This window comes from Venturia canescens, chromosome 1, assembly GCF_019457755.1.
Source record: "Venturia canescens isolate UGA chromosome 1, ASM1945775v1, whole genome shotgun sequence".
Taxonomy (NCBI): Eukaryota; Metazoa; Arthropoda; class Insecta; order Hymenoptera; family Ichneumonidae; genus Venturia; species Venturia canescens.
Window position 1 is genome coordinate 6,023,552 of NC_057421.1, and position 70,339 is coordinate 6,093,890.

At 39.4% G+C, this 70,339-nt stretch overlaps 5 protein-coding genes across 10 annotated transcripts; 2 read left to right on the forward strand and 3 right to left on the reverse strand.

Annotated features, from left to right (window-relative positions):
• The first annotated feature begins 1,605 nt into the window (after positions 1–1,605).
• Plod (procollagen lysyl hydroxylase) lies at positions 1,606–20,220 on the forward strand. 4 transcript variants are annotated; one of them, XM_043424172.1, is made up of 10 exons: positions 1,606–2,022; positions 2,164–2,484; positions 10,222–10,450; positions 10,570–10,910; positions 10,989–11,442; positions 11,678–11,905; positions 17,987–18,308; positions 18,527–18,631; positions 18,742–18,888; positions 19,390–20,220. In XM_043424172.1, the coding sequence occupies exons 2-10, from the start codon at positions 2,250–2,252 to the stop codon at positions 19,672–19,674; spliced, it is 2,346 nt and encodes a 781-aa protein (XP_043280107.1). In that variant the 5' UTR covers positions 1,606–2,022; positions 2,164–2,249; the 3' UTR covers positions 19,675–20,220. The 4 variants fall into 4 exon arrangements, with proteins under 4 accessions (XP_043280107.1, XP_043280114.1, XP_043280121.1 ...); XM_043424179.1 differs by having other exon boundaries at positions 1,606–1,891; XM_043424186.1 differs by having other exon boundaries at positions 1,696–1,803.
• LOC122413787 (immunoglobulin domain-containing protein oig-4-like) lies at positions 12,968–17,387 on the reverse strand. The gene is made up of 6 exons (XM_043424386.1): positions 17,213–17,387; positions 16,805–17,004; positions 16,240–16,389; positions 13,877–14,059; positions 13,426–13,575; positions 12,968–13,269 (listed from the first exon to the last, which is right to left on the reverse strand). The coding sequence occupies exons 2-6, from the start codon at positions 16,997–16,999 to the stop codon at positions 13,111–13,113; spliced, it is 837 nt and encodes a 278-aa protein (XP_043280321.1). The 5' UTR covers positions 17,000–17,004; positions 17,213–17,387; the 3' UTR covers positions 12,968–13,110.
• A 48-nt stretch (positions 20,221–20,268) lies between the features above and the next one.
• LOC122413735 (vacuolar protein sorting-associated protein 37A-like) lies at positions 20,269–24,550 on the reverse strand. The gene is made up of 5 exons (XM_043424294.1): positions 24,356–24,550; positions 23,799–23,988; positions 23,051–23,165; positions 22,303–22,827; positions 20,269–22,054 (listed from the first exon to the last, which is right to left on the reverse strand). Exons 1-5 carry the CDS (start codon positions 24,442–24,444, stop codon positions 21,708–21,710), a joined length of 1,266 nt encoding a protein of 421 aa, XP_043280229.1. The 5' UTR covers positions 24,445–24,550; the 3' UTR covers positions 20,269–21,707.
• A 284-nt stretch (positions 24,551–24,834) lies between these two features.
• On the forward strand, positions 24,835–27,900 carry Arp8 (Actin-related protein 8). The gene is made up of 8 exons (XM_043424247.1): positions 24,835–25,099; positions 25,202–25,369; positions 25,443–25,934; positions 26,245–26,589; positions 26,654–26,800; positions 27,107–27,326; positions 27,413–27,541; positions 27,666–27,900. Exons 1-8 carry the CDS (start codon positions 25,070–25,072, stop codon positions 27,836–27,838), a joined length of 1,704 nt encoding a protein of 567 aa, XP_043280182.1. The 5' UTR covers positions 24,835–25,069; the 3' UTR covers positions 27,839–27,900.
• LOC122413756 (uncharacterized) lies at positions 27,831–30,024 on the reverse strand. 3 transcript variants are annotated; one of them, XM_043424332.1, is made up of 5 exons: positions 29,892–30,024; positions 28,844–29,246; positions 28,292–28,430; positions 28,162–28,218; positions 27,831–28,086 (listed from the first exon to the last, which is right to left on the reverse strand). In XM_043424332.1, exons 2-5 carry the CDS (start codon positions 29,215–29,217, stop codon positions 27,934–27,936), a joined length of 723 nt encoding a protein of 240 aa, XP_043280267.1. In that variant the 5' UTR covers positions 29,218–29,246; positions 29,892–30,024; the 3' UTR covers positions 27,831–27,933. The 3 variants fall into 3 exon arrangements, with proteins under 3 accessions (XP_043280267.1, XP_043280277.1, XP_043280286.1); XM_043424342.1 differs by lacking the exon at positions 29,892–30,024 and adding an exon at positions 29,667–29,819; XM_043424351.1 differs by lacking the exon at positions 29,892–30,024 and adding an exon at positions 29,518–29,652.
• Between the last annotated feature and the right edge of the window lie 40,315 nt (positions 30,025–70,339).

The window sequence follows — 70,339 nt, forward strand, 5'->3', positions numbered from 1 at the left end:
AAAAAACGAAAAAACAAAAACCCCAAAACAAACAAGAAGATGAATATTTTTTAATTATAAAATTAATATAAAGCTTAATTTTTAATAAAAAATTATTGTTTCGGGTTGTATTATTAAATTATTAAAATTTATACTTAAAATTAATCAAAAATAAAATAGTTATTAAATTGAAATGAAATATAAGTAAATAATTATAATTATATAAGTTACAAACAATTTGCCGTTTAAACATTTTTTACTTTCAATAATTTATAATTTATTTATTTATATTTATTTAATAATTTTAGAGAAATCAATATTTTTGATTTATTTTAAAAAAATTTTTATTAACCTTCATTTAAGGTATTACTGGATGGATAGCCCAGCCGATAAATTGTGCCTGATCGGAATTTCCGTACTTCGTGATGCAATAAAAATCTGAAAAAATTCAGCAACATTTGGAAAGTTATGAACTACAATTATCAATAATAATATTGCCCAAAAGTTATTAATAAATTGTTTAAATAAATAATTTTTTAACAATTTTACAGTAAACCCTTGTTTTTCTTGTACGAATCAAATCTGCGCATTTTTATGAATGCTCGTGATTTTTTTCAGAATTTTCGTGGATTTTTTAAATTCCCTTTTTTAAATTTTTTAAGTGGCTCTATTTGTAAATTTTTGATCCGGTAACCTTGAGACTTTTCAAAACTGATGGTAAATATGTCTTCTAAGACATATTCAAAATTCAAATTTTTAAAAATTTTTTTCAAAATTTTTTCAATAAATTTCAAAAATCCACGAAAATTCTGAAAAAATTCATGAGCATTCGGAAAAATACACACATTTGATTCGTAAAAAAAAAAAATAATAGGTCACCGCAAAATTATTGAATAATTAATTGTTTGAACAATTTGTTATTAACTTTTGGGCAATATTATTATTGATAATTGTTGTTCATAGCTTTCCAAATGTTGTTGAATTTTTTCAGATTTTTATTGCATCACGAAGTACGGAAATTCGAATCAGATATCATTTTTGGTCGAGCTTTCCATCCGGTTATACCTTAATTTTGAAGAAATCGATATTTTTATTACATTACTATTACAAAAAAATTGTTAATTATTTTTAATTTTAATTTAAAAAATCAATATTATTATATTTGATTGTATTTGACATTTTAGTTCATTCTCCATCAAAGAGTCCACTGGGTTCCTAGAAATAGAACACTTTTTTCGATATTTTATCCGACACACTTTCATGTACGTTTTCGTCCATCGGTGATGATTCTTCACCATCCACGTCGAAGGACTTTAATCCCTGCTCGTGAAAACGAGGAAATTGCCGAAAAATATGTTTGGAAAGTGATTGTTTATTTAAGGAGGAAAAACGAAAAAACGAGAAAAAAAAATTGTTCTCACATGGAACAATTTATTTTCGACAAAAATTTCATTCGAGAGCTCGAAAATGGAGAATTTTTTCAAATTTTTGATCGCCTCACACTCGCGAGCGCGTCTTCGTTCATCTTGTGAACGAGTTGAATTATTTCTCGTGGACCTGAAGTTGATTCCAATCTGTGCAAACAAGTAGAGACAGCGATGGGGAAAAAGTGGTGATTAAGTGATCGTTTATTGAATAAAGTCAAATATTATCGCATGCGACAACGAATGGTATTTTCAGTTGTGGAGTGCCTCCAGGGTGGGGAGGTGGCGCTAGGTCCTCTCCGAATACCCACTCGATAGCGAGATAAAAATCGTGAGGACGCGTGTGCGAACGAGCGTGACGAACGGGCGAAGAGAAACGAACCGGGACGTGACATATTCCGTGAGCAAGAGAGAGCGATTTTTTCATCTAACAAAAAACACAGAAGCGGCTGGACGCAAACTCCACTTCCGGATCCGAAAAATTAACGGTTCGACGTCGCTGATCTGCAACGACGGAATTTATTGAGCTAGCCGCGTCGATCGAACGTGGTCGTTCGAAATTCACTCTCCGATCTCGATCTTTCCGCTTCAAACACATCCTCGAACAATTATTTAAACCGTAAAACTGTTAAAGACGCATCTTGAAACGAAGCTAATTGAGAAACGAAATTTTCTGGCTCAACAACATTTTTTTTTGTTGGATCAGAATTTTTTTCAACTATTTTCCGGACTCGATTCATGGGACTTTTGTATTTTACAGTTTTTCAAAAGCGAAACACAGTGCAACGGTCGTCGCCCGAGGAAGCAGCGCATTTTGTTCGCCGCGAATAACAAGTAACAGTGAACATGAATCCGAAAAGCTTTTCGGCTTACTCGTTCGTCCTATGCGCGCTCGTGGTGACGAAAAACTGCGGAGTTTCATCCGAGAAGTCGACCGTCGATGAATGCTCACAGAACGAAGGTCGAGCTTTTGTTGATGGGGATGTTCAGAGCTGTCCGGTCAGTCCTACGCTCGAGAAAACCAAAAGTCCGAGCTCAAAGATGCTCGAATTCGTAAAAGAATCTTCGCACGCCGTTCAAGGTATTTAAATCTTTTTAAACTCTGTACGATAGTCGATTTTCCAATGTCGAACATTACTTTCGGGTTTTTTTTCTGTCAAATACTCGAAAAAACGATTCTTTGTTTTCAAATTTTATCATTTTGTTCAAATTGCGGTTAGTTCATTTCTGAAGAAATAGAATCGCAGGCTCCGCTAACCTTTTTCGTTTTCGAATAATTTTCGAACCGGTTATTCGTTTGTTTCCCTTAAAAAACGCGACTTTAAACATTTTTTTCCATTGTCGTCAACTGAAGAGCGAAATTTTTTGTAACAAGAGCTTATTTTCGAAATGTTGATCGATCAATAATAATTTTAAATAGAATGTGGAAGAAAACCGTTGAAGCGGTATTTTGAAGTGTTTTCTTCCAGTCGAACGCGCCTTATCAGATCAAAATGTTTGATCAAGTGCGTTTTTGTGCCTAGAATTTAGTTTGACCCAAAGGTCTTTCAATAAACACCAAAAATTCGATGCAAAGCAGAAGAAAAATTCTTACCTGATCAATTGAGAAAAGAGTTTCTTAACTTACTAATTGTGAATTTTCTGCCTCTCATGTTAAACAAAAAAAAAATTTATTCACATTTGATCATTCACTCCGGCATTATCCATGCAGTATTGTTACTATGCAAAAATGAAAAATATTTCTGGGATAGTTTACTGGAAAAACCGTTTTCTCAAACTTCCGTTTTCTATGTTCACACTACCCCCTCTCCCTTGCCGCAGTGGCTCCGCCAAAGTCTTTGTTTATAGACGGGACCTTTCCATCTTCGAGGTTTAATTTTCCTGTGTTTTATAAAAACGCGTTATTTCAATAGTCGCCCCTTTGACGAAGCAAATATTCTGCACTTTCCCAGGATTAAATAAATATAAATTTCATGAAATCCACTGTCGAACGCTCCGTTGTTCAATCGGTTTTGTGTGAAAGTCTAAATTGGAACAAAAATCGAAGTCTTCTGCTGCTTCTCGCCGACTATATAACTTCCTCCCTCGAAATGGTCACTTTGATGTAGAAATTGAACTCTCGAACTGTTAATTGCGTAAAAATAACCGCACGAGTTATTATCATGCTGGTGTCCGTTCAGCATTGTCCAAACATTATTGCAACTAGATTGCTGTAAAAAAGTGATTGGACGTCGATTTATACGAAACGTAAGATGCATCTTTTGAGAAGATATTGCAAAGGACGGTATCGAACGATGCGCATGCGCAGAACATTCGATGCTACGCCGCTACGCGAAGGCAAAGCGCGGAGGCGAAGCCCCATTTGCCCATGATGACCGATACATGATCTCATACAGATGATGGACAACGCTTCGTGCAAAAAGTCTGCGCGAATACATTAAAAGTGCAAATATCGAGACGTGTTCAATTTTGTTTTTCTTCGATGTGAAATCGCTTTGAAATTGCTCAATTCGTGAAAATGTTTCCGTGCGCTTATCCCACAATGGAAGGGCATCTCCGGACAGCTGTTTTACAAACGTAAACAAATCGCTCCGCGGAGAGTCGAGTTAGGAAGTGAGATCGACCAGCGGAGCCTGATCCCATGTTTTTAAACGGGGCAGTAGATTCTCAGCGGACATTTACGGAGAGGGTGATCGCGTGAGCGTTGAGTGTGGCGGAGTGTTTTGTGATCTCGTTCAGACGAACATTTGGTTTTTAACCGGCCTCGCATCCAACGGAAAATCTCACTTTGTGCCTTTTTATATTTGAATTTCCCTGTGACTGTTCTTTCACCTTCGTATCGCGAGGTGTTGAAGAAACCAGATATTTGCACCGTCAAATTGTGATATGAAGGGTCTCGGACTTTTGAGTGTGTTCGTGCTTTGGTACTTCGTTGGACACGTTACGACGTCAACGGGGGATGCCGGTAAACAACCCACACGTATACGCATGTAGATTCGATGTCACGTACGACCGTTTTTGTTTTTCGTTCAATTCAGTCATTATTATTTTGAAAACACTACAAAATTTGTTTTTTTCTGTATACACATTTTTTGTATAAATATCAATCGTAAATTCAATATCCTACCTTTTTTTCGTTTTGCTTAATCGGTGATATTTCCCACGTGGGAGAGAATTCGAACAAAATACGTTTGCAAGGGAAATTTACACATCGAAAGGGTGCTTGGATAACGGAAATTTTTTTCCCTCAACCACACAATTTTTTCACTCTCGCATATTCGAAATATTTTTTTATTTCAATGAAAATTCCACTCAATTCCGTTGGATTTAATCGAAATTTTAATTCGAATGTGCTCGCACTATTATTTCGTTCCGAAGCAAAAGGGTCGAGTTAACCACAATTTTCTTTATTCCCGTTAAAAATTATTGTGCATCTGTCGTGTATAATCATCGTTGATTGTTTTCGTGACTCGTTCATTCTCGCAGTCCCGACCTCTGCGTTGACAGGACACCCTGACCGAGAGCCTGTCGCTATTTTTGTCAAAAGTTTAGCATTTCGCGAGAAAACGTCAAATTGAATTAAACCTGAAAAAGTATGATTGTTGTCATTTCTGCGAATTGGTTTGCGCTGTCAATCGAGATCTCGATTTCCGGCAGCATCGCGTCGGTTGTTACACGGGCATCCATAACTTTCGTCGTATTTATCACGTATGCTAGAAATTGTCGAGGGAATAAAAGAAAAAAAACTGAGGCTACAGACAGGGGGGTTTTTCTGTATTTTTGGACCCAAAATCACTCTCGTGCAGCGATAACGACGACGATTCCTAGCACACGAGAGTTCGTTAAAAAGTTTTTTTTTCGTACATTTAAGTGTTCGACTGCGCAACGACTAACGAAGCTGTTATCGGCAGCAAAGTACGATTGCATGAGAGCGTTCACTGTCTTGGGTGAAGAATTTAATTCCCTGCAAACTTTTATGTCAGCATAATTCTGAAAATTTTTTAGTCGTTGCATTCAACCCGGTTTTGATCGAATTGAAATTTTCTTTTCGTACAATTGAAATTTAATTTTGAAACGACTTGAAATACGACTGTGAGAATTTTATTTTTCGGGTACTTCGAGGTTTGACAGGCTGAGAAAAAAAATTGGTCGTTGAACTGTGAATGCATTTTGCTGGACGACAAATTTTTTAGATCGGACAATCTTCCGAATGTTGGGTGGGAAATGATTTAATCGATTCGACTGAATCGTGGAATTTCTCAGAAATGATTTTGTTCAAGCTTTGTTGATCCGCCGAACGAGTTATTTTAATATCGACAAATTATTTTGTCATCTTCAGAAATATTTTCTTGCCCGAATCGAGCTAAACATTTTGGTTGGGAAAAATAAAAATTTGATTCGAAATTTCTCACTCAGTACAGTTTTCAACAACTTTTTAACATTTTTTCTCGTTATCCCACTCGCCAAATTGGCGTTCACCAATGACCGTGGATATCTGACTATTCTGAAGAATTTTTTGTTTTTTAATTCAGTTCCAAACAATGGGGTGTGTGGATCCAATTTTTATTATTTAGAAAATTCATTTGAAAAAATTGAGAATTTCGACTGTAGGTTCGGTAAATGTGAAAAAAATAGCGCGCAAATCAGTATAAAATGGTGACATTTAAAAAAAAGTTGTGAAACACCCAATTTTCGAAACAATTTAGCCTCATGGACCGCACGTCAGTTTTCGTACGCTTCGATCGTAAAATTCCAAATTCGGTAGTCCAGAAATATTTCAGGTCTATTTTAAGGTGGTTCTTTTCCGTCGATATTTTTCTCACGCTCTGAAACTTTTTCATCGTTACAAGTGTGACATTTTGCACTGACGAAAGATTTGGTGATCCAACAAACTTTGCTTCATTCACACGTTTTTTTTTAGCTCAAATAAATACTTGTCTCCACAGCGGAAAAATGCTTCAGTGAAAGTTTTGTTGAACAAGCGAATTGAATTTCTTCCTCCAGAATTTTTGATGCATCAAAAAACGTCGTCGAGTCAACGAACGTTTATTTCTCACTTGTCGCTTTTCGTCTCGCAACGCCACGATTTTTCGTGTCATTTTTGCTGCGTACTCGAACGTACAGTTTGATCGAATCTGCAAGAAGCTGTTGAGTGTTACTGTGAAAACATTTTTTGTTTCAACTCGTGAGTTCAATAACATTCTCCCTCCATTTTTCTCTCTCTTCGTTCCCTCATTTTTTGTCGACTTTTCTTCGCCCGACCGCCGAAAAAGCCGCGTGGCGTAAAGTCATTACGAACAACGGACCGCCGCGGAAGGGGCCGGCGCAACGTTCAGCGAACGTGCTGCGGTCCCGGTCACGGCACTGCTTTTTCAAGATGACATAACCTTCGAGCGAACTACGCGCGGACGGGCTCGCTATCGTTTTCTCGTATCGTTAAACTCAACCGTGAATACCCACGCAATTTAAGCGTCTAATGACGCTGTGGGACGAAAGTAATGAAATAATTCGAATTTAAAGCGCTCCAGAAACCGATTGATTTCACGGAGAAATTAAATTTGCTCGTTCAAAAAACCTTTAAAATTTGTTGACTGGGGAAAAAAATGTTCTGATTCCAACACGCGAACTTGGAATAAATATTCCATTGTTGCGACAAAAGTTCCGTTGAATCGACTAATTTTGTCAACAAATTTGTCGATTTACGTCAAAATTAGTTGAGCGAGAAAGTTGTTTTGACGATTCAATTATTCGACAAGTTTCGGGTGAATATTCGCTAAGATTACGCGATGATATTTTTGGTAGGGAAAAATGAATACGTACTGGATAGATTTGCAAAATTTTGACGCTAGTTACCGTGTACTTTAGCAGCAAATTAATTATTGAATATCGACTTTTCTCGACACTTGTCACTCCGACATATGAAAATCGTACACACATGAAAAGTTATTGAATTTTTTCTTTAGTTAATCCAAGATTTCGCAAAATAAGATCGATCGTTGTATTTCGTGGATATTCAAGAATACACGAGTATTTTAGTTTTTTAACCTTACCGTTGAAAATCGGCTGAAATATGAAAAACTATCTGATGAGAAATCATTCGGATTATACGACAAATGGATCAGTACCGTTTCGCAGCGCTGCAATATACGTTCGCATGTGACGTCAGTTCGACCTTTCGGTCATATTCTGTCCTTAGTTAGCTTCGCCACGTTTTTTTGTAAATTTTTACAAAACGACGATTTTTATCCCGGTAAACATTTTGATCGTTCATTTTTTCATTTTCCTCCACTGCAATACTACTTTGGGCAGTGAACTCACTTCATAACCTATAAAATTTGTAAACAAAAGTGACAGCGTGACATCAACAGCAGCGGCAGCTGCTGCACCACGCTAGTCAAAATGAACTCTTCAAACGTCCTTTTAATAATAAAATTGTATAAAAATGTTGGTTCTTTACCAATTATATTTCTGAAATAATAAAATTATTGTTTTCAAGCGAGTTTCGTCTTTTGAAATTTCGAAAAACATAGTTGCTGCAAAAATCACGTAGCCGTCACCCATCCACCTTCTCCGACTCCTCGAACGCTTGTTGATTGTTTCGCAAATTGTAGCCAAACGTCGTATATTTTCACTGGAGACTCGACTTTTGAATATGACACTGGCGAGATCTCTGCTTGTGACAAAAGTTTGTGAGTTCGCATCGAATCACAGTTTCTCAGATAAAAAATTAGGCTGTGTCTACTCGTCCGGATATTTATCGGAAATGAGGCCATATTTTTTCTGTTTATACTTACTTTTAATATAACGGTATAAAATGTACATATCCGCCTAACCGGGATTATTTCATTCGTGTTTTATTCAAGGAATTTATTCTTGCAATTCTCTAGTGTTTTTATTTTTTCAAGTCATTAAAATTTTTTCCGTTTTGCCTTGAATATTTTCGATTAATATTCAGCGCATGTGAATCTGAAAAAAATCGTGGCAAGTTTTTCGTTTCGAATTCTCCTGCGAACGTGAGACTCAACTTTTGTTTAGATCGAAGCGACCGATCGACAGAATCGAATTGGCCGAGGTGTGAATTGGTTTTTCGCGGAGTTCTTCGCACAACGCAGGTACGTGAAAACGTGCATTTTGGCAGGCCTGTTCGACGCGTATTGTAATCTCTCGGGGATGCATAGAAAATCTTGAATGGATAGCCGAAAAGAGCGAGCGAGAGAGGAAGTGGTAGGTGTAACAGGGCGATTGCTTCGAGAAACGGCGTGCGCTCGTCGTCGTTGAATCATCCGGCTTATAATACGCCTCATCGATACAGCGCACATTTTATGTATCGCGAGATATCACCGTCTTTACTTTAATAACAATCCCACGAGTTCAATGAGCTGTTTCCGATATAAATCATTTTTCTTTCACACAAAATTTGCTCTCGCTGCTTTTTTAGCACTTAACGAGATTATTGGTTTAGCGGATCGTGCTTTCTCATGAAAAATGTGCAGACTGTCACGCATGCTTCCGCATCGGTGCGCAAACCTCGCAGATTAATTCCCACCGATGAAAAGTCGTTTCGAGCAATTCGAGGCTCGAAATCATTTGCGGTGCAAAACGGGGCACTTGAAAAATTACGGAACTGTTTTTTTTTTCATTCTTCCAATGTTTTTTCTTGTTTCCCAATTTTTTTTTAAATTAAATTTTTTAATCCCTTGATACTTTTAACGTAGCAAAAGAAAAACGAATTTCCCAATTTTTTTAGGCTGTCTACTCGTCCGGATATTTATCGAAAATGAGGCCATATTTTTTCTGTTTATACTTTCTTTTAATATAACGGTATAAAATGTACATATCCGGACGAATAATCGTACGTAAATCGTCCGGATATTGAATGATACATAATGGTATTGTGTCTTTCTGTGTGGAATCGTTGGGCGAGTTCGAAACGTATTTTCTTTGGAGTAAACTTTGTGTCTCTTGAACGTGGGACGAAATAATTGTGTTAAAAAATTGTAGCGAAATAATCGAAAATTTGATGAAGTGATGATTCATTTCAAATTTTGTTTGCTGGAGTCCAGCGAAATGAAGGATAAAAATATTTACAATACCCCAAATTTTCACTGCACAAGTTTTTTGTGTAGATTGAAAAACTATGGAAATGGGCAGCAAATTAGAGAGGGAAGAAAATGGAAAATTACAAATATTTTTTTTTTTTCGTTCATTTTGTTGAACTCCAATTTTGCAAAATTTTGCAAAAATGCCAAGAAACTTCGCAGCGATCTTTCTATATTTGCTCATTATTCGACCTAGTCGCATGCAGTGAATCAATTAATTGGTTAATTAATCCTATTGGATAGAAATTTTGATGACACTGAGCTTTGCAACGTTAAAGTCCAACGAAATGATCTGAAAAAACGCTCCAACAATTGCAATAATTTCCCAATTCTGTTACCTGCTTAATGTGCAATTGGTAATCTTTTAATTTGCGCCAATGATTCGTGAAATAAAAAAATTGGTGAATTACAAATGCTATTTTCGTTAATTTCGTTGAACTCCAACGTTGCAAGCTTCAGCGTCGTGGAATTTTTTACCAGAAATTTATTAACCCAACAATTTTGCATGAGTGAGAAAATATCGCTCGAAAGTCGTTGCTACTTTTTGGCGGCGCAAGTGCCTTCCCTTTAACAAGGTCACTCGACGAAAATTCGAGGATTTTTGTCAAAACAGTTTATTTTTATCAGGCCTAAATTCCGAGAGGCACTCAAAGTCCAAATAATGCAACAAAACGTTTGTCGCTTTTCCAACCGCTTAATCGTCGATTTTTTTGTCGCAGATACTCTCATCTTAACCGTTGCTTCGAACGAGACCGATGGATTCAAGCGTTACATACGATCGGCGCGAGTCTATGGAATCGTGGACAACATCAAAGTGCTTGGAATGGGAAAAGCATGGAAAGGAGGATCGATGTTGTCCACCGGTGGTGGATACAAGATACGATTGTTGAAGCAAGAATTGAGTGCCTACAAGGACGACCGCGAGAAGATAGTGCTGTTTACGGACGGGTATTTATCACCGTTTTGCCCTTAACAATTTTGGAGACTCAGTCAATCGTTCGACCAAGCCTTCAAAGTCACGTTTTTTTTCGTGTTATAATGAGACTCGATATTTTTTCTGTTTTCAGATACGATGTCATATTCCTCAGTAGTTTGGATGAAATAATAAAAAAATTCAAGAGCTTCGACGCTCGCATATTGTTCTCCTCCGAGGCCAGCATTTGGCCCGACAAATCTTTGGCCGACAAGTACCCGTCCGTAAGCCGAGGAACTCCTTACCTTAATTCCGGAGGTTTCATCGCGTACGCCTCGGATCTTTACGAATTGATTCACAGAGTCGAGGTCGCGGACAACGACGACGACCAATTATTCTTCACGAAACTTTATTTGGATCCGATGATCCGTAAACATTTTCATTGGAAGCTGGATCATCGATCGGAAATATTTCAAAACCTGTACGGAGTGACCGGTAAGCACGAGATCGACCGACTGATTTTTATTTCATTTTTTTCCTATCCCCTGCGGCAATTTAATTTTTTCTCTTCAGCGGATGTCGCGCTGAATTTCAAATCCGGCCAGGCTTACCTCCGAAATTCAGCTTACGATACGACTCCATTGATCGTTCATGGAAACGGACTGAGCAAATTAGCCCTTAATTCGTTGGGCAATTACCTGGCACGTGGATGGACCGAAAAGGATGGATGCCTCAGCTGCTGGGACGATACGATCGAGCTACCTAAAGATAAACCCGAATCTTGGCCCACCATTGTTATGGGAATATTCGTCGACGTAGCAACTCCATTCTTGGAAGAGTTTTTAGACAAAATCAGGCTTCTCTCTTATCCTAAATCGAAAATTCATCTCTTCACTTACGTCGATGTGGCCTATCACGAAGAAATTGTTGAAAAATTCGTCACTGAACACGGCAAAAAGTATGCCAGCGTCAAGAAAATAGTGCCTGGTGACAGTGTCCAGAATTCTCACGCTAGACATTTGGCCATGTAAGGATTTTGTATGGTTTTCTAAGTCACTTTTATCCTCCAGATTATCGAGAATTCTTCAATGTCATTGTGCTTTTTATTTTACTCAAATTTCATTCGTTTCATTAGCAAAGTCATAATGAAGATCTTGGACAAAGAAAAAACACTCGAATGTCGATTGAATTATTTTTTTCATCAAGATTTCTGGGGTTAAAATATTTTTTCTGTTTTTGGTCATTTTTACTTCGATTTTCAGGGATTACTGCTTGTTAAAAAATTGTGGAGCATTTTTCCACGTTGATTCTGCGTCTCACTTAGACAACAAACATACACTGAAGCTTCTCGTGGAACAACAGCGCAGCATCGTCGGGCCCATGCTCGTTCGATCTGGTAGCACTTGGAGTAATTTTTGGACTGCGATTGCTGACAATGGTTATTATGCACGTGGTTTCGACTACATGGAAATTGTCGAAAATAAAAGACGGTAAGTCAAGTTTCGCATCAAATTCATTAGTGGAATATGCCAATTTTAATAACAGGAAGAGGGCTTTTCACTCTGACGAATAGTTTTTTAAAGTCACGATCGAAGATTTTCGTCGGAAAGCTTCGTTGCCAAGATTTTTACAGTTTTATAGTATTCAGAATGTCGATAGCATCGATGAATAGTATTTTTTTGTTTCGAATCTTCGTACGAATATTTTTATGGCATCGTTTAAATTTTCATATATCAAAAGTTTCTTTTTAATGCAATTTTGATTTGATTTCACACACGAATTGAATTGAATGGAACTCAATCGGCGATTTATATTCGCTCAAAATCATTTAAGACTTCAGCAACAAATATTTTTCATCGATTTTTTAGATTGGATATTTCAATAAAATAATAATGAGCTCCCATACACTTGGGAATGAATGACACAAACATTCGTGCGGTAATAAATCCCCAAACAAATGAGTACTTAGCACGATCCAAAAAAATCTATAAAAAATGCAATTTCTGCAATACGCTAAAAATCAAAAAGTGATTAATCATATTTTTAGATAAATAATCCTTTTACAAACAATCGAGAAAAAAAGTTTCGTCGAATGTAATGAAAATAGTAATGGAAAAAATTCTAAAGACTGCTTTGCACTTTTGTATTCTCATCAGCTCTAAAATTTCTTTTTTAAATGTGCTAGAAAATTTTCCGACAAAAACCAATGAAAAAATCGTAGTTTTTCAGATAGTTTTGTTAAAATTTTCAAAATACCTAAATACATTCGCCAAACTCATTCTCAAAATTGTCATCTGATAAGCGTGTGTGATCGGTCCCCAATCATCAGTATATTATGAAGAACTTGTGATCGCTGAATCAGCATTTCATATTGAAATTTGCACTCGTAATTTCATTTCGACGTTAATCCAAGACGTTTCGTGTCTTCGATACGAACTTTAGCTTCGCCATTTTAAAATCTAAGTAGGATAGACAATTATTGTTTGGATTGACGTTGAATCAGGAGTTTTTTTCAGCCGCTATAGTGAATCTCAAATTTCAAAGTGGCGATATTGCACAGTCTAAAAATCGTTTAATACAAAATATTACATTTAAATCTATAAAATCGCGACGGAATTGGGAAGAGCGAAAGTTTCTTTTTGTATTTCGTATTGAGCCAAAAGAACGTACTATGAAATTTGATCGGTAAACGAGATTAGTCGAAGGCAATGGAGAAATCTGTTTTGAACGAACGGCGATCGATGCTGTACATGTTGTCAGCTGTGCATTCGTAAACTCCTGCATCCATTTGGGTGGCCGGATCAATTTCCAATTTCGATTTCACCTTGTCAGGACCCACTTGCCACTCGTGTACCTATGAATTGAGTGAGCATCAGTGCAGAAGGTACACGTAGCAAAAATGCTCCAAATTAGGAGTGCAAGTGGAGAAAAAAAAAACGTTCAAATAATCAAAAATTTAGAAAAAAAATTTAATTAGAAAAATTGATACAAAAATCGAATATTCACGTACGTGTAAATAAAGATGCGTGTAAATCTCGTTGCCATCTTTGAACCACGTTATGTGTGGCCTTGGATTCCCCCGGGCAACGCAGAGAAAAGCTATCTTATGTCCCAGCACGTATTCCAAATCAAAATGTGATGCTAACAGAATTTTGGCCCCCTGTAGAGAAAATGTCAGATAAATTAATCTAGAAAAGCACTCGAAGCTTCGAGCTCCGGGGTTATCACGAAACTGATGCTTTTTCTCGATTGTTTTTTGGGGTTTTTTCGAAAATCAATTTAGTCACTCATTGTTTGAGCTTAAGTTAGAACTCGAATGAATTTTTCAACCCGCTGTCTCGTCAAATAAACAAAAATTGTAAACAAAACGCAATACCAAAATACTTGGTGCTCGAATCAATTGAGAAATGAGTTTAAAAATGCTTTCAACTACGAAAAAAAATGTTTCAATAAAAACTCACATTATTATTGTTGTAGTACTGATCACTTTCGGGATCTCTGTATTTTCCTGTGATCGGTAGACCAATTTGAGTACGAGATCTGCTCCTGCCCCGAGCTCTGCCTCGCCTGCCCAAAATTTCTTGAGAGCTGATAAGCAATATTGCGAGAACAATTGCGACGCTCACTAGTCGAGGCATATTGCTCTGAAAAAACGTTTATTCTAATAGTAAACCACAGCGACCTTATTCTATAAGAAACATTTGTAAAGCTGTTTTTTAGAATTTTTTCAGGCTCGAAGCAGAAACATGGGAACGTTACGAAATTTTGGACAATGGAATAGAGCAATGAAGCGAAAGATTTTCTCTAATTTCGACGTCATTAAAACGATCACAACGAGGTAGCAAAAAACCAGAGTAATAAGTTCGGAACGTGCACTCACTACGACCAGACAGCACTCGATGATGACACGGAGAGCCAATGTAACTGACAGGCATTCTACTCATTACTCCCCTAGTGTCCTCTCCTATCTATTACAGACTTATAGCTGATACCATCAGAGCACTCAGACCCATATAATAACAATCATATATCGCACAAAGATCCTGCTGAATTGTCCATTCGACGATGCACCACGTGGCCAACATTTTTCGTGCCAATCCTCCGAAATGCACGAGGCTAAAAGTTTGTGAATTGGAATGTCTCTGTGAAAATACATCGTTCCAACACCAAATTCTCACGTTGGAAAACCATTTTTCTGGAAACTCCTCGGATCACGTTCAAAAATCGTGTTCCAAAGAGTCCTTTCGAATGACAGAATTCCAATTGTGTGGAAAATGTCGTTTCAAGGAATCGAGTTATTGAGCAATAATTGCTGACTGAGAGACCTTTTTGGCCAAATAATTATTCGGTTATTGGTGTCAAATGTGAGGAGAAAAGTATGCAAATTTGGAGGAAACATTAAACGTTGACCGGAAAAAAACTTTTCGATGAAATTTCAATATTTCGTGATCCTCGATAACCGAGAATATTTCACAAGCGTTATTAATTGCTTTAGTAAAAATAGTCAATGCTTTTTTCATACGATTGAGAACTTGTCAGATCATCTTGTTCTGAATACGACAAGAGCTGTCCCGCTGAATACGCTGGGCATATCACCCTCCTTTATTCTAATTATCAGGTAATAAAACGGAGCTGGGGGAACTGCAAGCTTTTATTTGCGTAGTTACATATGAAACGTACAGAGCTACCAAGTGGAATATACGAATGAGCACTTTTTTCAATCACCCTCCTGCCTGCGCATAACGACAATGCCTCAACTGAAAATTGCTCGTTCGTCATTCCCAAAATACACGTACGTCGTACTAAAATATTTGTTGGTAAAAAAAAAGTTAAAAAATAGGTTTGAGCATTGCGCCAAATTTGAGAATTAGCAGGATTTTCCTTTTCAAGTTACAACATTTGGCTGACTGTCGTCGTTTTTTTACGCAGGAGAATCCTCAGGAGATTTTCAAGTTTGTCAATTCAGTTGAGAAGGATAGAGCCAAGTATCAAAACAGGAACTCGTGATCATTCGTTACTGTTCATGACTATTGAGATTTTTCGAAATCTTTGCATCCTGGAAAATGAATTTTCTTGATTTCTTCGTCACCTTCTCATCAGAGTGTTTACTTTCATGAAAAATTGCCTCGCACAGATTTTTTTCGTTCATTTTTACATGGTTAATCGATTGTCTATAATTCTGTCGTTATACTACCAAACAGTTCTGAATAATAAAAATAAGCCAAGGGTCTTGGCGATAAAAATATGGGGATTTCGTTGTTAGGGACATTTTTTGAAATTAGGAGGGAATTAATTTTTGTTTTTACAATTCTTTTTGAGATAAAACTAATCCAAATTGTGTCTAATTTTGAATAGCTTACAGTGTTATTTTGGGACCTTGGGGATCGCTGGGAACATGCAATTTCATGAGTAAAACTTTAATATTAATTAAGAATAATGGAAAAAAGTGGAACATCGACGTGTATAAAATTCCACAAAAGTTGCTTTTTCCAATTACTAAACGAATACGGCACTAAATATTTTTACGGTTACAAACGAGTCTTTGATTAGTAAGCTAGCATAACGTAATCTGTTCGGAAACCTCGACGATCGACAGCGTATTGATTGTCCGCCTGACACTCGTAGTATCCCGCGTCCTTTTGCGTGGTCGGATCGATTTCCATTTTTGATTTAATCGTATCGTTTCCAATCGGCCATTCGTGTACCTGGTCGAAAAAAACCACTTGAAATGCACATTCGATGGTGTTCGAAATTTCGCCAGAATTTTTGTCCCCACTGGGATGTCGATGGTTGGAAAACTCCAAAAACTACTGAAAATTTGCACCTGGAAAAATTTGTGGTAATAGAGCTCAATCCCGTCCTTGAACCACGTGATTTCTGGTCTCGGATATCCCCTTGCCATGCAGAAAAAAGTGATTTTTCTTCCAAGCATGTAATCCAACTCGAAATGCGATGCTTTCACGATTCTGGCCCCCTGAAATTGGCTCACTTGATGTATTTCATGCATTTCAATATTCTGCTTTTTACACTAAAAATGAAGGTTAGCGAACGGGAATCCTGAAAAATTATTTCAAAGAATTTTTCATAGATTTTGTGACCGAGTAAATTTTCCATGGATCATTTTGTCCGGAAAGCTTTAAGAAAAAAAAATAAATTTTATTCACGCTCATTTCTACCAAACTCCAGATTAATTTTTTATCTGATTTTCTACCCAAAATAGAAGAAAAGTCATAAAAATAAAAGTTTATTGATTTTTTCAGGCTCGTCGACCAATGAACAGAAAAAAGCATTAATCAATCGTTGAACTTCTGGGAAAGCATCGAAAATTCGAGTCCCAAGTATCCTCCCTTCGATTGGACAAACTCGATTTTTCCATTGCTGAAACTTACGTCTTTGTGTCCATAATAAATAGCACTTGCTGGATTACGATTTGGTATCAAAATTTGTACGGGTGATGCAGCCGCCAGTCTGCCCCTTCCACCGTGAACTCTGGAGCGTCCGATGCCACCGGCTTTTGCGCCATCCGTGCTCAGGCAGAAAATCGCCAACACAAGAAACAAGTAGAAAAGCCAGCGTCTCTTCATTTGCTCTGTTTTTGAGAAGAGAAAACTCGTTAAAGTTTCATTAATTTTTGAGCACTCGATTGAAATTGGCGAGAAAAACGCGTCATTTTTGCTCCCACGTTGCTCCAATCTGAGCCAATACTCGCGATGATTTTTCAACGTGCACATTCTCAATTTACATCTCGATATTCATAGCAATGGGATATGCAAAATTATTAGGATATATTCACTGACCGTTTTATATAATGGCTGAGATAAGTAGCCGATTTGAAACACTCGCGTTCACTGTTACAATAAAACGAGAGAAACAAAGTACGTCGTTGGAGCGAGAGGAAGAGAGACAGAGAGAGATAAACTGAGCTTTGTGTGTAAAACCAACTGCCTGTTGGTACAAGCCTAAAACATATGAATGGCCAAAGCGTCGATGAAAACGCAGTCTCTATAGTGTAGCCCAGAGTTATGAATCTCAATTGGATAATTATGCATAACCCATTGCCACCATGCTCATCGACGAATCACAGCCGGCTTACGAGCTACTTGCCAAACACTCATAATCTTCGTAAAACAACTTTGACTCGTTCAATAAATTAAATCATTTCTTCGCCACGATCAACATCTTTGCGAGGCTGCTAAATTATCACGAGACAAAAATAATTTGTTCGTTCCATCGCTATTATTGCGAGGAATTTCACGTGTGGAAAGCTCCTCGTTGAGTTTACTGTTCGCATGGAATTGTTCAACTTTCGTAGATGAAAAATTGTTTCTACGAAAATGTAGAAAAATCAAATTTCGTCGAGGGTTTTTATTTTTTTAATAAACTTTTCATTTTCTAGTAATTAATTGAGAATTTTCTTGAATTATTTACTAACAGTGACAGGAACGTTCGTTTATGAAATTAAGCAGGTTCACTGCGAGCGTTGAAATTTTCTTGAGCCTTGAAATTTTTCTTGTCGAATGTTCATTCTTGATATAAGAGAAATCTAATTCAATGTTATTTTCTGATTTCAGAGGATTGTGGAACGTACCTTACCTCACCCATTGTTACTTGGTCAACGCAACGATCTTGAAGAATCCCTCTACAAAACCTTCCTATTCTGATGGTGATTTGGACTTCGACATGGCATTCGCCCAGTCGAATCGGAAACACGACGTTTTCATGTTCGTCAGTAATCGATTGGATTTCGGACATCTCGTAAACTACGATAATTTCAATACTCAATTAACGAATCCTGAAATGTACGAGATTTTTAACAACAAATACGACTGGGAAGAGCGCTATATTCATGATAATTATAGCGCCATTTTTGAAGATGGTTATAAACCGATGCAGGTAAAGAACAATCTTTACTCCAAAATTAGTCTCATGTCCTCAACCCAAACAAAAAGTTTTGATCGATTTGATTAAATATTTAGGTTGATCTACACTTTTTTTAACCTGAAAAGTAGCCATTTTATTTTCGTTATAAATATTCAGAATTTACCAGGAAGAAAGTATATTGTAACGTGAATATTGTTATTTCAATAACTGTTTAATTACTTTGTTATCAGCCTTGCCCGGATGTATACTGGTTCCCAGTAACCACTGAAAGATTCACCAAAGATCTCATCTCACTCGTCGAATCGTATGGTAAATGGTCTGACGGATCGAATAACGTAAGTTTTGTGTTTATCTTGTTAATAATTAATTTATGTTTATTTAAATAATGAATTGGCTCGTATTTCGTGCTTCCTTCTAACTGAAAAACCAAAATTTCTGTTTACAGGATCCAAGAATCGAGGGTGGTTACGAAAATGTGCCCACTCGTGACATTCACATGAAACAAGTTTCGTTCGAGCCTCATTGGCTTCGTTTTCTCAGAGATTATGTCCGGCCGCTCCAGGAACTCGTCTTCACCGGATACCTTCACGACGTAAGAATTTTGAAAGAAGATAGTTGGAGTAGAGGACTCGTCGAAGCGTTTTTCTGTAGATTCTTTTTCAATTCTGAAAAAATTATTCAGAACACTGTTATGCAATATCGTGTTTGAAAAGGATTAGGCATTTCGTAACTCGAGATATTGGAAATTGAAAATTTTACAGTTTTACCTTTTTCCTTATTAACGAAGATCGAAAATTTTGACTTCGCACAATGACTTCAAAATATTTTTACAAATTACTACAACTAACGACGAAGTTTTCTAAAAATTACAAGGATTTAGTCAACTTGGTCTCGGAAAATTGATAAAAGTCACACTTTCGGATGGTTGACCGAACATCAATGAAAATATTTTGACGAGATTGAATTAATTTTCGGTAAAATTCATGAGAAAAAACAGTTTTTCAACTGTTGTCTCCAAAATTTGTGGATAAAACCTAGCAAATCTCTTATCGCCTAAAAATATGTTGTAATGTGAACATTTTCTGTTGAACAGCCACCGCACTCCCTTCTGAATTTCGTCGTTCGCTACAAGCCTGATGAGCAACCGTCGCTAAGACCTCATCACGATGCATCGACCTACACGATCAACCTAGCCTTGAACCAAGTTGGAAAAGATTACGAAGGTGGAGGTTGTCGTTTCATACGTTACAATTGTTCGGTGACCGACACGAAACCTGGCTGGATGTTGATGCATCCTGGAAGATTGACTCATTATCACGAGGGGCTTCCGGTAAAAAAAGGCACAAGATACATCATGATTTCCTTCATAGATCCGTAGATAGAGAAGCGACAAGAATATCCGTCGAATAACTTGTTGCACGACAAGAAAAAAGAGATTCCTCACGAAGACCAAGCACTGAATGTTTATATTTAAGGTAGTTCTAAAGCAGATGTACTTTTTTTAACGAAATGAAATTTCAAACGTGTTTGCAAGCCGGCGAGATTCGAACACTCGCTGAAAAACTTTAAATATTCCATGTAAAATTTGTTACAAGCATCATTTTACCGAATGATCCTGTTATACCAGAACTACCTTAATTTCGTTACCCTCGTTACAATAATAGATGGATGAAATACGTTGAAGACTGCCAAAAAAAGCCCTCAAAAAAATCATGAAAACGTATCTCTAAAGTGTTCAATTAAACAGACCAATCATCTGTTTTCAAAAATAATATATGTAGTACTAAAAATATTTTTTATATCTCAAATCCGTATTTCAAGAAGGTGCATATTTCTACCAGATTATATTTAATTTTAACGAATAGACAAGTCGAATTATTGTAAATACTCAAAACCGATTTAAATATAAAATGACTTGTGAATATGTGTTCTTTTTTTCATTGACGTTTCCAAGAAATTCAAACGAGAATCGTTTTTCATACAAATATCATATATATACATATATATATTTGTTAAAAAAGAACAATTATCATACAATTGAAGCGTAAACACTGATTCAACATCAACCGACAGATAATAAAGTCTTTTCACAAGTTTCTTCAGCAAACGTTTCGTCGACTTATCATACGATCGCGTAATTTATTACTGTGATGTATTTCTAAAGTTAGAAATTTCACAGAAATTTCTACCATAGTCACCAATTCGAAGCAAACATATCGGGGCAAACCAGAATCAATTGACAATCGATTAAAACGATAGGCATGTGCAAATAATGAGTTTAAAAAATATTTTTTCTGAAATTTTTTTGCACATGATCGTTAGCGAGTATGTCCTTGAATCGCCAAAGGGTTCAGTGAACAATATAAGTAAAACGCCATTTTTTTTTGCTACAAGGTAGCTCATTACGTCGGTTGAATGATCAAATTGAAAATGCATCGTCAATTAATAGTGTAGATGAATGTAATTTTCTTTTTTTTTTTTTCAAATATATTATATCGTATGGTTTCGTTTTTTTCTTTACAGTATTAGGAACATTCACGGGACAATCTCACAACGCTCTAAGTAACTATATCGATGAATCTTTCCAACACGTCGAAAAACGAATTTCGATAATAATCCCCTGAATATTTTATGTACATGGTAAAAAAGTAGCTAATTCGGACGAACAACGCGGTAATTTTCACAGCGCAATAACAGCATCGACACTTCGTACAACAACGTTTCGGGTCGTACGCATAGTACGGTAAGAAATGTTTTTTTTCTTTTTTTTTTTTAATTAATTTGATAGTCACGATATTTAATTGATTTTTAAAATTAATATCGCGAAGGTCGAGACGTTAGAAAGTTGCAACTACGATCATACTAATGAAGACGTTGAAAACGCGAAAACTCACTTAAAGTATGTTGTATGCATGTTTACACGTTGAACACGACGATTTTCACAGGCACAATAATTCAATGTATGTGAGCATGTGTATGTATATATTATTGAAAACTTTTAACGCTCATGGAAGTTTTTAAGTCCATGCGTTTGCTGTTTTTTCAATTGGAATGTACAGAAATCGATCGTGTCTATGCGGAGATTTCAGGGATAATAATTTCAGCGAACAATCATGATTTTATCAAATTAATTTGAAATGTGTTTCCATTTAAGTAATAAATATTATGCGACGATAAGATTGAAACGAAAATCGCACATGGGAAAGGGATTCGATAAGTCTCCGTTGACCCGAGCAGCACGTTATTCGGATTTGTTTTTCTTACGCTCATTAAACAACAAAGTGTCAGCATGAAACGACGCACGATCATTATTTAATTTAACTAAAAATTATGTACAGTTGATTCGGCATTTTTTGTTTCTTTTTTTTCTTCGTTTTGATAGTTAAAAAGTGTATATAGAATTGAACTCCCTCAATAGCCAGCTCGTTTCAACTCGTTCAGTTGATGAGCCAACTTTTCTTCCTTCGTACGTCTTGCCTGACCGAGCTTTCGACACTCTATATACGTACTGAGAAAACGTTCAACGTCGATTTTGCGGTTTAAAAAATCTTGGGCTATTTTCTCACTTTCCTCGTGGCTTTCGTCGGCAGCTTGCTTCAAACACTCCTTTATGTGATCGGGTGTAAATACCACGGAAAGTTTATTGTAGTGCTGTATTAGGTTATCGTACCGAGCTTTCAGTACTGTAACTGTTTCAATTTTTTCTGCTACTTCCGCTTGTAAGTCCTTCAGATCCGTCTCTTTTGAAAGATTTTCACCTGCAAAAATTACTGCATGAGTAAAACGAACGCTAGAAAAATTCATTTAACATAATACGTGATTTCGCAAATCAATTGAATTTATTTTCCGGATTATTTAGTGCTTTTCGTGACTTTGATTTGAGAGAGACTCTTTCATAACAAATTTTGTATAACATTGATTTTATACAGTTTCACCACAAATTTCTTTTGTCAACTTCCCACGTGGCGGGGTTCTCGAAAATATAAAACACAGTAAAATTTCTTACTGGCAATTTTTTCGACAGCATCGATATGTTCATCAACCGAGGCATTAAAGTCCTTGAGCTGAGTGTGTTGTTCCAAAAAATTGATCATGGAGTCTTCGTCTTCTCCGAGTTTTCTCAATTCCTCGTTGGAGAGGTTATTAAGTTCTGGAAACACGAGACTCTGTGGTGTTTTCCTTTGAGTCTGACCGTGCATTGATTGTACGTAATTCGCGTTGTTAACATATTGCGAATTCATATAAGACGTTGCGTGACGGTCCGACGAGTATTGTGCGGTACTCGCGTTGTGAAGCGAATTGCTACTACAGTTAGTGACGTAAGTAGAGTGATGTGAGCCAGAGTTGTATCCCTGAGCTGCTTGACCATCGGTAACGATCGAATTCGTATAATTATAATCGTAAGCGGAAGCGTTTGTATTCGGAGATGAAAATTGGGGATACTGCGAGTTGTAATATGAATTGTATGAGGTGGACGGCAACTCGAGATAACGTTGAAGACCGTATGACGGCGAGGCTCTTTCTTGCAAATCTACGACACAAAGAAATTAATTATGCTTGAATCGATTCGGAAATATGAACTGTGAGAATGTAAGCATCAAACTGATTTTTATTCCTCAATGTTCGTAGTTCTCACGATGAATAAAAAAATGTTGAACAGTTAAAAAATTTTCTTGTCACTTCAACTATACCATTCCTGATAACATCATACAACGTTGAAAATTAATCAAAATGTATTTAAAGATATGCGTTACCTCTGTGAGTGACTACGGACGCTGAAGCTACATCTTCCTGTAATTGCGGTGGATTCTTACTGAATTCCCTTATTATTGCCTGCACTACTCGTCCAAGATCACTGTGTACTGTGAACTGATAAAAATACTGTTTTTAGTAAAAGAAAAAGGCATTTTTCTGGCTTGGACAGAATATAAGAGGGATTTAATGCATATACATCGTAGAAAAAGCCATCCAACTGCAGCAGATACAACAAAGTATACATGTACAGTGTGGTGAAAAATGAATAGATTGAAATCACCTTTGCTGACTGCTTCTGAAACTCGCTGAATTCAAAATTTGATAAATTTTGAAAAATTCAAGAAAAACAGTATTTTGACATAAAAATAGCTGCCGAGTCAAGTTTTGGAAACCATCAAAGACAAAAAACCAGTCACACTTGTTTTGGATGTGACTGTATATGATGAATGTAGAATCTCAGGGATGATTGAACGATGACTCAGCACAATCAAGTGTACAGCTAATTGAATTTCATATAGTAACATCAAGTTACGTACACATTTATTTACTTATCGAACTGATTGTCAAAAAAACGTGTTACGAATCCATGAAATGGTCTGAATCGGTTCCAATTGGTTTCTTCAGAATAAGAAAAATGATTAGTCAAAATAAAAGTTTAGTAGGGAAAGCGATGAGTACAGTAGGAAAATGTTTGGGTAAGATTAGAGTTTGATGGCTTGTGTTGTTTCCCATTGAGAATTTTCTTACATTCAGGAGACCTGGTGCACTTGTTATCTCACTGTGCTCATTGCACCAAGGATGCGTTATCGGTGGTGAAACTCTGAGTACAGGCTTTTCCCATGGAAATTCGGGCGATAATTCGACTGTAATAGCCATACGCCTGGACGCTGCATCAAACTGAACCTGATATTCCACATCTTCTCTCAACTCTGATACACTGTTAAAAAAAAACGAAAAAATGATAAAGTTATTTACAGAGAAAAAAGAATTCCCGGAGAGTTCAAATTATCGTTATTGCATGGTTCGTGGTTTGTAAAAATAATCAATTACTTCATTCGAATAAAATAGATTTTGAGAAAATATTCAAGTACGAGTAGAATATGTAATAAAGTACTTCATACATAAATAAACAGCTGATCAAGATGAAATAAAATCACGTGAAAATAGTCCCTTTCCAACGCAAAGCCGATCGAGGCTCGAGGCGGAATAAAAAAAATACTTAGTAACGTTACGTTCTGTGGAACTAATTAGCGAGGTTAACTCCGGACTATTGGACTCAGATATAGCTAAAATGAGTGACTTACTTGTCGTTGAAAATTTTTAATGTGTCAATCTGACGCTTTCTCTTTGCCGCGACATTTTCAGTTTCTCCACGGAATATTCGTGATATCATTTAAATGCCTTAATTTTGAATAAATCATTCGCTTATCCGTCAATGGGCCTGTCAAAGCAACCATTCAGCGGACCAGCTGTTTCACACTGCTTTGCGTTTCTTTGGCCAACTTCACCATTGACCGACGACTCATGATTCATCGAGATGATGATAGATGATTTATTCAAAAATCTTGATCGATCATAACTCGCATAACTATAAATATGGTGATCATTATGAGAAATTTATCATTAGGAATGAATAAATTGAAATTTGATTTTTTTATACTATCAATGTTTGGTATAACAAAATATAAATGACGTCAGTTGGTTGAAAGTAAAAAAGGAAATTGAACGTTGCTTACTTCATGGCTTAGAGCAACGCTTCTTGAGTGTGGGTGGTGGGGGAGGGAGCTTGATTTGCAAACAAGGCAAACAACAAATGACAAATGCATAATCAGTGGTCAATGTGAAGTTGATTGAGATAATTGAAAAAGTTAAAAATAATTTTGAAAAAGAACATACGGAATTTCGTTGTCTCGTTACTGTAAATACGTAATGGAAGAAGTGATGATTCTTCAAACATATTAACGGAATGTGTATATCGTAAAAAAAACACTGTTAACATAATTTGTACGGTATATAATATGCCCGTATTTCAAGAAACATGTGCCGAAGTAAATAAACACGTATAAGCAAATATTAAATAACAATTACTCCGAATTTATTAGTTTGAAATGTGTAATTCAATTTAACCTATCATATGAAACATTTTTCAGCAAATTCAGGCGCAAACTGTAATAATAATTCACCCAGGATCGCAGAATTTGAGGATGGGTCGTGCATCGGATTTGAATCCTTGCACGATTTTGAATGCAATTGCGAGAAGACGAAAACCCGGAGGAACTGTATACCAAGATGCATCTCTCCCCAGCTTGGTCTCTCGGGTACAATAAAATCTTTTTTTCATTCAATTGCTACATCATTGTTCATCGGTCACAATGAAGTTTTTTCTTTCAGACCAAAGAGCTAACACAAGCGATGGAAGAGTCGAGGCTTCAAGTTTCACACACACTGCAGTCATGTTTACAATCTGACGGTCGTAGACGATATGCCACACCGCCACAACAAATTGCTGCATTTAATCGAAGGTCTAATCCCGAGATCGGCTCAGCTTCTGTAGAGGAATGGATAAAAACAGAACGCGATGAAATCTTTGGAGACGATATACTTCATCTAAATCCACAGGAGGACTTTAACGTTCACTTTCCCTATAGACGTGGAGAATTGAATGTACATTCTGGCCCTGGTGGGAGCTTGCGAGCTGTTCTTGCCGACCTTAAAGCCATTTGGGAATATGTATTGACTGCCAGATTGAATATTCCACTAAAGGATCTCAGGCACTACAGAGCAATTCTCATTATTCCAGATATATACAACAGACTTTATTTGAAAGAATTGACTACTCTTATGCTCTGTGAAATTGGGTTTGGCGGATGTTTTTTATTGCAAGTAAGTCATTAACTATTCAGCTTAGTGTTAGAGAAGTGAATTTGGCTTAGATCGGCTCGAATGAATCGGTCTGAAAAAAAATTTCTTTTTTCATCGTTACATAAAAGTATAGAACAAGACCGATTTATCCATTAATGGGTTTTTACGATTCAACAAAGTATTTTACAGAGAATGCAACTGCTAAGCTATACTGCTGCTATAAACTATGGTACACTTAAAATTGTAAATGAACAATATATATTAGACAAGTCGCATAAATATTTCTTCTACTTAGGATTACAATGAACCATACAAATAATTTGTTTTGCAGGATCATGTTGCTGCAACATTTGGTGCGGGTTTGGGTTATGCGTGTGTGATAGATGTGGGTGATCAAAAGACTTCAGTATCGTGCGTCGAGGATGGTATTTCTCATAGGAACACGAGAGTGCGTATGGACTATGGTGGTGGTGATATTACACAGACATTCTATTGGCTACTGCAGAAGTGCGCGTTTCCCTACAAAAATTGTGAACCTTCCAACAGATTGGATGCATTACTTCTTAGTCAGATGAAACAAGATTTTTGTCACGTCGACTTGAATGTCTGTGGATCGCAAGAAAAAACGTTTGTCGTTAGGAAGCCTAAACAACCCACTGAAAAATATACACTTCAGGTAATTCCTTATTTTATCTTTTTATTCAGAAATCACCAACCGATTTTTTAATTTTCCTGTTCAGGTCGGTGATGAGTGCCTGGTAGCACCCCTCAGTCTTTTTCAGCCTGAACTCTTCAAAGTTACGGGACCCCATGTAGTTCACGTACAAAAGAGATCAATGGGTGATTCTGAAGATCCTCACGACGAGAATTATCTACGAGAGACGAGTGTAAGAATACACAGGAAATTTTTACTCAAAAAATTTAAACTTCCCGGAGTTTATGACAAATTCAGTTTAAAAAATCAAATCTGATAGCGATTAAGCTTTTATTTATTGTTCTGGAATTGACATATTTTTGCGACAAGTTTGTCTAATAAAAACATGGATATTGAATCAATTTTCAGCATGGAAAATCTGAGAAGTTTTTTTGAAACGGTAGTAAACGATTGAAATTCTGAAAATGCTTAGGAATAGCTAAAACTAACTTTTTATCGAATGCTGAATGAAAAAGCTTTGAAAAAAAATTTTTTACAGAGAAGGGGAATAAAAGAAAATTTAGAACAGACACTTGAGATGCAAGAAGAAGTGACTACACCAGCTGTCGCTGGTGAGGAAGAGGTTGTCGTGGATGCTGTGGATTCAGCGCCTGCTGCCTTATCGAATAGAGATCTCGACGCACCGAGAGATTTCGTTGTCGGTCCTCAACAGTCTTTGGGACTGGACCACGCAGTTTTACAAAGTATCGACCGATGTCGTGAGTGTTTTTTCATCAATTTCGGTTAATAAACTCTTCTCTAGAACTGTATGACATATTTTGTACGATTTTTTTTGTGTATATAGCGACTGATGATTTGAAAAGAAAAATGTACAGCTGCGTTTTGGTCGTTGGTTCTGGAATGAAATTCCAAGGAATAGGAATGTGGCTCCACAATAGGATTTCACTTCAAATTCCTTACATGTACAGGGCAGGTACGTAATTTTGGGATTCAAGTTGACTGTTCTGAGATCGACATCAAAATTGTATTCTGTGGTTCCATGTTAAAGCATATTTTCCCATTCATTGAGATTTTCAATATCGATACACGTTTTTTAGAACAATTGGACATAATAACACAGCCGAAGGAGATGGATCCAGGAATGACAACATGGAAAGGTGCAGCGATTCTGAGTTGTCTTGAATCTGCACAAGAATTATGGATTGAGAAACAGGAATGGGAACGCATTGGTGTGAGAATTTTGAGAGAAAGAGCTCCTTTCATATGGTAAAACTTTTCCACATGTTCATTTTTATTTGTATAAAAAATAAATGTTCTAAATTTCTTAACCTATGCAGATTGTTTAATCAAAAATTGAAAACTATACTAGAGCAGCTCGGTCATTTTTATTTTACTTCTATCATTGCGATGGTATACCGCTATATCAGCTTCGACAAGGAATTTGGCAAAAACTAGATTTTCTGGCTCAACATTGATGTAAACATCATCCCCTCCTTGTGTGTATGCTTTAGTTATGTCCTGCAAAATCAACCGATTCATTTAGTATCTTTTCTTCTGTTTTGTTAACCAAAGTTCATAAATGTTATGACTCACAGCCAACACAATGCTGAAGCCCGAATTGTCCGGGAAAATCGTATTCACTAAAGTGAACTGATAAAGTTTTCATTCAAATTATTAATTCATTATGCTTATGTAGCCATATTCTCATATGAATGTAGCTTACCAAATCGGTTTTTACTTCATTGAATATTCTCTTGGTGATTTCAATTTCCTTTTTATAAGTGGGATGAATATCAACATTTTCTATAGCATTTTGACAGGCGCTTGCCATTTTTTCCAAGCCAGTTTTGTTGTTTTCTAAACTGGAAGACAATTCAGTAGTGGGAAATAAATCAACTTGTATTGTTCCGTATTCTATGGATAATTTGAGGTTTCTATAAAATAGATTAAAAGGAGTGTATCTATAAGCAAAAAGGAGCTTTTTAGGTCCGTAAAAAACAATTTATAAGTACAGGGTGCTCATAAATAACAGTGATGATATTTTTCTGTTTTCAAAGCTATTCTCAAGGAACAATCAACTCATTCACAGCTTTTTCAGATAAGAGAATGTGAATTCTTTAGATGACTGAATAATCGTGGCTGCTCATTTAGAATGAAAAAGAAATTCATTGTATTTTTGTAATGTCAGCATATTGAATGAGCAATACCGTTAAATGTTGGATTGGATTTTTTAAAGCTCATCAAAGGCAAGAGTAAATTCCAAAAGTTTACTTACTAAGCAATATTCATTTTAGATTTTTCCACATTTGTTTGGATGCTCATAAGTATTTTTTGAGTGTCCATTAAACTTTCCATAAAATCTTGAACTATATTATTCTGCAAATCTATGGTTTTTGGATGTGGTAGAAGTCTCGGTTCTTGAAGGTGCAGGTTATCCAAGAGTCCCCTTGTGTATGTATGCTGTCGATGATTTATTTCATCTCGTTTAATGCTATCCAACAGACTTCCAAATAAGTTGTTGGATGTGCGAGCAGTCAATTCGTCAATTTCGTATTGTAGCTCAGCTTTCACATCTTTTAAATTGTCGTAAGTATCTTCCAATGTAAATGCACCCACGTCAACTTCTAGGTCAGTCTCACTTTCTTCCATTTTGCAAAACCAGAAAAATTCACTATTTTCTGTAATAGGAAAAAAATTCGAAACTCAAGAATTGACATCGTATTTTACATAGATTAATTTTATTATAAGACGAAAAAAAAATCGAACGAGTTTTTTGCAAGATTATCGCAATGTTCAATTGCCAAAAAAAAGTTTTATAAGGTGATAAAAGTAAAATGTTTAGAGTGTCAAGAAACAGAAATTATTTGAAATATTTTTAAGAAAATCTTCACTCATTAATATCCTAGTAATTCATTTGAAGAAAAAATAAATATTCGTAAAGAAACAAACGTCAAAATATAAATTTGCAGGTTAGGTTTGAGAGTACTTGTAGTTCTTGTCACTGAGATAAAGTGCTCAATCAATTCGATTTTGTATAGTAAAAAATAGGAGTATATGGTGCAAAAAACATGTGAAAATTATAAAAACGTAAGATATACAATTGCTATTGATATTTGTGACACAAATTTTAGCTGCGATCCGATTTAGAGTTGCGGTGGTTGCGGCGACGACTCGGTAACTTTATAAAAAAGATTTTGCTCCAAGCGCGCCAAGCTTATTAGCGCGAGGACCGTGTTTCCGAAACAAAATATTCGAAAAAGTTTGAAAACTTCGAAAAAGGTTGAAAACAGTACGAGAACGTTATGTTTTGGTTATGTACTTACATCGAGGGCTTACAGTAACTTGCGGTGGAGAATCGAGACTCCGAGACAGGATTTTCGTTTGAATAGAATTTTGGTGGGAATGAGGAGCTCCCATCGCGGCTCGCGGCAACGAAACATCGATGCGCGCGCAACGTTACTCATAAGCACTGGCAAATCACAAAGGACTGCTTCGAACACAATTTTTCATAACATTTTATTCCGAATACGAATGACATTTTGATGAAAATAAAAGATACTGTGATCTAGAAGAACACAATTTTTCATAATATTTTATTCCGAATACGAATGACATTTTGATGAAAATAAAAGATACTGTGATCTAGAAGTCATGTGTAGAGGGGAATTTAATATTTTGTTATTTTTCGTAAAATGTCTTTCTTTGCATATATCAAGTGAGACGCGCTAGCGGCTCGTATCAACACATATACTGCTGGCATTCGCGTAATAATAAAAGTTTGTGTTAGCGTCTCCCTACGACGATAGTGTGAGTTTCGAAGGTGAATTTTTCGACACGGTTTGACCGATCACAAAAAAATGTCAGTCGATTGTTGTCATTGTATTGCGTCAGCTGACAGATCTTTTTATGATCGATTGTGGACTGCGTCAAAAAGTTTCAACTCCTAAAATTCCCATTTGCATTGTGTTGGTTTTCCGGTAACGGAAAAAATGTACGGTGGAGTCGGATCGAGTCAAAATTCGAAGACGATCACTGTTTACGATTTGGAAAAATTGTGTGAAACCGGAGAGTCGAAAAATGACTTTGTATCAAGGAATTGGACTTTTTTTCGATTTCATTGGATTAATCCAAAGTTTTGTAGTCGTGTTAATGAGTGCGTCAATTGTTAACCCTCAAATTATTGAGGGCCTCAAAGTGGACGATGAAATGAAGCCACGGATTCTAAAACAAGAGGACAAACGTACACGTTCCGGTATAAGAGTGGTGGTAAGTTTTGTCTCCGTCTCAAAATGATAATGTCCGCTTGATCCAGGTCACAGTTTACGACGCCATTATGAATTTCATTTCGCGTAAACTGTGAAGATATAAATGTCGCTCATTGCGCGACGTATATTGTGAAACGAGAGAAAGAGAGAGAGAGAGAGATTCACGTCCATTCTTTCAATCCTGAGAAATAACGAAACTGATAATAAATTTTAACTAACCTGTCAACTGTTTTTTAGCCTTTTTATTTATTTTTTGTCTTTTTAAGCCTTTTTAGCCTTTTTTTACCACCGCTTTGGACTTTTTCTTTTTTAGTTTTCAGCTTTTAGCTTTTTTAAGCCCTTTAAAAATTTCCAAGGCAAAAAAACTGTGAAAAAATGATTCAGCAAACTTCAGCAAATAATTCGGTCGAAAATCCTGTTTGAAAATTCGATGAGCTTGTTTCGCGAGTTTTCGAGGCCCCCGGACCCATTTCCGAACTTGATTTTAACTTCGCACCCCAAAACAAATTTCCTCAAAGTTTTTAACGTCGAATCGAAACGCAGACTCGGTTTTGGTCGCGATCTCTCGCCCAAAATGACCGATTGAAACACAAAATCCGATTTTATCTCGTTCTCGGGCTCGGATGAAGCAATTTTTCACATATTTCGTCGCCTTCCGACTTGAGCCTAGACTCGTATTAGACACCGAAATAACGAATAATTTTTTGATCACGCATTGAAAAAAATTGCTTTAATACAATCGTCATTGATCACGAAATAATCAATTCGTCGTCAAATTTGTGGACAAATGGAAAATTTCTCGATGTCGTCGGAAGTGCGTCAGAGTAACCGCACCAAAAAACAAAAAACGAAATACATTGTCCCCACCGCAACGAATCGCTCCAACAGACGACGTCGGTGCACGTGTCCTGATGAGATTCTACTCAATTTTTCAATAGAAAAAAAACTGCGAGCCGATTCTCGAGGCACACCCGGTGTGTCGTCGACCACCCTGAGCACTCCTCACGACTGACGGCGCCTGGGACCTGCCAGCAGGACGAAAAAGGTAGTGGAATAAGAAAACCTTCTAATGAGCCCGTCTCCGTCCGGCGAGTTAGCCAAGTTTTATTGAGAGTGTGGGATGCAGCGTGACGGAGGCATTGAGCCGTTGAAATAGTCGAATCTCGTGATCCAAAAATGCAAAAACAGGATGGCTACGTGAGTTCCCCGGTACGGTTGAAAAGGCCCCTTCGAGGGCTACGTGCGTTGACAGCTTAATTCATTAAGGGGTCAACCCTAATTGAAGGAGCGAAAAAAAGACGGTTTTCAAAAATTTTTTTGTTCGGTGCAACTTAAAAATATGGTTATAAAAAGTGTTAGGCCCAAAAAATACGCTCTTAGCCGGTTAACTGGTAAGGACGCAATATGTGCGTCGAAAATTTCAGTGCCAAAACTGGTAAAGACGCATGTATGCGTTTTTTCAAAATTTAGATGAATTTCGATGAAACTTGGTATCCGAAGGTTTTCTGGGCCGCTGAATCCGAATCTAAAGTCTAATTTTGAAAATTCGGAATATGGTGGATCCAAGAAGGCGGACTGACTTGTAAATGATTATTTAATTTCGATGATATATTTTCAACAAAATTCCCCTGCTGTTAGCTGGTAAGTCACGAGCCCAGAGTGTGCCACGTGGAGGCTGCGATAGGATTTTACACTCCCTTTTTTCAATGTTGTTTTGTTTTTAATTTTGATTTTTCCCTTTTTTTCTTTTTTGTTCTGCGTTGATTTTAGCCTTGAGATGAATTCTTGCAGAACTGTTTTTCCCCCTTTTTTGCGTTTTGACTTTCTTTTTTGCATTTCGATTTGATTGAAGCTTTGAGCATTGGAAATCAGAAATATCAAGAACACTTACGACGATTTACTCGTTTATCAGTTAAGTGGTTAAAATACACAAAAAAAAATTATTCTTCTTTGCTCAGTTTTCGTACAGAAAAATAGGGGAGAAGACGGGTCAAAAAAAAGGTGATTTTTTAAAAAATGACAAAATGGCGGCGATCTTTCCAAAAAGTACGAAAAAGCATGCTTTTTTTCATCGTTTTTGCAAAAGAAAGTAGTTCCACTCAACATTTCAAAATTCTTATGACTTGCGCTATAACCACAGTCATGAAAAATACTTGTTTAAATTTTGCTAAGGATCGGTCGAATAGTTTCGGAGATTTTTATCACCGAGCCGTCGAAAAACGTAATTTTGAGAAAAACGCGTTTAAACAAAGGCAGGTACGCCTCACCGCACCGGGCGGTACTTATTAACCGGTTGACTGGTATTGGATCATATATGTACAAAAAAAGTCGGGCCCATTCTGGTTTTGTATCATATGTGTACATATTGAAATAACTTTTTCAATTTTCAACCGATTTTGACAAAAATTCGTATACAATGGTTTTTTGGGTCGCTGAGTCGATTTTTGAACTTATTTTTCACCTCACTACCCTTGGAAATGGGGAAAATTGAAAGTTGAGGATGAAATTTTTCGTTTTTTCAATGGATTTTCATGCTATACGACATGAAAATTTTTAGTTTTTAAGCACGCTGGACTCTTTCATCGAAACCGAACAAAATTCGCTACCCCCAAAAATGTGAAAAATAAGGGTTCAGGGTGAAATTTGTTAATTTTTCACTGCGAAAATTTCATGCTTTATCACATGAAAATGGAATCAGCAACCTCGAAAACGCTCAGAAATAAATTATCGTGATTTTCGGTAACATATTGGCTCGTACCAGTTTTGGCACAAAAACTGGAAAAAAGCTCACCAGTCAACCGGTTAAGGAGAGTGGATTGCGACGGTACAATATTGGCATGCTAAACCGTGTTAAAAATATTAAGAATTTCAAAATGGTAAGAATTTAATATAATTTCGTAAATGTATTCTTTAAAAATATATAAAACAATATAATTTTTTTAGATTTTTCTACCACATAGCTTTCGAGTAATTGAACACTAAAGTTCACGTATATAAGCATAAAGTTTACACAGTTATACATCTCGTGCATAAGAACTTCGATTTTACGCTCAATTATTCGATAACCATGTGGTGAAAAAATTTGAAAAAAATTGTATTTGTATACTTGATGCCAAAGAATGTTATCACGAAATTTGATCAAATTTTGATCATTTTAATTTCGTGATCCACCCTATTTAAATGACGCTGAAGTTTGCAACGTTGGAGTCCAACGCAACGATGTAAAAAAAACTCGAATAATTCCAGTAAATATCGTATTTTATTTCCCGGTGAATTTTCAATTCGTACACGGATAAACTTTTATATACGAATATTTCGAATGAATACATAGAAAATTTTGCTATCTTTCGTAGCAGCGCTGTTGTATATCGCCATTCTATTACGTTTCACCAAAGTGCACAGTAATTTTGATGCCGGAAGCAGTCCTCTCAAATTTTACTATGTACGACAGGCTAAATTTAGGTCTGCGACATTCTTACATCGAACGATGTATCGATATCCGAGTGTCACTCGTGTCTTTGGCAAAATGTTAAAAATTGGTGAATTGGACTGGACAAATTGCTTGAAATTTTGTATGTGCCACTGGTTAATTTTCATGTTTATACGGAACAACGTCTCATACAATTGGTGGGCGCACGAATTTTGCTATGTTTTTGAGCAAAATTCAGCGCGGTAAAATGGAAAATGCGAAACTTTGCAGTTTTTCGTATAGCACAGAGAAACGACTGCTACGTTATCTCCTAAATTTTCATCAAATCATTTCATTATTTACTATGTTTTTGATGAAAATTCGCTCGGTGTTCATTTTTGATACAGTACGGCGCGTTATTTACTATGAACTGTGGTAATGGTTCCCCAAACTTTTGCATTATTTGACACACTCTGTAGCGGTTATTATCATAACATCGATATGGTTCGACGTTACTATAAAAACATAGTATTTTTTGCTATAAAAGTCTCTCCGTGTAGTTTTTCAACCTGCATCAATGATTCGTGAAATAAAAAATAGGTCAATTACGAATATTCTTTAAATTAATTTCGTTAGACTCGAACGTCGGAAACTTCAGCGTGTTCAGGCAGCCAAGTAAACGTCGCTCAAAAGTACACTCGGACTGCTCAGATCTTTACGAAGTTTAACCGCGTGATACTTTTGAATATGCATAAATTCGAAAAATGCAGTAAAAAAGTGGATTTTTTGAAAATTATAATGAAAATACAGAACCCTTAAAGCGTATGGTTCTGTATTTTCGTGTAGATCGCATCCACCCTGAGAGAACAGGTGCACGTAGAACATACGAGAGATGAATAAGAAACGAGGCTGGTGCGAGTGAAAGGAAGCGCAGGACGAGAGAGCAGGAGGATCTCCGTATCGTGGGGAAATCCTCTTGAATACCGCGCGCACGTTGGAGCACGCTGGAAGAATGAGTCGTGAAAAGTGATGCTCGTTGCGAGAGACGTGAAAGAGGAGAGACAAACATACGATCCTCGGGGTGCGCTATCAAAAGGGCCGAGCGAGTAGAAAAAAAGGGGAGCAAAAAGCGAGGGGCGTGAGCGCCCGTGGCCAAAAGTACGTAACGAATGAAAGCTCGTGCCTGAAAGTGTCTGCTGTCTGTGTACGTGCTCCGCTACGAAGAAAAATAAAGCTCGGGGTGGAGCGGCGTACGGTGTGCGCCGAAGAAAACCTCGAGATCAAATCAGATAGAGAAAAGGAAGAAGAAAAAACGGGTATGAGACGCGAGAGTATCGCTGAGAAGTACATTAATTTCCTCGAAGGTGAAGAGCAGGGGCGCCCTCTCACAGCCACACAAATCGGCGAGAAAAGGAGTCGCTGACTGCTGCGAGCAACTCTAGGAAACTTACGATACTAATGTACGTGTACACATGCACATGCCCTGAGAGGGCGGGAAGCGTTGAAAGCCAGAGCTTGGAACGAGTCGCCAGTGACGTCATTTCAACGAAATGCTGTACAGGGTGCTTCGAAAGATGCGTTCGAAGGGTGGTAAACAGTTTCGAGGAGAGGAATGATTATTTTTAATGACTATTTTTAATTCCTTCGCCCAGAGCCTCGTCCAAACGTCCCTGTGAGCAAGCATAAAGCTCTATTTTCACAAATTCATCAAAACCTGAATCCTGTGCAATTTTGAATCCTCCCGGATGTGCCTTTGCGCCTACTCCGTCGATTTTGGACACGCATTTTTGGACGGACTTCGTGCATGGTCGATACCAAGGTCAACGCTACTGAATCGCGAGCAGAGTCGGGGGCTTGCTCCTTGCGGACGCATCGTAGAGAATAAACGTTCGTGATAAAAGAAGCGTACGAACGAGGGAAAGAGAGAGAGCGAGAGGGGGACACGCGTCGTAATTGCCAAAGTCCTGTTGGACGGCGAGGGTTGTTCGTCGCACTGGGAACGAGCTGGCCGGCAACGCACTCAGAATGCAAATTGAATTTCGAACGGTAATTTCGTAGAGGTATACACGTCGAAGTGTAACGAGAAACCCGGAACGGACAGAGAAAAAAGGGTGATAAAAAACTGAGGAAAAACCGACGATGGACCGCTTGACAACGCAATCTCGTAAGTTTCGTTTCGAACGGAAACTCGACCAGCTTGTTTACTGACTTGTACTGACTTCCCTACCAGCGCAGACGCTCAACCGTGTGCTATCTCGGCAATCAACAGGGTGCGTTTAAATCCTGCGTCGCCACCATCCCAGATCTCGGTCTCTCGGTTTCCAACTGCGCGAAGTCACTAGAAACGAGCAGCCAAATTACTAGGCTTCCGGATCGAAATCACCGCGGCTTTCCTTCTTTCGTCTTAGATCCCTCCCATCATCGGGTCATCGTCATCCAACCACCGGATTCGAATCATTTTTAAACACACATTTTACAGACAGTTGGAGATAAAAAACTACCAATCAGTCTGTCTTGTGCTATCGGAGTACTGCAAACAGAATTTGAATGTTTTTGGGATCTTTGAGTAGTCTGAAAAGTTCGCGATTCGTTTCTATAGTAATCGCGGAATAAAATTTCTTGGCTCAACTTCGTTTCTCCAATTTACAGTTTTGCGTGCTCAAAAGTCATTGGAACAACTAAATGTCTTGAGTTGATATTTTTGTTGCTTGATATGACCAACATCCGCTTGCGATAAATAAGGAATAGTTCATTTATCCGAATCACTGAACTTTTGCTTTCGTGAATTAACTGAACGAGTGAAACCAAATTTTTTGTTCTCACAACTCGAAACATTTGTTTATTTCTACTTAATTCAAGTCCACTTTTATTATATATTTATTTGAATATCAAGTACTGAAGTATCCAAACGGTTTTGTTGAGAATGATAAATATTTTGTAAATCGAATCGCACTGGTCAGTTCAATATAACCCAAAATTTGTTGAAATGCATTATTATATTGGCCAACATGATTTGTGGAAAATAACAAATAATTTTGATAGATTTTTTCATCGTGTAGCTTGTCTATGGAAATGTCTACCTCGGACGAAAGTTCAGTATATTTTATGTATAATTTAGTTAAACGGATTTGCTTATTTCTAAACTAACCGACTGAATTTCTGCCTGATCGAATACTTGATTTTCTTTATTTCAATTGTTGGCACGAAAAACTTTTTTCTATGCATTCCTAGTTTTCGGATGCATTAACTAAGCGTTATTGATAATCAAATAAATGAATTCTTTATTGCTTCAATTATAGATTAGTTCAAAATCCTCTTCTTGTTTCGTGACCACGAAACAAAATTCTTGTTGGAACAAATAGTTACTTTTGTAACTTGAATTTATTGATAATACTTCGAAAAGTGTTAACACTACATCATTTTTAAATCTGAAAACTAAGCGAACATTTTTCAAGTGTTCAACCAAATTAAACTCAGTGCATTTTCGATGCATTTCTTTGTGTTTCTACAGTGATTCGTCGATTACGAATTTCCATTGAAGTTGCTGGATTTTTTTCCGGCGATACTGCGCGCATCGATGCTGAGACGAATGTGCGAAAATTGTTGGAGGTTTTGAGAAGGACTTTGCTCCAAAACGCTGTTCGAGTCAACCGAATTGCTCGTAGATATTGACCAAGTTGTCCTCAAAATATTGGAAAATCGATTATCAGAGATTAAGCAGAATCGAAGAGCGTGTCAGCGCGAGCATGGTCGTGTTATCGGCGATGAGAGCTTTCGAATTATTTTCCTTGGTGCGTTGTAACCGATATCGATTTCATAAACACCTTTCGTTAACACGAAGGCGTTATTCCGAGCGTTTAATGAACTTTTCAACGCACTCGGATCAGCAAAAATTTCTACGCCGTCGCATCAAAACTTAGCGAAACGCGAGTACTTCCAAGAAGCGAAATAACTCAGTAAATAAATCTCAAAGAAGCGAATCCTCGTTCGACAGAGATTTCTGTTGGGAGTTCCTTCCCGAATAAATTCCTGTTAAAACCTAACCGATTGATGGTTCCAAGATAAAAACGGTTTTCTGTATCAGCCTTCGCCCCGAGTTTAATCAACTCAAAACCTCGTTATATAATTTGCTCCATCGACATATCAGAATCCGTGTACCGAGCCGGGAGTAAGTGCGAAGTGAAAGGTAAAAAGTTCAGCATGGGCGACCGCGGGGGGAAGTGTAACGGCCTATTAGGTTGGCCGGTTTTTCCCATGGCGTAAAAAGAGAGCGAGCAGCAAGAGAGAGAGAAAAAGGGGAAAAATCAACGTGCGGAACGTCGGGACGAGACGAAGGAAAAAAGCGGGCAAACGCGGCGAAGGAGAAGGCGCGAGAACGATTAAGCTGGAAGCGCGTTATTGTATATGTATAGTCACGAGTGTCGGGGGCTCCGGAGAGCGCTCGTAAGCGCAGGAGGCGCAAGGGGCAGAGGGGACGAATCGATTTCGCTCGAGAGCCTGCTGCTGGTCGAAGCGACGGTAGTATGTGCGCACTAAATCCGAGAGAGAAGTAAACCGAGAAAGTCGGAGAGAGGCAGAGAGGAGGAGAGAGTAGAACGGGTAGGAGATGATGGTTTGCCGCTTGTAAGCTCCCCTGGCTATGGCGAGCAAGAGACGAAGCGTGAGCGAGATGCTGAGGGTGCGAGAGAACCGACAGGAGGAAGCGGAATAGAGGATCAGCGGTGGAAGGGGTGAGTCGGGTCATTAGATCGATCGCTAAAAGCCACGCCTAGCGGGTGTTTAGCATAACGATGGGAACGAGGAAGAGAGAGAGAGAGAGAGCTGTCAAACACACTCTGCAGACTGTGCCTCATTAGCACCCGATGAATTTCCAATACATTCGGAGCGACATTGTCTTTCCTAGCACAGACGAATTTGGCGGCAAGAGAGAGGGGGAGAGTGATGCAGTTTTGGCGGGTGAGAAAAACGAAAAGTTCAAAAATTCTGTCCTCGATGGAAACTTGGAACTTGATGCAGTTGGGACTTTTGATTCTTTTGAAATTTCATTTGAAAGAGGTCCCCAGCGTTCAAGAGTTCAGCTACGATATTTTAAAAATTGTTTCGCCCTCGTTGGGGCCCGTTTCCCGTTGCAGGCTCCCTGGCTTTCCGATCTTTGCTGCTCGACTGCGAACGTTTGTGTGGTCATACAACTGAACACACTTCAATTGTCTGATCCACAAGTTCCGCGTGGGTCCGCACACGTGCGCATCTAATCTCGCATCTCAAGCTCGTACAATAAGACATTTGCTTACGATACACTTCACAGATTGACTAACAGGAACAACGAAATTTTCACTCGACATTATTGAACATTGTCTTGGCAAACGCGCTTACTGTGGCGCGACATTCGGTCGAAATTTACCTCATTGCAGTGATTACGTTGACGGTTAAATGCGACGATGAACTTTGTAACGAAGCAAAAAACTTTGTCGCCCAAGATGCACGTGCGTCGTGTGCACACGGTCGCGTGAAATCTTACACCATCGATTGCTACACGGAGAAACTTTTATAGCAAAAATTACTATGTTTTTGTAGTAACGTCCGACCACATCGATATTATAATAATAATCGCTACAGAGTGTGACAAATAATGCAAAAGTTTGGGGAACCATTAGCACAGTTCATAGTAAATAACGCGCCGTACTGTATCAAAAATGAACACCGAGCGAATTTTCATCAAAAACATAGTAAATAATGAAATGATTTGATGAAAATTTAGGAGATAACGTAGCAGTCGTTTCTCTGTGCTATACGAAAAACTGCATAGTTTCGTATTTTCCCTTTTACCGCGCTGAATTTTGCTCAAAAACATAGCAAAATTCATGCGCCCACCAATTGTACGAGGCGTTGTTCCTTATAAACATGAAAATTAACCAGTGGCACATAGCAAAATTTCAAGCAATTTGTCCAGTCCGATATTCACCAATTTTTAACATTTCGCCAAAGACACGAGTGACGTTCGGATATCGATACATCGTTCGATGTAAGAATGTCGCGGACCTAAATTTAGCCTGTCGTACATAGTAAAATTTGAGAGAACTGCTTTCGGCATCAAAATTACTATGCACTTTGGTGAAGTGTAATAGAATGGCGATATAGAAGAGCGCTGCTACAAAAAAGCAAATTTTTCTAGCAAATTCTTCCGGAATATTCGTATAAAAGTCTCTCCGTGTACTTTCCAGCGAACTTGATGACGATGAGGATGACAGTGTACGTGGATTTTGCCTCTTACAGGATGAAACGGAGCTTTGCATGTTGCGATGAAAATTGCAATGTGATCAGATTGGTACCATTGAGTTTGGCAATGAATAGAATTCGGACAGCTTCTTTTACACTGCATTAATTCAGGGACTTTTTATGAAATGAAATTGGAATACCTCCAGTCCCTGGGCAAGGCGAGGAGCAGCGGATGTGGAAATAATATTGACTCTCGCATTAAAATATTAATTAAATTGCCCTCAAGGTTTCTGCCAGAGATAGTAGATCAATTAAAAACGGTTTTGCGAAGGCCCCTTAATTCGTCACAGGATCGAGGCGAAAGTTTTTCGTGGTTCTCAGGAATTTTCATCCGCAGCAGGCTGCTTTTCATCTTTTAATTCCCCTCTCTGAGCTTCTCTCTTCATCGCTTTCTTCTTTTTCGTCAATTAAATGGGGTTTCGTTCAATGCACACCCTTCGAATTCCATCTTTTATTTCGTCAAATTGTCGATGAATCGTAAATATTCAACTGGCGCTGGTGATTCGAATGAAATGTTCGTGGTACCACGTAAACTTGAAATCGTACCGGGGTCCGTCAGGATTTTAGCATTTTTGACATCAATTGTTGGTTCATAAGACCGAAAGCTTATGGCGTACTCTGGGACAGAAACCAAAGTCAATGCCTACGGAACGTTGGAAAACGAAAAAAGTGAGTGAAAACGGGACGCTGAGGGGATTCCTCGAGCGAGTGGACGATGGAAATGACGGAAATAGGGCCTTGGGAAAGCGCAGAGCAGAGTGCAAGAAGTGGCGATTCTAGTAGCGAGCACGAGAACGAGAAGCGAGGGAACCACTATCCCTCTCGTATTTCCTCGCACTCTTTCTCGACGCTGATGATCCAAGAGAGACAACAACAGAGGGAGAGCGAGCGAGAAAAGGCAGCCCTCGCGTGGTACGTGACGGGTTCGGATTATCCTGCGAAAGCCTTAACAATACCTCCGAAGAACATCCCGCGTGGGGGGAAACGTTAAAGAGGAAAAAACGAAAGATTCAAATGGAGCAATACAATTAAACGAGGAGAAAAAAGAGGAAAGTGGGGCGTTGGCTGAGAGACCAACTACAACACTAATTACTATACCGAGTCACTTTTTTGCATACGGACGTAACAAAAAGTGTACGGAGCAACAAGAGTGTATGAAGGCATGTGAAAAGTATTTTTGGGAAAGCTTTTTTCAGGAGGCAAAATACGCTTTCGCTACGATCCATTGTGACGTCAGGCGCTTCGTTTTCTTGATTCATCCTTATGGAAAAGTGATTATGATTTATCACCGCTCGTTACTTCAACAAACATTGTTTTGCTCGGCGCTGGAAATATTTCTACAAACGTTTTTTATGATCTTTTTTTTTAAATTTCTTTAAAGATACATTTTCCGAGGATTCCAAACTTTTTTCCATTTTTATATATTTTCCTTCCGTACGAACCTATAAAAACCCGAAATAATTGCAAAATTCTATCGTTTTAACGAGTTTGAAAAAATTGGCTTCTAAAGAAGAAGAAGAAGAATATCACTTCAACGTGCTGTAAATATGGAATTCCGCAATTTTTTCGGGTCTTTGTAGGTTCACATGAAAGGTAAATATACGAAAATGGAAAAAAATCAGGGATTTTCGTTTCAGACAATAATTACGATCTCCACATTGTACGCAGCTGAGAAATTTCGACAATCAGACTTAGCGCATAAACCAAGTACAAATTAGTATTTCTCACATGAAAAAAATGTTTTTGTACTTTTGAAATATCCTTGAAACCATATCGAAAAGTTCGTTATGCTGAGTTATTTCAAAAACTAAAAACATTCCCAAAAACGATCGATTTTTTTGGCTTTCTAGAGCAGGACCCTTCATGTTCAAAGATTTTGACTTGATGGGGATAAAGTGCGTTTACTAACAGTGAAATTTCCATTGTCCACTACTGCAAAGTTGGAGCGAAGAAAGATCGAACAATAAAGTTCGGAAAAACGATAAATGTGCCGAGAGTAAATAAAAAACTGAGAAAATTAAGGAGTTACGTTATTCAGAATTTTGATTGAAACGAGGACTCGCCTTAATAAGAAAATCGAGCGGGGCTAAGACTGCACGAAGTTCCCAGTTCGTTCCTTTATATGTAAATATGGATCTGTGTTGGTGCCTCGGTGTAAAAATGATATAGAACGTAGAAAAAAGAAATTCAGTGCCATCTGTCGCAGAATTAAACCTGCCACTTACACGTGCTCACCTCGTCACGAAGATTTGATATTGCTTTTGAAAGCGTGTAGTTAGAGTGATCGTGAATTCGAGATATCAGATTCACAAGCGCGTGGACGAATTGCCACGATTACAAAAGTTATAAAATAATGGAAATTCGGAATTTTCATTCAGTTTTTTGCATCCAATTTATTTGTAAAGGAATACGTGCCACATGAGTGGGCAAGGTGTAGTTTCTTGTGCTGTAATTTACAATTGATGTGATAAGAATTTGAACTCTTGGGCGATCGATACGACTTATGAATGGAAATTCAAACGTCCGATTTACATTATTTTTCATTCAATTCGACCGTGTTTCACGATAAGCTGAACGGTCATTTTTTAAATTAAGTATGGGGAGGTTTTGGGAGCTCGAGTTGTTTCACCCTCCCCACAAGCCGTTGAACGCTCGCAAGTCAACGCCTTCCACCGCAAGATGGGTTACGTAAAACTTGGAATAATCCGCCCTAAGTCGAGGCGGTGTAACTTTCAGTTACTTTTTTTTGTGACTTTCCTCCGAAAATTCTCTGCTGGAAAAACGGAAAAGGAATGGAGGCTTTCCACGGGTGTGTGTTGCGGATTATTCAGCAACTTTTGCCACTTTTTATAGGCGGGTGCGCTAAGGAATGATGGAAAGTTTTTGGATGGACAGCGAAGCCCAATTCTCGAGTACAATCATGAAACCAAATTAATATTCGATTTTGTTTCTTTCAAGATAAATTAATAAATTCTCAAGCTGCAGCGTCACCCCATAAAAAATTGTTCGCACCCGCGACTGCGATGTCCTTGCTAGTATTTCAGCGGTCTTAATGTTTATAGCTTTTTTGCACTTCGGAGAAGTTGAATATCAAGAGATACAGATATTTTGAGATTTCCATCTTCTCGGGAAATGGCAGGAGTCTCATTGGAAAATCACGCCCGGCAACAATTGTCTGGTGTTTCCCCCACCGAAACGCTTCCGTAGCAATCTTTCGTGCGTTCGTCACTCTTCCAATGACGTCAAGTTCCATAGAGGGCGACTCAGTTCTGTTAAAAATCGAGCAAATTTTTCAGCAAAATTTGTTTCCTCGGTGGCCAAAGCAAACGCGGCAGAAGCCGGAAGAATGATGTCTTTTGCACGAGCGTAGGATACACATCGGCGTGCCGTCATGGACTAATCAGTGGAAGGTTTTCTTATTGGATCTTCTATTCGCCGGTTCATCGGGTGGGATAAGGGTGGAAGGCGGGCGGTCTATGTATGAGGCAAAAAGAGTAATGGGAAGGAGAAGGTGAAAAAAAAGGCGAGAGAGAAAGCTTGGGCGAGAAAAAGGAAGGTAAAAGCGAAGCGTGCTGGTGTTCGAGAGACGCGGTCTCGATCACCGCACCTTTTGCTACCACGGTGTGTGTGTACGGAGCAGATGAGGAGAAGGAGAGCAAAGACGAGGCAGAGAGGCTGGCAAAGAAATAAAAAAGTGGGAAAGTACGGAAGAAAAGAGGAAAAAAACGCAACAACGAGGAGAAGAAGAAGGAGGAAAGGACGGTATGAAAAAGGGAGAAGTCTCATCCCGTGTGTAGAGAGGAGCACGAAGCGGGAGCGAGACCGACATCGGAGGAAGCAGGCCGAGTCGAGAAGAGAGAAAGTGAGAGAAGCAGAGAGTGCTCCGTTCCTCATGCGCCGCTCTGTCGAACGGCGATGCCGAGCCGAGAGGGAGAAGAGGAGCGAAGGACCCGAGCGCGGAGGCGAGGCGCGAGGAGACGAGAAAAGAGCGACAGGAGAGAGGGCGAGAGCAAGGAAGTGAGAGACGGTGAGCTCTTTGCGTGGTAGCGACCCAAGTTCTGATGATGAAGAAAAAGGTGCCGGGGGAACGGGGAACCCGTTCGCATACTTGTGTCTTTGTACGCGTGTCTAAGAAACTGTCCACGTTCGTAGGGCTGTGCTGCTACTCCTCCTTAAAAATATGTGCTCGAAGACCCAACAGAGATTCGGAGACCATCGAAATTCACAGGATTCTGCAGCAGTAGATCTGCACCGTAAGGTTTCAAGTTCAAACACGTTAAAATGTTTGTCTACGATGCGCGTGATCGCTTTCGTCGATCTCCCGTGATTAGGAAACAAAGCGGGGAAAGTCGGCTCCCTCTTCTTTCCAAATTTCGTTCAATCGACACGCTCCCGCTCTCTTCGCTCTGGGACGCCTACGAGGTCGGTGTCAACTACGCAGAGCTCTCTGGATTCTCCGAACAAATCATCAACTGGCCAGTCCAATATCACGGAGAGACTTTTATAGCAAAAATTACTATGTTTTTATAGTAACGTCCGACCACATCGATATTATAATAATAATCGCTACAGAGTGTGACAAATAATGCAAAAGTTTGGGGAACCATTACCACAGTTCATAGTAAACAACGCGCTGTACTGTATCAAAAATGAACACCGAGCGAATTTTCATCAAAAACATAGTAAATAATGAAATGATTTGATGAAAGTTTAGGAGATAACGTAGCAGTCGTTTCTCTGTGCTATACGAAAAACTGCATAGTTTCGCATTTTCCATTTTACCGCGCTGAATTCTGCTCAATAACATAGCAAAATTCATGCGCCCACCAATAGTATGAGGCGTTGCTCCGTATAAACATGAAAATTAACCAGTGGCACATAGCAAAATTTCAAGCAATTTGTCCAGTCCGATTCACCAATTTTTAACATTTCGCCAAAGACACGAGTGACTTTCGGATATCGATACATCGTTCGATGTAAGAATGTCGCAGACCTAAATTTAGCCTGTCGTACATAGTAAAATTTGAGAGAACTGCTTTCGGCATCAAAATTACTATATGCACTTTGGTGAAATGTAATAATAGAATGACTATATAGAACAGCGCTGCTATAAAACACAGCAAATTTTTTAGCAAATTCATCCGAAATATTCGTATAAAATATAAAAGTCTCTTCGTGTACCAAAATCGAAATCGGAGCTCGAAAATATCATCGACGGAGTCCACTCCAGTCCCAGGGCGAGAGCCATCAAGGGAAAACTACGCTCTTCGAGATAAGTCTTTTGTGAAAAGAAAGTGTCGCACTCACATCGTGTCGAAGCCCAAATTCGGGAGAGAGAGGAAAGGGGTTAGTTTAGTGGGACGGTGCGTGTGTGGGTCATAAAACATCGAACTAATAATGCTGAGTGAGAAGTGTACAATAAAATTTTTGATTTCTCTGTTATTTCTGATTGTGAGTAAGAGCTGTACAATAAAATTTTTTATTTCTCTGCTATATTGAATGATGATTTTTCTGTTATTTTGACTCCGGATTAAACGAATGAATTAAAAGTAGAATAAAACTCGTGGTTTAACGAATCTTACAAGGCACTGGAGAACTGTCGAAGATCGCTTGTGAAAAACGAGTACGTAGAATTGCGGAGAACAAGTACCAACACTGCATGCATGTTCATTTGTGCTTTTCAGTACATCAGGCTGCGAAGAAAAACGTAAAAAGAGCGCCAAGTCTGGGAAAATGTTGATTTTTCAAAAGACTCGATTATTGCACTCGATAATCAAAGCCACGATTCGTTTCCCAATTTTTGTCTGTTCCCACTTAATGTTCGAGATTTATTAAAAAAGCCTGAATAAAGTAAGTTCCTAAAACCCAAAAAATTGAAGCATTTTAGCATGGCGAAGAAAGTTGAACGGATCAAGAAATTTGCTCAGCAAGCCACGTTGCTTTGTACTGTGTCTGCTCAAAGCTTTCGACACTCGTAGGCTTTTGAAGACAATTTCATATGGAAAAAAATGGGTTAGGATGTTATCCCAGTTTGCTGGGACGCTGGATCTTGGGCTAAAAAATCTCCTGAAAATTGGCGTTTCACCGAGTCGCGTAACGGAAAAACCAATGAAATTAAATTCTCCGTATCAAGTGAATTCCATCGCATATGGAGCTAGCATCGTTTCACCTGTAAAATTGATACGACAAAGGCGATGAGCGAGAGGATACGCGTATAAACGTTTCCAATTCGAGTATTTCGAAATTTTATCTGGCAAAATGACTGTGTCGTGTTGCATACGAGGCAAAGTTTTTCTATGTGAAACATTGCACCGCAGGGGATGACAGAGAGACAGTGCGAGATGGGGACAGGGCAGGGGGAGGGGGTGGACCTAGCGTAGAGATATGAATGGAAAATATAGAGTTGAGGAGCGGGTTATATACCGGGGGAGCGATTTGGTGTGCGCCGGAACATCCGGAACTTCGGGCGCCAAGAGCTTTTCCGGTGCACCGTCATTTCCGGGTTGGCCTGTAATTTTCATGCTCGTATGTAACGTCACAGCCAAAGTTACCTGGCTCCGCTTGGAAACGAAACCCTCGCTAGCTCCGTCTCCGTTTGCACACTTGCTGCTCTTTCCTCTCTTCTCTCTCTCTCTCTCTCTCTCTCCTTCTCTTAATCCCTTTTTCGTTTCACTCCGTTTATTTTCCGACCCCTTCCCGCCCGCTAACCCTCTTTTTGACTTATTCGCTTCAGCTTTCTCGCCAGCCCTCTCACCCTTGTTCCAGTTAACGTCTAGTTGACGTTCGTCGAATACATTCTTCCGCATTTCGTTCAACGAGCCTGAAAATAATCACGCGTGTGTAGCATCGAAAAGGAGAAACTAGTTTATTTAAGGATCAGTCGACTAACCTCACTTGGAATTTTCGGAATCGCAATTCTTCGACACAGTTTGTCATTTTTGGGTAGAATTTATGTGAAATATAATAAAATGGTTGAATGAAACGACCTCCAATTTTGCACACAAGTTCTTTAGAGTTCAAACTGTGGAATAGCACTTTTTTCTAACCTATCGCCATTTTCTATTTGTTATTGTGTATGAAAAGATGGGGTCTGTGGAGTTATTTCTTATGCGTGGGTGTTAAATATTCCGAGTTTGGAAATGATTTACTAAAAAATGGCTGAATGAAATGGATTAAAAATTGGAGAGCCTATAGACAATATATCTAAAAATGTATTCTAAAAGTTTCATTGAGCTATCACCACTTTTCTCAAGCTGATGTTCCTCCTTAAAAAAGATTCTGTCAGCCTACACGATGGCAAAAAAACGAAAAAAAGGATAGCTGCAAATTTCGAAATCGAAATCTTTGACACAATTTGACTGATTAAAAAAAGGCTCTGTCAGTCGATTTTTGTCAGCGCCCTACGTAAGCTGACAGAGTAATCGGTCAAACTGTGTCAAAGAATTTCGATTTCGGAAATTCCAAGTGAGTCGACTAACGACGAGAAGTGGAAACATCCAAATGAGCGAAAAGGGACTCGAAGTCAGTATTGAAACTTTTCGATATTCGCGAGGCGATTAATTTCCCAAATATCCGAACGTAGGGTTTTTATTTTAGGATTGTTTTTATTTTTATTTATTTTTAGGATACTTTCGCCCGGTATGGGAGCATCTAGTACTCACTGTTGCATTATCGTGACGCGATCGGGCACAGACTCGCTAAAACTTACTGCAATTAACAATCTTCTCGTACATCGAGGAAAAATAGGCTCCATGGTTTCTTTGTTTTTGTACAATTTTGGTAAGAATAAAGAGGAGAAAGGAAAGATTCGGAGCCTTATTGGCGCACGGATCGGAAGGCGCTCCGCTAACGAGAGAGCGCTTCATTCGTAGCCCTCTGACAGACTTTTGTGAACCAGAAATCGTACCAGGGAGTGAGGCTGACCCGTTACAGTATTGTGTAAGGTTCAAGAGAAAGTCACTTTTCTACTGATTCAATTAGAATCGATGATTAGTACGTTGTCTATTGCAAACATGATGAAACGATCGTACGTGACTAAAAGCCGAAAATGCACATCGAAATGAGAATCTGCATTGATGAATCGATAATCACAAATCGAGTAAGGCTGCTTCTCAACCGAATTGAGATACTCGAGTCCGAGCCTCATTCGGATGCTCAATTGACGAAGATTTCTCGGAACCATTTCTATCGAAGCGTGTGCCAAACTTGATAAATGATTTTTTAACTGAGTTTACAAAAAATTGTCATCACAAACGAATGCATTTCTCTTCGAATTCGTAGGGAGAAAAAAATTTTAAGCCTTGATGGTTTGGATCTCGATCGGAGTGACCTGGTGCTCGCAAGCGTCACTCGGTTGGGTCAATCTGACCCAATCCACCAATTGCAGTAACTGATCCAGCGGTGGCAAGCATGCAAGTGTTGCTCGAGTGCTACCAAAAGTGGCGATGCTCGGTCGGGTTTAACCTGATTCACGAGCAGGGATGGGGCGAGGGCCAGGCGAGGGTCTCAGCTCATAGCAAGTGTTGCTACGTGTGCGTAGAGCGACGAATTCCACTGTGGGAGTTCGAGGCTCCTGGCGAATTCCAGTCGAATTCTAGTGTGTGAAACGGATCCTGAGCCGAGGCGAGGACAGCAAAAGCTAGTTTGGAGCGATTCAATTTCTTCCTCTCTGCGCTCGTGTCATCCGTTATTTTGCAACGACGAAATGAGGCTGACCGCGGAGTTTCTCGCAGCGAGCGTAACCGTATTTATCGACGAGGTCAAAACTTCCGCTAAGGCGATTGGCCGAGGACGTGGTCGAAGTTCGATTTTGGGATTAAAGGCCGTGACAGCGCGGGTTGACCCTAAGCGCAGTTTGAGCCCTGCCAAGCTTCCGTACACTCGGATATGAAGTTCCTCGGATTAGTTACACTCGGGAATGGAGAATGAGGTTTAGGGAAGTTGCAAAAGTTGCGGAATCAAGTTTCACTCCGAATCTTTCAACGTTGTGAAAATCTTGCAGGCGCACCCATCGACGCTAAAATCTTGTGAGTGCACAAATTTCGCTGCGCTCCAAACCTGTTTTTTCCAACCCTCGACGCACGGTCCCCCATTCCCGTTATTATACACACGCGTATATTTATACACGCATAAAAAAACGTGAATATTATGCACGAAAGTACGAGAGGGAGGTCTCTTGTCGAAGCGCGCGATAGTCGGATAATATATTGGACGCCCTTAGCACACCGACGTCGACCCAAGCGCCACCGGTATCACGAGTCTGTACGATAGCAACCGCATGGCACGACACGCCAGTTTTGCCGCACCAGACTCGTGCGCCCGTTCTCCCTCGTTCTACTTCAACGGAGGTGGCGTCTGGCCTTCCTATATAGCCGCGATTGCCGGGGAATGGCTGAATCGAGGGTGGGGTTTATGGCTGCCGCTCGGCTGTCGAGTTTCAAGAGGCTTTCCGTGAGAGAGTTCATGGGACTCGAAGGGAGTTGGGAGGGATATTCGATGCTGGGTAGCGCGGGCATGTTGAGTACCGATCCCCGCAGGCTGGACTCTGTACGAGGGAGAAAGAGAAAGAGACCGAGAGAGAGAGAGAGAGAGATAGAGAGAGAGAGAGAGAGAGAGAGAGAGAGAGAGAGAGCACTTTGTTCCATTTCCGTTCGGGCAGTTCCCCCGAGTCATCATGTCGCCCCCCCCCCCCCAATCTCCTCACTATCGCCCTCTTTCTCTGTCCTTCCTGCTCTTCTTTTTTCTCTCCTTTTCATTTATCTAGCTCTTTCTGCACACATACACAGGCCCATGAATATACAGATATGGCATCCCTCAAAATCGTTGTCACAGCGTCGTGCCTGAGCTTAGCTACAGGGTTCGATATTATTGCGGTCGGCGGTAGTCTTTTTCCACGATCTTCTATCAGGGAACATCTATCTGGACGAAAATCCCAACTCGTTCTCCACATTTCCATCCGAAATGGCACGCTCCCTTTTGCGACTTTTTCTCATGGAACTAGAGAGGTTTTCTCGGAGGAAAAAACAATGCGGACTCGTTCGCAAAACTGGTATGTAAAGTTTGCTATGTTGTGATAACTTTGGTTTGAAAAAACATTCGATTGAGCGCGTTCTTGGAGCATTTGTGCTTAATCGCGATCCCATTTTATTTGGCCGACCAATTTTTTGGCCAATGAGTTTTGGGGATGCGAAATTTTGACAGAATTTATTCCAATCGTGGGTTTGTGGAGAATTTTTTTTCGTCCGAAACGCAGTTTTTTGAAAGTTTTTGAGTTTTTTTCTCGAAAAATATGGCACGTCGTGTTCGCCAATGAGTTTTGTCATGCGGGACTCCAAACGCGCGATTTTCAAAGGCAACGAAATGTTAAATGTGGATGAATCAGATGGCAGCGAATTTGGAAAGTTTAGCGAGCGCAGGAGATCAAGAGGCAAAGAAAAACATGAACTTGGGCTCCAGCAGACGAAGAAACTCCGAGATCACGACGGAGTCGCAATTTCCTCCGGTGTGGCTGCTTGACATCAACCAACTATCTTGCATCTTATTCCTGGCGGAAAGAGAACATTCCGCAGAGGTGATAATATATCAGCTGCATCGTCGTCGATTTAGTGGAGCAACGACTACGAAGCTTGTACAACTTAACTCACTGATAAATCAGCTTCAATGCTGCAAAAAATTGAGAAAATTCCATTTTTTAACTCCTCCCAATAACGGTTCTGGCAACGAATCGCTTTCCCAATGAGAAATTCCCTTAAAACCTTGTAACAGTGTCTCTCAGTGATTGACCAATCGAATAACAGCCTCGCGAATGCGATGCCAATTCAAATTTAAATAATTTCGTTGCTCAGCCTTCAAACGTGTGAAATGTTGCTGTGGGTGGGGAAAATGTGTTTTCAATCTTCAATTTTCCTCCTCAAGGACACAGTACTTGGCTTGCCATTTGAAACGGATCAGTTGAAAAAGTATAGCCAGAATTAATAGGCCTTAATTCTGTTTGCACACTATCGCTTCAACTGAATATGGAAACTGGTGTGAAGGGGTTGATCATTATCAACATAAATGATACATTTTATCGAACTGTCACTGTAATTCTACAGCTGGAGAAAATCGTTTGAAAAATTTGAAAAAATCGTTGTTCTGTCAGGGCGCACCTGGCGCGGTTCAAGGTTTAGAAAAAACTCGAAATCGGATAAAAGTAAATTCTTCTGTAAAGTTGTAATTGTACACAAAACGAAATTTCCAGTCTATGAATTGGTTGAAAGGTGCGTTGCCAGTCTCATTCACAATTGAAGAAAAATATCACAATCTCAACGCTCAATTACCGGCTCGTTTCTTCAAAGATTCTGCTCACAGTGGACGATTAAAAAAAAACAGTAAAAATAGCAGAAGACGAAGTCGAAAAATATGATTTTTTTTCACATTCCCGTACAAAAATTTGGCAAGAAAAACGCCGAAGAGGGCGCGGGAGGATAGCGCTAGGCAAGTGCGTGCGTGCAGGCTCCCTTCGAGATGGGTTCGGTAAACAGAGCTTGCTACCCTGATCGAACTCGACAATTGAGAAAAAGCCAGTTTTCCGAGTGAATTTTTCTGCAATATTTTAGTGATAGGGCAATCCTGCATCGCAGCATCCGTTTGGAAACATTTGCCTTTCAACAATCGAAAAGCTTTCGTTCATTTTTGTTATGTAACGAAATGAAAAATATTTCAATAACCTTCCAAATGATTTTAGCGCACGAAGCCACGTTTCCGGTCAACTGTTCGTGACGAAAGTTCCGCATGGTATCACAACTGAATTGAAAAACTCGAAAGCCCATACTTGCGAGCGTTCATAGTGAAATGAAGAAATAATGCCTCGGGCATCCTGCTATAATTGAGTCCCTGGCGGGGTCAACGTATATCAGCAGGCTGGAAACTTTTAACGTCGTTTATGTTAACCCAATTACACGTCAATGAGATTCCGTGAAATTTAACATGTGTCGAGGAAACAAAATTGAGCAACGACGCAGAAGTGTTAGTGGATCTCAGGCGCCCTAGAATTTTGATATTTTAATGGATGTGTGGCCCGAGGCATGATTTTTAAAAAATTCTCAACTCCAACAACTTTACCATTCGCTCATGTGAATTCTTCATCCGAGGAAACGCAAGCAGTATCCTTTCGAGTAATCAGCTCGCACCACCCTCAAAAGATAATATAAACTCATGCGGAACAATCGCAGCAATAATAACGAGATCTATGGGCTCTACGCAGCGGTATACACTCGATGAAAAAGAAAAGGCTGAAAGAAGATAAAAAGAATTTCCTCACGCCACATGACTTGGGCTCCGAGTTGTACTGCTTGCGCTGCAGAACACGGGATAGGCTACAGGATGTCACGCCGGTATGAGTGCAGAGCACGCTTCCATTGTCATCGTTACATTGCTCTACGTATATAGCACAGTGATGTAAAAGCGCTCGTACGCATGGGTGGTGTATGCTCGTATAAAGGGTGTTGCAAAAGTCGTGCCCAAAAGCTCGGTACCGTGGGAGCTTGAGGCTCTGCATGAAGCAGTGTTGATTATTTTTCCTCTCGAAAAATCGCATCGATTGGTGATAAAAATGAGCATTGAGGAACGTGGCTTTAGGATTGGAGTCGATCAAACTCCTGCGGCGAAAACACTATTCGAAAGTAAGATTTCTACTTCGAATTCTTCAATTTCAGTCTTTGAGGATTTTTCGTTTTAGGTTCCTTTCGAATGAATTCGATGTTGAAGACGCAGAGTAGAATTTCGATGAAGTTTCAAGCCGCAACTGAACCCGGCTGGAAGGATTTGTCTAAGTTCGTTTTGTTCAAATTTCAATGAAACGTCCAGTGTTTTTTTTAAAATTAGATTCTCCACCCAAAGGGAGGTTCATCATCGAGCTCACGTGACCAACTCACTATCGATGGTGGCGCCTCCCATACGAAAGTATAACTGTATATAGTAAATACACTCGCTGTCACGTGTGTCAGACGCCTCGCGTGTATTCTACCGGATTTCTCCGTCAATTTTTATTGGAATCGCGACGAATAAATTTAGTAACGAGCACCAAAGTGGTGCGAATCCGACTCTGGTCACTTCGGACGTGGCAAATGTGTGTGCGATTTGTGATAAAATAATCTTCGTGACCGGCGTGAAAGGTGTCACAGCGTACGCAAACTGCTCCGTATCTTTATTTATTCGTTGCGTTGGTGAGAAAAATCTGCTGTCCAAAAACGAAGCACACCCGAAATCGGCCAATTAAATCACATTTTTGATATTTTTAATATTCGCGTAATCGTTACATATTCGCGACGAAATCCGATAGAAACGGATTTTAGTTTGATTTTTGGACCCTTGGCGCTGCGTGTACCACCGCTCGATGGCTTTTAATCGTTTTCGTTTCGAGCGATACTTTCGAGACACTCGGTATAAGCGGCAGAAGCTTCCTTGCCTGAGATCACGGGTGGCACACCTCGGTCTACACGATTGCGGAGGCCACGGGTGGATGCTCATTCTCCTAGCGATATCACTATATCGAAAAGCTGAACGCGCGCGGTTCTCCCATTCAACCACCCTCTCGTCGTCCTTTCGCTGGCCATCTACACAGTTACGTAGGAATTTATATATCTGTATATAACTCTGTATATATGTGTTGTTCGGAAGCACAGCAGCCTGTGCCGAGCTCCGTTTGGCCCGGTGGCTTTCCCTCTAGCATATATCCAAAGCCCTATCTCACCCTCTGTCGGGCTCTCCGCGCTTGGCGGTCTCTTTTCATCCCACCAGCGCTTCCACGTCGTCGTTCTCCACGTTCGCCATTTCCTCTCTCGCCCTCATTCTCTTCGTTTCTCTCTCTCTCTCTCTCTCTCCCTGTTTTCCGGGAGCTCGTGCTCTTCTAGTTTCGGGCTTCTGTCGAGCTTTCTCAATGCAGTGACGACCCTTACCGTTCGCCAACCCCCAACGGTAAAGCCCGCTGCCAAGCTCCGACGACTATACCGGTTTGATACACCATGTACTCATATCTACCTGATATCCATACAGATGTGTACTCCATGCATATATGTATAGACGGAGTACGTATTGCTTCGTGTAAACACAGGGCATTCCGTACCGATGTGACCTGGTTTGGAGCCTCCCCAGCTCTGATTCATGTTTAAATTTTTTGTAAATCGCAACAATCCAACTATTTTGGGGGGAAAAATAACTGAATTGGTGGGCGCTCGTGGAGATCGTGGTGTGGAAATCGTTGGAAAAATTTGATATTTTTTTAGCTTATTCTACGTGCGTATGCCGAAGGGGAACCAATCGGATGGATTATTAAATATTTGAAAAACTTGATTTTGCATGGAACACTACTTTTTTTTGTGGAACGAACAGGGAGGAGTACAATTTATGGTAATTTGAGGCTAAATATTTAGTGGTAATTCAGAAAATTCTTCTCTGCAGAACGAAAGAGGATTTTGAAGTTGGTGTTATCGAGATGAAAAACGAGCCAAGGACTGTTGGTGTGTTAGAAGATTTAATAGTTGGGGGGAAAAAATTACATTCGACAAACTTTTGTACAGCTGTGGATAAGATGCTATTTGAAAAAAATAATTTCCAGAAAGCAACAAACTTCAGCAGTGTGCCTACAAAAATTGGTTGAGTAGATTTTTACGAATTTTATCATCTTGGTGAAGATTTCAATATTATTAAGGTAGATCGGGCCCGTAGAAGCGTATTTTATGGGTGCCTAAATTGGGTCGATTTTTACTTCCTAATTAAGGATATTATCACTCTAAATTAATGTCAGAGTTATTAATTCGAAATCGTAAATACATTTTTTCAACTTATCTTTTGGCGAATTTTCATTCGCCATTCTTTGAACGGGAATCCATCATTGACTGAACCAAAAATTTCATGCGTCACCTGTTTAAATACTATAACTTTTTATGTAAAAAATCGCATTAGTGAGCGCAAAGGGGAAACACAAAGAGAAATGGATCAAGAAAAAGTGCTAAGGTTGACCTATCGCAAACTTCATTATTAGATACAAACGTGATATTTTTTTATTTCATAGTTAAAGTGCGCAGGAAAATGCCTGCAAAGTTGTTGAGCGCATCATCGACTAGTTATAACAATAAATAATCGATAAAATTTCGAAATGTAGCACACAGCTTATGAAGACCGCGCTCCAACAGAGACTTGAGCCACGAATAACTAGTTTTCCTAATTAGATATGTTTTACAAAAGAATTCTCAAATGTTAAAAAAATGATGAGGATCATTTTTGAATAAAAAAAAAGACGAAGTTTGCCGAACAAATAAAATAAAAATCATCGATTCAGTCGAGTAATTACATGGTGTGTCGTCGTCTTCTGCTACTACCGCTCTGGCTGCGTAAAGGTGGCATCGCTGCATAACCTCGAATAACACGGAACGGATTCGAATATGTGGAATGTCAAACTGTATTCATTGAGTAGTCGAATTGAGGGTTTTTATCCGAGAAACAGAATGCTAGGAGAAATTAATTTGTTTGAAGACAATATTTCCGGTCAAGCCGAACATTGTGTCGATTCATGGTCAAATATAACCTCCTCGCACAAAGGGATAGTAAATGGTAAGCAAAGGAGACAGCGTTGCCATATGCATTAGAAGTATATGGCTGATTGGACGATGTGAGTCAAATGAGAATGACATTAAAAAATTTCATAATAAATGATATTCCGTAAATCATCAGGACACACACCTGAAAAATCATGGACTTTCGTAATACTAATAAAATAATACATAAATCCCTTATCTATAGTTAATTTTAAGTTTTCAAAATAATAAGGTGTCTCTTAACTAGCTGTTGCGATAGGTCAACCTTAATAAAAAGACAGAAGGCTATGACAGAAATGAGCAAGCCAAGAAGAAACAAAATGTTGAAATAAGCAAATGTGAGGTTACTAGTGCCTTTTTACCATTTTCTCGATCTTTAACGTAATATATCTTTATTACTATTAAGACAATCGTCTAGAATTTTTTCCCAGATCTTCATTACACACTTCATTGTTATTGTGTACTCTTTCATAAACCTCGTAAGAAGGGTTCATTCGTTATATGGAAAGATAAACGATTTTTTACGCATAGTCCCTATACCCCTATGTATTTTTCTTCATATTCAAGGACGTTTATTTAAATAACCGATAAGACGAACCATTTAAAATTTGATACGCGTGTCAGTCGACTACTTATTTGAATTCTGTGTAAATTTCAAGACTTTCTTAAGAAAATTGTTTCGCGCATGAACTACCTCAAAATGTAGGAGTGTAAAATTTCGGCAAAATTCTCCCGTTGTATTTTGGTGAGCCAAATAAATAAATAAAGTGAGAGAAATTCATTGAGTTACAAAATAAGGAGAGCTGGAATACCTACTGAAAAAATTGTCACTCATCAAAATGACGAATGAAAAAAACTGCTTGATCTAGTGATGAATAAAATAATAATAAAAAAAAACAAAAGAGCATCATTTTGAATGGAAGTTCAGTTACTCGTGCTCCCTCAAAAGACCCAATTTATCAGGCATTTTGATGAAACTGAGAGATCTATCCATAAAAGCCAACGTTGAGGTGCAACGTAAATCAAATGTTGAGTCATCGTAAGAGTGTAACAGCCACGAAATAACACGGAAAATAATGTTGACTCAGTTTTTACGATAGTTAAATACATAAATCGTCGCAAGTATATTGTTGCAGGTAACATCCGGAGGACGAGCAGGGTTGAGTAATGTCGAGTAAGAGAGAAAGTGCCAAGGTTCGACGTCAATGCGTACATACGCTCTGCATACATATCTACAAAATCCTCTATGTATACAGCGCACGAGTGAGTGTATATAAAACACACCGATGTGCACGTCACAGAGTCGACATGGCGGTGCAGATAGTCACGAATGTGACACTGGCCCAGCCTTCCTCCTTGCAGCTGGAAGCTTGGCAAAGCACTCCAGTATAGCAGCCTACGCTATTTTAGTTTTCTCGTTCTAACCAACCAACTCTATGCAACCGAGCTCCACTACTTTTCACCGCTGGTACTACCATTTCGTGCTTCCCACCAATCTACCCGAGTTATACTCTCATCCCTTCCGTTGTTCACGCACACACACAGACACACGTGGATGTAAGCACACGTACGTATTTCGAGTCTTTGAGTAACGGAAGTACGAGCGGTATGAAAGGCGCTACGGAGAGTTGGAAATGGGAGCATGCGGCTCCGTTTTACAGTGGCTTTGCCCGGCAAGCTATTCCACTCGATTTTACCAGCTCCGTGACTCTGGCCACTTTTCATTTTCCTCCATTTTGTTTTTCATATTGTTTGACCTCGCAAGAAATATTTGTATCGGTCTTTCGATTCGTGGATACTCTCTGAACATTTTTTCAAGAAAGCTACTCGGTGAGCTTGAAAGCAGTTCGAAAGAACTCGTTCGAATATCAAGTTATTTTAATTCGTCAGACTTTCTTACTTTGGAGGATTTTTTGAGAAAAAGCAAAAATTATTAGTCATCTCGGTCAGTGTTCATTCGTTGCTGCTTCTCAGGTGAAAACTATTTTTCAAGCAAACGACACTTTTGATGTGGCAAGAATAGCTGAAGTGGAGAAACCCATTTCGTTCCACTTTCAAGAAATTTTTTTGGATTTTTTCTCTTGAGAATACTTTTTTTCGATCTCAAGGGCTTGAATTCTCTTTTTAAAATGTTCTCGATTGAAACAAATGTTTCTTTTTTGTTATTTTCCAGTGCAAAAATCGTTCAATTTAGCTTTGACCACACGGCTCGGTTTTTTTTAGGTATTGCAGTGAAGAGAGGAGGAAAACTTCGTGAACTTAGAATACGAACCGTATGCACGTGTAGTACGAGAATTCGGTCAGGCATGTACGTGCGTGGGCGTCGAACATTTTCGTCGAGTAGGCTTTACATTTATTGTGGCAATGAGACCTAGAGACGATGGAGCTTCGAGAGTACAAAAGCTCTCGTTTCTGTCTCCGACTTTTTTCTCTTTCGTTCTCTCTGTTACTTTTTCTCCTTATCTCCCACTCTCTCTCTCATCCCCAACGAGAAGATGATGCTCGGTGAGGCCGGATGGTCGTTGGGACAATCGGTGGCTGTCGTTAACGATAACGACGCGCCATCCAACGCTGTGACACCGCACAGTATCGCTCTCTTTCTCACTGGTTGGCTATACGACAGGTCTCAGGCATATACAGCCTTGGTCAAAAGTATCAGGCGCTATAACTGTGCCGTTTGGTTAAAAAGTTGAAAAATGTCTTGAACCGGTGCATCGACCGGTCCCACAAAGGGGAGTCCAGTTCTGATGACTTTTTCGACGAGTTTGCGATTCTTTGGGTGTACAGTACGTAAAATTTTGATGACTATGATTTTCGTGATGTTCATCAACTTTTCACAACTGGCTGCGTTGGACTCCTCGAAATCGTGTAGCTGATGCACCTTCAGGCATACAAACTTAAAAGATCCGTAGTCGCTCCAATTCTGCTTCTTCATTCAAACTTGCATTTTCGTTCGCTCAGTACGGAAACTGAGCTGAACCGGTCCAACAGTCCTAGCGAACGGCAAAAAAAAATGAAAATGGGACTGGCCCTGGACTGTGGAATCAGATCCGCGTCAAACCGCTTCGATACTCGAACCGTCAATGAATGAGGGAAGAAAAAAGGTCTTTTCACGAACTACTGGACCCAGGAGGAGAGCCGGACTAAGAATTGACAAGAAACGTTCGTTGGGGGCGCTGTGCACCGCTTTTTATACGGCCCTCATTCTTTGTTTCTCTCTCTCGAGTCTCATTCCCTCATAGTTCGGCACAAACTCATTTTCAGACCCTTTTCGGTCGCGGTTCTTGTACGCGAGAGCGTCAAAGTGGAAGAATAAGACTGAAAGCGCTCTTCAGGCTCATTCACGCAACAACTGAACGTCACTGCGAATACACGCATCGTTGCAGGTTCCAGAACACGGTTCAGGCATCCGGTAAGCTCATTCCTCGGGTGAGAAATTTCTAGAGATGTCCGCCTCTGTCCGAACGTGTCCTTAAACTTAAAGGTGTGCACTTAAGGATTTTTTTTAATTTACACATGTCCGTATCATTAAAATGCTCTGTGGAGTTTTCGTATGATAATAAGAGAAAACAGCAGCTCATGGATGATGATTTCTATGGCCAAATTCAGCTTTACCGGTGTATGATACTCCATCGTTTGCACAGCTATACAATACGCAATACGTGTATATATAATGATATGTAACATGTAAATAATCATATATTTATGGATTTATGTATTAGGAGGTTTTTATTTAGTTTATGTATGCATGCACAAACCAACACCTGAAGATAATGTGTCGGGTCCCGATATCTGTACAGGGGACACCGGGGGGGGGGGGGGGGGGGGGGGATATTTCAAAAGATTCGAAAATTTTGTCTATAAGTCATTCAATTTTTTACATTTTTCCAAAAAGATACGGAAAAGTACGAATCGTTTCAAAATTTCTTCTCTTTTTTATATTTTTTTAACAATTTCCGTTTCCCTCGAAAATGTTTTTCTCTCTTTTTATGTGTTTTGTGCCAGTGCACCTTAAGGAGGGTGGATCGCGACGATACAATGTTGCCATGCTAAACAGTGTTAAAATTACGAAGAATTTCAAAATGATAAGAATTTAATAAAATTTGGTAAATGTATTCTTCAAAAATATATAAGACAATATCAAATTTTTTAGATTTTTCTACCATATAGCTCTCCACTAATTGAACACTAAAGTTCACCTGTATAAGCATAGAGTTTACATTTATACAGTTTACATCTCGTGCATAAGAATTTCGATTTAACGCTCAGTTATTCGACAGCCATGTGGTAAAAAAATTTGAAAAAAATTGTATTTGTATACTTGATGCCAAAGAATGTTAACACCGAATTTTATCAAATTCTGATTATATTGATTTCGTGATCCACCCTCCGAAAAAAAAGAAAAGTCACAACTTTTCTTATTTTTTTTAGATTTTTTAAACAATTCCCATTTCCCTCGAAAATGTTTTCTTCCTTCTTATGCACTTTGTGCCAGTGCACCTTAACTACTCTTCAAAAAAGCAGCAAAAGTGCATCATCGGATTGAAATGGCATTGGGAAAAAAAGAAAATTCACCATTTTTTCACAGGCTACCTAGGACTTTTCCCCCGAAATTTTTTTCTCGATATTTGCCAAAAAATATCATATTTTTTGTTGTTTTCTATTTCAGACTAAAAATAGACAAAGTTTCTCAATATTCGAAAAAGTCGCGTATTTCCTAGGGTACCCCCTTTTTCCCGGTCTCCCCTATAATATCGTATCCATTTCTCCTATCTACATGCCATGCTTCTCCTATCCATATGCTATTCGTATATGAATGCACATGTACTCGTCAAAAATATGTACATATATTTAGGCGAGATGCTTGAGTCCCTCGATCGCTCGCAGTGTATGTAATATTCAGATATTTATGAGTGAATATATGTATCTAGCTATACTTATACCGACACACACACACACACACACACACACACACACACACACACACACACACACACACACACACACACACACACACACACACACACACACGTTGGGATATCTACACACCAACGAGAGAGTTCTGAAATACGTTATTCGAGGTAGTATATATTGGAGTACGCGGTGAGAGATGTGCTCTATGGAGGGGCGGAGTTGAAATTCCGAACGGTGAGAAATCAGAAGGCTCAAAAGTCCGAAAATCTAGCTGGGACTCGAAATATATAGATATATCGCACTAGCGAGATTTTCGGACTTTTGAGCCTTCTGATTTCTCACCGTTCGGAACTTCAACCCGGCCCCCTCTATGGAGTGTCGAGTCTTCAGCATGTATTTATATAGATATTTAAAAAGGGTTATGCGGAGCTGCGACTTCAGTGTGCAGCTCGTATAAGCTGTGGAGAAGCTTCGGCCGTTGGTGACTTTGCACGGGATGTACGGACGAAAAAAATGGGAAGGTCGTACTCAAGTCCAGTTTTAAGGGATTATGCTTTTACCTTGCTTTTAACAGAGTTGCAAATAATGCATTATTTTTTCAAATTCTTTTTCTCTTTCCATTACCCATTACACTTTGATGGGGACTAGAAAATACTGCTTGTTACATTGTAATGAAGTACGAAAAAAATATTCTCTCGTCCATTACATCGAAATGAAAGGCTCTCAGCTAAAAGTATTTTTTTATTTTCGTTTTTTTGACAATTTCGTACTTTACTCAGTTGGTAGTAAGCGCAAATTTATTCCAGGTAATAATTAAATTGAAATAAATGGTGCACGAAAGCTCAATCTGCGTATTCGAGGAAACAATACCATGAAAAAATTTTCTAAAGCTCGAAGACCCGTCGCTTCATTCAGCAGGATCTGGCCTTCCCTCGAATGAATCTAGAAAAATATGTTAGACTCAAAGAAATGTGTACCCGCACCGAGATATCGATTGCACCGCGCGTTGGCAACCTGCACGGAAGTAACGCAAGGTGATTCCTGTGTTTCGTGCAACGGAGATGAGAGTGGCCAGTATTCATAGGGAAATGCCAATGTACCGTTCATATTGACTACTGAAGATGAAAAAGACGTAACTCGTACGAGATAAGCCCATAGTACAAGCGAGATTAAGCCCTACGGATTTGTACGGTTTTATATACGTATATGTAAAGGCTGAACTCCCAGGAGATACTTTTCAGACGACGGGAGACTACCCCGATGTATAAATGCTGGCTTCTCTTGGAGACGAAGAGACTTTTGGATAAGGGGAATTTTTATAGCGCACGAGGCACACGGCAAAAGGTGGTGGAGGAGAGAACGGCGGGTAAAGCCCGAAAGGGAGAGAAGGAAGGAGTAAAAGGAGCGAGAAAGCCAGCCGGAGAAACCAGGGCATTTCTCGTTGTGCGTAGTTTTACGAGGAAGAAAGAAATATCTCGCAGCTCGTTGGCGCTGCCTGCGGGGTGGACGATTATTATATAGCACGATGGATTCACTGAACAGCATAGAAAGTAAGAGAGACAAAGACGAAAGACTTCTCCGGCGATGACGAAGGGATGAAAAGCAACGTGGATAGACGAGGAAGAAAGGAGAAAGAGAAGGAGACGAAGAGAGAGAGAGAGGGAAACTGTGCGAACGTCGGTTATTAATAACGCTGCGATAAACCCGGGGTTAAGCCCCCATGGGGGATGAACGGTCTTTGACAAAAAGCGGCAGTCCTTTGTCTTGCGTCTTTTCTTTTTCTTCCAGAATTCCCAAGGCTTCTCACTCGAGCTCGTAATTTCGTTTTGTTTTTCTCTCTTTCCCCTACTCTTCGAAAAATATACAATTATTATGTCTTTTTTATTTATAAGAATATTTCTCATCCTCATCGTCGCTTTCCTATGGTAATCCATGAAATACGGTGCTCCTTAACTATTTGGAATGGAAGACTTCGAAATGCAGGAGAATATCGTCTCCCAGCACTCGGTTATCATTCACATTTCCACGGATTTCTTTCTCAATCTCAAAAACTATTGTTTTTTCTCTAAACCAGCTCATTTATTAAATGTGAAATCTGACATTGTTCGTTTTAACTCTTCTGCGTTGGTAAAACTCGAAAATCGACGATCCACTCATCGATTATTCCCTGATCGATGATATTTGCTCTCAAACTACTGTTTTCCATGCACGTTCCAGGGCAAATTCCGTAATGGATCACATTTTTGTAAATAAAGCGAAATAAGAGAGACCGAAACTGATGAGAATTATTGAAAATCATAAAAATCCATGATGAAGAATTTTAGGTCTGTCGTCTTCCTGTCAGAGGCAAAGCCGACAACATTCGAAATCGAAGGAACTTCAGAGGGAATGCATTTGATGCACAAAACAATAAAAACGGAAGACAAAAGTGTGCGTTTGAAAGAATAGTATTGGAGCTTGTTTTTTTTTCTGACAACTTCATTCTCATCGTTATTTACAGTAATAGTAAGTAGGAATGAAAAAGAAATTGAAAATTAAGGGGCCTACCCCAATTAGACGGGCGAAAAAAATACACTCTTAATATAAACAACAATTTTTTTTTTGTGTTCATTGTACTCAGTTTTCGTACACAAAAATGGGGAAGGAGACAGGTCTAAAAAAAAGATGGGTGTGCACTGTCGATAAAATCTGTGGAATCGATAACCGGAGAAAAAAAATAAAAATGGTTTTGGATTCAGTAGGTAAATGGCGATGGCGCATATCACACGATTTTTGATTTTTTCAAAAACGACAAAATGCCGGCCATTTTTCCAAAAACTACGGAAAAACACGTTTTTTTCATCGTTTTTTGTAAAAAAAAAAAAAAAAAAAAAAAAAAATAGTTTCGCTCACAATTTCAAAATTCGTATGATATGCGCTATGGCTATAGTCACGAAGAACACGTGGTAAAAAACGTAATTTTGAGAAAAACGCGCGTGCTCAGACAGCCAAGTAAGCGGCGCTCAAGAGCGCACTTGGACTGTTCAGATCTTTAAAAAATGTTACCATGATACTTTAAACCATGCACTTTCGAAAAATGCAATGAAAAAAATCGATTTTTTGAAAATTCCCATTAGGGTAGACCCCTTAATGATTGGACGAGTCGAAAACTCACGTGTCATACTCGGTGCTTTCCACGACTCCCCTTAATTTTGCGCGACAAATATTCCTTTTTGTACTTTTTATTAAAATATATTTTTACATAAAAATATAAAAACCGCTTGGAACGTGTATCGTCATCGTGCAAAACTTCTTCGTCCTCCGGCCTTGCGTCTGTATACTCTGAAGCATCCCGGCGAGGCAGCACACCGAGAGGACGCGACGGCTCGTAACTCAAGTTCCGACGACACACTCTCGCACCAGGATCCCGTGAGGCCGACATCGATCTTCCCGCTGATACACAAGCAGGCATCCAAGACCCATCCCCCTTTTCTTCCGCGTGCTCTGCTCATCCCTCTCGCTCTGCGTCGCCGTCCGTCTCTGGTAGCTCGTCCGAGATCGCGTTACTCGCTAACTTCCCTCTCTCTCTCTCTCTCTCTCTGCCCCAATAATCCAAACTCTAATTGCATTATAGTTGAGGACGGTTGTACAGGAACACACAGAAGGTAGAGTCGATGGTGGATGAGACATTTTTCATAGCGATGACAAACCACCGCTGTATTAGGTACGTCCTAATCGAAATACGAGCCCAAGACTCATGATTTGGAGATAAATATTCATACCTTCAGAGAGAGAGCGTTGCGGAGTACATGCTCTGACTTTCATCCTTCAAAGAGACGTCCAATAGAGCTGACAAGCCTGCTGTACAGTGATCGAATTCCGACGATGCACCATGTACAGACGCTGACCTTCGATTTCGTGACAATCTACCGGAGTTGGCACCCCAGTCCTGACGAATAATTGGATCATTTTCCTTGCGACCAATTCCAAAACTACAACCGCTTGGATTTCTTCAGTGATTAAAAATTTATATTAAATGTCTTCAAATAAGTCGATCTCAATGAGGTCAGTCCTGTTGGAGCTCGAAAGAGAATTCTTAACATTGGAAAAAAAAATTTTAGTTTTTGTTAAAAATGTATTTTCCATCACATTTACTCGTGTCTGATGATAATCGTTATCATGACCAAACCACACACGCAGCAGTTCAAAACATCCCTGCTAACAGCGCCAAAGTGTACTCAAAGTCAAAATTTTAAAAATGGGCCCTCAATTAAAAAATTGCAATAGAGTGAATTCACTTTGAATTTTAAGGTATTCCTTTCGCATGAGCGTATTTTTTGGTGGCGCAAGTCGAGGCACTGAAAATTTGCACTGATTCCTAACCCTTGAGAAGTCGCAGTTACATAAGAAAAGGTTCTGCTTCTGCCATTTTTCCAACTTCTATCGTTAATATCTCTTTTAAGCAATCGGTAGCCCTTTATTTTTATCGTCACTATGGATTCCTTACATTTTTTGCTATCTCTGAGACAGTTTGTAAATTATTGAATAGAAATGTGGGGATGCTGGAATCTCCATAAGCTCCCGTATAAATTTTACGATTTTTTAAGTTTCAATTTTATGTTAAATGTTCGATGACCTGACCTGAAATTCGTCAATCTATTCGCATGCATTTTTAATTTACTGTTATTTAAAATCAATTATTTGTAAAATATTCGAGTTCGTAAAGGAAATGCCTTAATGCTAAGTATTTAATATTGAGTAATTAGAGAAAATGATCAATCAAAATGTTCAATTTTCTGATATTTCTTAATCTCAGAACCTCTGCTTGCTCTCGATATAAATATAATCTATTGCATCCCTTAATGCCAGAGGCCTGTTGATGGTTGATCTCGATGGGTCGTCTGAAGGGTGCCATCGAATAAAAAGTCAACGCTACCTCAGTGCCACCTGACTAGGTCATCACTCGGTAAGCTCGACATAGCTTTTGGAATTCATGTCATCCGGACATCGGCAGCGTTGGGGGTTTAGCCTAGCGGTATTGTAGCAATGCATACTAACCTTCCATGTCTAACCTTCAGAAGCCCCCGATTAATCAACTATTCAAGGTTGAGGGGATAGCACGGAGCGACCAATTACAGCGATGATTTCGTACAACCCGTTCGACTTAAAAAAACAACCTTCACATTATTGTTTGGTACCAATAATTGAATTCATAAGCAGAACTTTTTACTTGCGAAATAGCAAAAACTCGCTGTTTTGTGATAACTAATAACGAAATATTAAATAATTTATGTTAAATCGACGGGAGTTGGAGTTGAAACCGAACAATTAAGAGGCACGATGCGGACCTGAATTTCACAGTTTTTGACAAAATTCCGAAAGGTTGGTCTCCAGGTAAGTAAACCTTAACTTTGCAATTTATTTTTCAACAAACTGTTAAGTTGGATTTTAGATTAATTTCGGCCTCAACCCCTAAAATACTTATCCTCGATAACTCGTCCCGATGTTGACGCTTTTGCAGGCACAAGGTGCCCAATTCTACGAGGAATCTTTGGGTCAATGGAAGATTCAAAGTCTTAGCAGTTTTCGGGGCATCATTCAACGACAACTGCAGCCAACCTTGATGTTAAGGAAATGAGGAAGAGATTTATAATTTTCTCATCGATGGAGCAGCGTGTACCTTCGTCTATGTAATATATATGACAATATGTACAAGCGAAAGCTTAAGGGGTGATGTAAACGATGTATCTAATGGCAGTCCGGTGCCGTTCTAGCCCATTTGCCACGCTACTGCATATACCTCACCCCCATAAAGGCGTGTTTCTCTCCCTCAGAGGCAGCCCGCCCTCCACAAGCTCAATTCGTCTCTCTCACTCGATTCGTCGTGTTTCAAAATCGTAAGCGGGACGAGCTTTCCACCGTTGCAGCGAGCTTGCTCACCCTCGGTACCAACACGAAACACCACGCCATCCTCTTTTATCATGCGAGGCTATACCACTCGCGACCCTTCAATTTACACGCTACAATTGTTTCATCCTACCCTCCAGCCTCGTGTACCCGGATTTTCGAGCTATACACGCCGCGATTCCTCTATATACATAGATTATTGTGACGAGGCTCGTGCCCGTATTCCGTCGATCTTCAGGGCTGTTGAATTTCATCCCTTTCGCATGCAGCCTTGAGAATTAAAAACTTGATGAACGCATTTCTATGTTGTGCAGAGCCGATTTCGTGTAAGACCTCGCAAGAGCTCGTCTGGAAGGGTGATGGCATAATTGTCTAGTGAGTCAAATTCGATTCTTTGAATATTATCGTTGATGGGTATATAATTTCCTAATCTCAAATACATTTTCCAACTTCAAAATTTAGTGGACCTTCAAGAGCTCCGGGACTGTAGAGAAGGGTGAATTGATAATTGATGGACAAAGTAATGCTGGGAAGTCCTGTCCTGAGAAGATGCGTCCATAAACGTGTACGCATGCATGAAGTAGCAATGGTGAGTGACGCATTCAGATAGCTCAAACAAGTCCGCGTTTAGCCATTAAACTAAGGCTCGTTCATCTGACTCGATCAGGGTTCTATAAGTTAGCCTGCATCGGAGTATTGTGTGCAATACCGTCACATTTCGAACCAGTAGTGGTAGTAGTAGTAACAGTAGGAGTGGCAGTGACCCTGACAGTGATACTAGTAGCAGTGTCAGTGATGGTATAAGTGGAATCAGTTGAGGTAGTAGTAGCAGTCCAAGTGGCAGTGGTAGAAGGAATAGCAGTTGGAACGGAAGTGGTAATAGTAGTGGTAGTAGCAGTTGGAGTGGCAGAGGTAGTAGTGACAGTTGAAATGGCTTAGTAGTGACAGTAGCTCCAGCAGTGCCAGCGCCAGTGCCAGTGCCAGTGGTAGTAGTGACAGTTGGAATGGCTTAGTAGTGGCAGTGGCAGTAGTAGTAGTGACCGTTGAAATGGCTTAGTAGTGACAGTAGCTGCAGCAGTTATATTCGTAGCAGTGTCAATGGCAGTGGCAGTGGTAGTAGTGACAGTTCAAATGGCTTAGTTGTGGCAGTAGCTGCAGCAGTTGTATTGTTAGCAGTGGCAGTGGCAGATTACTGGCGGTGGAAGTGCCAGGATTACTGGTAGTTGTTGTCGAATGAGTAGTAGTAGTAGTAGTAATAGTGGTGGCAGATCAGACGGGTACTGGCCTTGTCGAATTGAGGTTTAACGAAAGCGAGGCGACCATTGCGATGCTATAAGGCTTATTCTCTCTTCTGCCAGTATCCTTAGAAACATGGTTAGTGAAACAAGCTTGGAGAATGGCAAGAACACGATTAGGTGACACAGTATATTTTAGAGAAAAACATGAGCACTGCGCAGATGGAAAGAGTTTTGCATGTCTTTTCCATGACTCTTCTGAATCTACGTCACATGCCGGAATCCTATATGCGTAAAGTAGATCCCTGTCAACTTTGGAAAACTGCATGGAATGGGATGCGTTCAAACAAAACGCGTCTACATCATTCGTATTTGGGATGAACGATAAATTGTCCAAAAATTTGTCACATGATCGAAACTGTATTTTGATTTTTATTATTTTTGGTAAGTCATTGTTTTTTTAAATAAACTTTCCATACCTATTCGATTTTGAGTTGTTCTTCATGAGCTTATTTCTGCAGTCATTGTTACTATTTCTAATACTCACGACATTTAAAATCGCACCAGCTGTGCTGCATTACGAAATTTGAGATTGGACTCTTTTTCACTGCGTTCAAACTTCCACGGCCGTGTTATTTTGGATCCCATTTCGTGGCATGAAACCCCAAATGATGGCGTTGCTTTCATCATTTGGACTTTTGCGCATGTTAAATATTTTAGCGCTGAGCTCCAAACTACACCATTGAATCATTAATATAAAAGCGATTTGGCGATTTTTTAGTTTATTTGCCCCACGATTCCGGATTCGTTCTAATTTTCCATACGAAAGCACGCTGCTCCAGTGAACTATCCAAACCTTGGCTTTAACCTGGAACGCCACACGCATCTTTTTTATTCTTTATCACGTAACCCCACTCGCGACCCTCCAGCTCATACATGACAACAGTTTTATCCCATACCCTTCGATTTTTCGTACGCAGATTTTCGAGTGGGCATCCAAGCAGAGCATTCCGAGACCCATGTTTGCGAGGAGCGCTCCGTCACTGTGATTCCACTCATACTGGTAACCGTAGGAATTCACGTTTGGAGAAGCGTCGTCATTTTGCTAATGCATGGCAAAAAAAGTTCATCGCGCGAAGCATCATAGCCATGAGAGCGAATACCAGAAATTTAAGCACAGATTTCCAAAAAGTACATTCCGTCTTCCCCGTGAGAATTGAACGATTTCAAATCCTTCTTCTATATATAAATAACCCTGTCATAGACGCTCTTCCGTTTAAGAGCCAAGAAGGAAGATTCTCCTCAGTATTTTTTCCCCCAAAGTGAAGAACGTATCTGCCCTTTTTTTTATTTCTGCTTTGCTCCCTTTCTCCCTTTTTCTCTCTCTCAGTCTGTCTCCCTCTTAACTATTTTTCTCACTTCCAGGATATTTCTTTTTTCTTTTTCTTTTCTCAGGGAGAAAGCGAACGATGCGGTGTTCGTTGCGGTGTGCTGGTTATAGGGTAAGGCAGTAGTAGTGGTAGTTGAGAGTCGGACGGTCTCGCCTCGTCCGGATAAGGGTTAACGAGGGCGACGCGACCGTTTCGATGCTATAACGGTTCGCTTTCTCGCTCTGCCCCGACGCGGTGCTCGGAGATGTAGTCGGTGGAACGAGCTTGCGGAGCGGCAAGTACGTACGTCGTGTAGCTATATATCTTTATACATAGGAAGCACCAAGCAGGCGAGATGAGGAGGAGAGCAGATCCCCGTTTCTGTCTCTCTCGCTCTTCGTCCCTGGCGACGTCGTTACGAGGGCGCCGGGCACGTTTAGAGCGTCGAGGCCAGTCGCGGATCACTTCTCGTGGTGCTTGGTAGCCTTAAATATATATATACACATGGTATGCATATATACGCGAGGAGGTGAGAAATACGGTGTAGTTTGCGAGTGCGCGAGTGAGATGGAGAAAGTAAGAGAGAGAGAGAGAAAGTGAGCGAGCGAGAGAAGGAACACGAACGGAAAGGAAAAACGAGAATGAGAACAAGAACGAAGAAAAAAACAAACAGAAAGAGGAGGACTCCTCTGAGGTACGGCTTTTGCGAAGGAGCGAGCGAGATATTTACGTGGATCGAAAGAACTGAAAGAGGAAGAGAGCGAGAACTCTGGGGATGAGTTGAAGCACGCCACGTCTCGCGTATATAGCGAACAGGGGGAAGAGAGAGCGGAGCAGCTAG

What these genes read in the sequence shown, in the direction of transcription:
- Plod (XM_043424172.1), top strand. Translation starts at nt 2,250, where the DNA reads ATGAATCCGAAAAGCTTTTCGGCTTACTCGTTCGTCCTATGCGCGCTC. An exon ending in ATTGTCGAAAATAAAAGACG is followed by an intron (nt 11,906 to 17,986) that starts GTAAGTCAAGTT and finishes TTCTGATTTCAG; the next exon opens with AGGATTGTGGAACGTACCTT. An exon ending in TCACCGGATACCTTCACGAC is followed by an intron (nt 18,889 to 19,389) that starts GTAAGAATTTTG and finishes TCTGTTGAACAG; the next exon opens with CCACCGCACTCCCTTCTGAA.
- LOC122413787 (XM_043424386.1), bottom strand. Translation starts at nt 16,999, where the DNA reads ATGAAGAGACGCTGGCTTTTCTACTTGTTTCTTGTGTTGGCGATTTTC. An exon ending in TTTATTATGGACACAAAGAC is followed by an intron (nt 16,390 to 16,804) that starts GTAAGTTTCAGC and finishes AGCCAATTTCAG; the next exon opens with GGGGCCAGAATCGTGAAAGC. An exon ending in AGTACTACAACAATAATAAT is followed by an intron (nt 13,576 to 13,876) that starts GTGAGTTTTTAT and finishes TTTTCTCTACAG; the next exon opens with GGGGCCAAAATTCTGTTAGC.
- LOC122413735 (XM_043424294.1), bottom strand. Translation starts at nt 24,444, where the DNA reads ATGATATCACGAATATTCCGTGGAGAAACTGAAAATGTCGCGGCAAAG. An exon ending in TTAAAAATTTTCAACGACAA is followed by an intron (nt 23,989 to 24,355) that starts GTAAGTCACTCA and finishes TTTTTTTAACAG; the next exon opens with TGTATCAGAGTTGAGAGAAG. An exon ending in TGCTGTCGAAAAAATTGCCA is followed by an intron (nt 22,055 to 22,302) that starts GTAAGAAATTTT and finishes TAATTTTTGCAG; the next exon opens with GTGAAAATCTTTCAAAAGAG.
- Arp8 (XM_043424247.1), top strand. Translation starts at nt 25,070, where the DNA reads ATGCCCGTATTTCAAGAAACATGTGCCGAA. An exon ending in ATTATCTACGAGAGACGAGT is followed by an intron (nt 26,801 to 27,106) that starts GTAAGAATACAC and finishes AATTTTTTACAG; the next exon opens with AGAAGGGGAATAAAAGAAAA. An exon ending in ACAAAGTATCGACCGATGTC is followed by an intron (nt 27,327 to 27,412) that starts GTGAGTGTTTTT and finishes TTGTGTATATAG; the next exon opens with CGACTGATGATTTGAAAAGA.
- LOC122413756 (XM_043424332.1), bottom strand. Translation starts at nt 29,217, where the DNA reads ATGGAAGAAAGTGAGACTGACCTAGAAGTTGACGTGGGTGCATTTACA. An exon ending in ATGAAGTAAAAACCGATTTG is followed by an intron (nt 28,219 to 28,291) that starts GTAAGCTACATT and finishes AAACTTTATCAG; the next exon opens with TTCACTTTAGTGAATACGAT. An exon ending in GCTTCAGCATTGTGTTGGCT is followed by an intron (nt 28,087 to 28,161) that starts GTGAGTCATAAC and finishes TTGATTTTGCAG; the next exon opens with GACATAACTAAAGCATACAC.